The sequence below is a fragment of the Notamacropus eugenii genome, chromosome 6, assembly GCF_028372415.1.
Source record: "Notamacropus eugenii isolate mMacEug1 chromosome 6, mMacEug1.pri_v2, whole genome shotgun sequence".
Lineage (NCBI taxonomy): Eukaryota > Metazoa > Chordata > Mammalia > Diprotodontia > Macropodidae > Notamacropus > Notamacropus eugenii.
Genome location: NC_092877.1, coordinates 11,278,911 through 11,350,999, shown reverse-complemented (window position 1 = coordinate 11,350,999; position 72,089 = coordinate 11,278,911). Strand labels below are relative to the sequence as shown.

General features: G+C 38.4%; 1 protein-coding gene, 1 long non-coding RNA gene and 1 pseudogene across 5 annotated transcripts; 2 read left to right on the top strand and 1 right to left on the bottom strand.

Moving 5' to 3' along the window:
• Nucleotides 1-4,109: 4,109 nt before the first annotated feature.
• On the top strand, nucleotides 4,110-5,670 carry LOC140511115 (protein lifeguard 3 pseudogene; annotated as a pseudogene).
• Nucleotides 5,671-34,874: 29,204 nt separating this feature from the next.
• LOC140510434 (uncharacterized) lies at nucleotides 34,875-37,222 on the bottom strand. The gene is made up of 2 exons (XR_011969228.1): nucleotides 37,135-37,222; nucleotides 34,875-35,214 (listed from the first exon to the last, which is right to left on the bottom strand). It is a non-coding gene; the product is annotated as an uncharacterized lncRNA (long non-coding RNA).
• A 139-nt stretch (nucleotides 37,223-37,361) lies between these two features.
• Nucleotides 37,362-51,028, top strand: LOC140510432 (glyceraldehyde-3-phosphate dehydrogenase-like). 4 transcript variants are annotated; one of them, XM_072619083.1, is made up of 2 exons: nucleotides 37,362-37,385; nucleotides 49,809-51,028. In XM_072619083.1, exon 2 carries the CDS (start codon nucleotides 49,841-49,843, stop codon nucleotides 50,840-50,842), a length of 1,002 nt encoding a protein of 333 aa, XP_072475184.1. In that variant the 5' UTR covers nucleotides 37,362-37,385; nucleotides 49,809-49,840; the 3' UTR covers nucleotides 50,843-51,028. The 4 variants fall into 4 exon arrangements, with proteins under 4 accessions (XP_072475184.1, XP_072475185.1, XP_072475187.1 ...); XM_072619084.1 differs by lacking the exon at nucleotides 37,362-37,385 and adding an exon at nucleotides 40,671-40,811; XM_072619086.1 differs by lacking the exon at nucleotides 37,362-37,385 and adding an exon at nucleotides 41,065-41,222.
• Nucleotides 51,029-72,089: the final 21,061 nt, after the last annotated feature.

Below are 72,089 nucleotides of genomic sequence, written 5' to 3'. Positions count from 1 at the left end.
GTGGAAGTTGAACTCAGTGCATTCACAGCTCCCCTTCTCAGGCGATAGATTTCAACCTTTAATAGACCATAGATAAAACAATCTTTTACAGCTGAAAAAAATGGAAGCTCAGAAATGTGGCTTATCCAATATCACAGAGCAGGGGCTAACTGCATTTCTTGTAATTCATCTGTTTGTAATTCATCTGTGTTCCACTCTCCGCCAAATACATATACAGGCACATATTCTCTGTCTCTGTCTCTGTCTCTGTCTCTGTCTCTGTCTCTCTGTCTCCCCTCTACTCCTCTCTCCTCTTTCCTCTCTCCTCTCTCCTTTCTCCTCTCTCCTCTCCCTCTCCCCTTCTCTCCTTTTACATTGGACTAAGTAGGGGCAAGTTTTGGAGGAAGAAAAATGGTTCCCAATCAGGACCTTAAGTTCTTGGAGAGTGAGAGAAGAGTACTATAGAATAATCTTTCTGGATTTCTTGCTTATCATCTCTTTCTCTCTTTAAAAATAAAATGGAAGTTGTAGACAATATCCAGCAATAGCAGCCACAGTCACAGACTCAGCATACCATTAGGCAGCACAGTGAAACAAAAACAGTAGTGTACTTAGAATCACAGGGTTCAAATCAAGGACATGCTTCTTTGAACAATTTACTAAATCTCCCTGGTTCTCAACTTACATATAAACTGAAGGAGTGGGAGATAGACCACATGACCTCTAAGATCCTTTCTAACTTTAGATTTATTATCTATGATCAACACTTTCTGCCATGTGCCAGGCACTATCCTAGGTGCTAAGGCTACAAAGATAAGGTCAACAAACCAATTTGTAAAGTCCTTGATTTCAAGGGGCAAGGGGGGAAATGCCATATTTACACAGAAAACTAAGGGCTACAGAACTAGTGGAGATTTGGAAAGGTGTCCTAAACGTGATAGTGCTTGAGTTGGGCATTAAAGGAAGCCAAGGATATGAAGAAATAGAGTTGATAAGGAAGTGGTAAAAAGTAGAATCACAAAATTTGAAAATTGAAAGGTATTTCTGAGATGGTTATGAGTAGTGGTTTGCTTTTTGCTTTTGTTATGCTTTTGGGAGAGAAAGGGGATTTAGATTTTTTGATTTCAGCAGAAGGTATTACCAGTATCAAAACTCCCACTATTTCTGTAGCTCAGCAATTCTGTAACTTATAGAATCATAGGCTCACACAGCCAATACTTGTCAGAAAAAGTACTTGAATCTGGCTCTTAATGACTCTAAGATCATCTCTCTGTCTACTACCAAACTTTGAAATATTGGTAGATTTTTACAATCTACATGGTCTTCGGTACCTAAAAATAGACCCATAAGATTTCAGGTATCAAACACTCCCCCACACCCAACCCAAAACAAGCAGTTTCTCATCATCCAGGACAAAGATTCCATTGTGAAAATATAATCAGTTTCTAGGAACTATCCTCTATTTTTTTTGCTACCATTACAGGACTTTACTGGCCAGGATGCTGTCTTAAGAAGCAATATCTCATTCTCCATCAGGAGCCAAGGGCCAGAGAGTGCCTTCCCAGCATTTTCACAAAGCAGTCCCAGCTCGAACAAAGACACATACTTGCTAACAATATAAATCAAACACAGGTAATGGGAGAGGAATGCAGCCTGGAAGGTTAAAAGCAATTAGTAAATAACAAAGATGGCACCAGAACTGTGAGGCTCACTTTTTGGCTCAGTCTTATAATAGTGGCAGCAGAGCCTTCGTCATGCTTTCAGTGAGAGATATTTATAGGCCAGAGCATGCAGCCGCTAAGTTGCTTGTGAGGTTGGTGTGCTGGCAGTTTCTTTGTTTAGAGAAGCAGAAAGAGGGAAGAGTTCTTAAAAGAACTTACAACCATTTTATTTATGACTTCTGCATTGATGAGGGCCTAAAGAAGACAAGCAGCTAAGTACCATTGGCCCCAACATGAAAATCCTGGGGAGGTGGTACTTGTAAACTTCATTTTGCTTCTGGATTCCTCACCTGTTGAATGAGTGAGTTGGTTAGATGACCTCTAATATCCCTTCAGAATTCATAAATCTATGCTTAAATAAAATGAGGTAGACATCTTATTTCACTGGTATAGGAAGTCCTAGGTGAGGATGCCCTACCAATGCAAGTCAGTACCTTTTCTGCAACTAATAGTCTTTTCATTGTTTAGACATTCAGTTGTTTCTGATTCCCATGACCCTGTGGATCATACGTACTATTCTTGGCAAAGATACTGGAGTGACCCACCATTTCCTTCTCCCATGGATTAAGGCAAATAGGGCTTAAGTGACTTGCCCAGGGTCACGCAACTAGTAAGAGTCTAAAGCTGGATTTGAATTTGGGGCTTCCTGATTCCAGGCCCAATGCTCTATCTATGGATCAACTTACCTACCCTAGAGACTATTTAATATGGACTTTAAAAATAGAAATTTAATCTCTCCAAATTTTATCATTCTACCTTTCCCTTTGCTTTCCAACTCCTAACACTCTTCTCTTCCTTGTGACCTCAATTCCCTCTGCTCCTCAATTCTTTACCAAGCTTTAACATTTACACTGACTTCCCTGTACACCTGTCTCACTCTAAATCCCTTGAGGAATCAGTTTAGCTACATGTTAACCTCTGTTCATGAATCCTTCACCCACTGTCCTATCACCAAGAATGCCCTACTCCACTCCAAACTTGGATTACTTCCACCATTTTGTTGTTCAGTTATTTCAGTCATATCTGACCCTTTGTGGCCACATTTGGGATTTTCTTAGCAGATATGCTGGAGTGGTTTTACATTTCCTTCTCCAATTTATTTTGTAGATGAGGAATTGAGGTAAACAGAGTTAAGTGATTTGCCCAAGATCACAGAGCTAATAAGTTTCTGAGGCTGAATATGAACTCAGGAAGATGAGTCTTCATGACCTCAGGTCCAGCACTATATCCATTACACCAACTAGCTGCCCCAGTTGTGCCATGTTTCACATTTATTTCTATTGACATGCTGCTAAATGGAGTGGAAGAAAGCCATGGAATTGTATTGACTGGCTCTTCTGTATTATATAATCCCACCTGGGCCTTCACTGCAAAAAAAAAAAAAAAAAAATCCTTTTCCCTCCCCCTAATCAGTTTGCTAAGATATCAAATGCAATTATTCCAAAGTTTTTCATCTTTCTTCAAGCAGAGTCTCCCTTTACCTTCTCGGCTTAGTACCTACCCTCATAATTCACTGGAAAAAATTCCCTGCTAGACTCTTTTCCCATCCTCCTCATCTTATAACACCCAGATGTCTTCCTTGATTATCCACCCCATCTTCATCCCTCATGAAGAGGTGACCCTTCTCCAGCCAAGGCAAATTCCTATGAGCATCCTTGATCTCAAACCATCCTGTCTTCTCCAACGCATTACCCCTTCTAGCATCTCTATTCCCTCTAACTTTCAACATCTTCCCTGAAACTAGTTCTAATTTGTTGTCTACAAATAGGTCCATATTTTCCCAATCCTAAAGAAAAAAAAACTTCACTTGACCCAACATTCCTGCTAACTAAAAATCTCATCTCCTTTGTGGCTAAAGTACTTGAGAAAGTCATCTAAGATTGTTTCCTCCACTTCTTAAACTCTCATTTCTTCTAGATCCTCTTCAATCTGTCTTCCAACCTAATCATTCAAGTGAAATTAAAAAGAAATATATGTATAAGTTGTCTCCTGTGGTAAGAATGACCTACTTGAGTCCAGGGACAATTTCATTCTGATCTTTCTAGCCCAGTGTTTAGAACAGTACCTGACATAAATTAAGTACTTGATCAATGCTGTTAACTGATTCACCCACCGGAGAGAACAGAGACATTAAATACCTTGCCTAAGGTCATATCCAATATGCATCAGAGACAGGACTTCAGTCCGGCTTTCCTGGGTTGTTTAATATCATTAACATTATTCGTTGCACTAATCATGATAATGGTAACAGTGAGGATGATGATGGGATGGTGACATTATAAATGCTACAAACTATTGTTAAATACAAAGCAATGTGGGGACTTATCTTCGAAATGAAGACTGGAACACCTATCAGACACAGTTTTTTTATAAAGATCAGTATCATTTAGGTAAAGTCGGCCACAAGCCATGGAGAGCAGTGCAAGTCAGCTGGCAAGCAGGGACAAATGCTCAGGCCCCTTCACTCTTGAGCAGCCATATCGAACCCCAGTGCTCCACCTTCATATGAAGACTGAAACCCCCTTTAGCTTCTCCTCCACCAGGGGAAATCCCAGCCTACCCCCAGCCTGGCTTTGGGAAGCCAGATGCATATCCTCAGCCTAGGCCTTCCATTTAGTCAATACTTGTGAACTTTGACAGAAGTAAAGCCTGTGGGGGAGAGAAGGTTGTAGAGAGTGACAGGTTTGGACTGGAACACGGGAAGACAAGAAGGTCTGATACGATATCACTTCATTCAGAAGGTTTACACCACCATCCCCATCTAGTGGCTCATCACAGATTCTATCTCTGGTATTTTCACCGTTGTGGATCCTATTCTCACCTTTGTGAGGAATAATTCAGCTATCTACTTGGCATTCTCTGCTGTCTTCCTTAGTACATATCTGACTCTTGTCTGCTAAGACAGACCCAGGCACTGCTTCCCATGGAACATCATCCTGCTGACCTTCTTGACCCTAGCAAAGAGCCTCATGACAAGCAGCATAGACACTATATAACATGAAAGCAACCATCTTGGTCCTGATTGTCACCGCCATCATCACCATGACTATCACCATATTCTGCTTCCAGACCAAGGTGGACTTCACCTCATGTGCAGGGCTCTTCATTTTGTTTAAGACTGAGACTGTGCAGACAATGACTAGAATTATCACAGCTGTAATGTTGGCTTTTAAATATGTATGCTAGCTCCATGAGTTCTATCTTGTCCTTGTTTTGTGCCCTGTTTTTAACATATGACCCACAGTTGGTCCTAGGGAACAGGAAGTGCACCATCAGCCCAAAGGACAGACACCCTGCAGATACACATGGATGTTGTCTACATCTTCACTTTTGTAGCTTCTGGGGGATCACAATTAAGGAGGTCTCCCTTTTCCCATGATCCTTCTTGCCTTTATCTCTTTCTGGGTTGTCCAGTCACTGTCATGCCACTTTTCTCACTATAATTTCCCCAGGAAAGGTTTCACTTGTTACTTATGAGATTTGGGGGAGCAGCCCTCTCAGGGGTTTGTCCATAGGGAGGGATATGCTAGACTGGAGAAGCCTGTAAGAAAATGAGCAACCTTCTCTCTTTTGGCTCATCCACTTCTGAATCCAGGGTTTCTCCTTTTTTTTCTTGTTACTGTTCCATTAGGAGTCTGTGATGGGCTCATTCTGTCTCAGTAACTCACCTGAAACAAGGTGCCAGGATGACTGCTCTCTATAATGCTCTCTTCTCTGGCATTTCCCCGTGTGATTGGAGAATGGCATCAGTGCCTACTCTCCTTCTTGAATTAGGCTTCCAAATCCCATCCTCTTCTCAGTCCTTACCTTACACCCCCAACCCCCAAATAGTCCTTCCCCTTCACACTTTGTACAAACATTATTCAGTAATGTGTTATATTTTTTATTGTAGGTGGTGAACAATATAGAGCAGTGTCCAGACCTGGCCCACCTATCACAACTCTGCCCTCTTGCTGAGGCCATAGGGTAGACCTCAGTTTCTACCCAACTCCATCTGACTCCTTCTCACCAACTGGAATTGCTTCCATATTGATGTTTGGCCATTGGGAGTGGAGGTCATTTTTTTAATTTGATCTTCATTCTCTGGCATTTTAGACTTGCAGAGAAGGGATGTAGTATAAGGGTGGGAATGGGTGGATTGTATGCCAAGTGCCTCCTGCTTTAAGAATCAGTTGGTATTTAGCTTGAAACTCCTGAAGAGGTGAAGCCAGTGACCCAAAGGTAGGTAATGTCTGGGGCTGGCAGGGATACGTATAGAGCTGGCACTGAAATATGCTCTCCAGTGCATTTTCTGGTCCCCATGTCCCTACTATTTAACCTGTTCTTTACTTAGAGCATCCCAAGAGTTTTTGTCTCAGGTATCTTCTCATAGATAAACTTGGAAGAGACCCTACTGCTATTCTAGGTCAAGCCCTCCATTGTACAGATGAAAGAACTGGGGCACAGAAGTGAAATGATGTTTGCTCTGCATCACATAAAGATGCACTTCTGGAACCTGGGTATTTATCATACCATCCTTCAGTTCTGGGGTAAGTGTTACTCCCTGCCCCCAATTCCCAACCTGCCTTGGCAGAATGGGCAAATGAGAGAAATTTGCTCCAATGACCATGAAGAAGGCTAAGGTAAGTGCTATGAAATTCTGAGAACTTGGTCAGACATTGAAGACACCAAGGTCATCTACTTTCTCCTGGCCCATAGCCAGTCATCTTGACTGATGTCTTGCCAGTGGACCAAAGTCCATTGACTCTGGAAGAGAGATTGAGTCTCATGACTCAACTTTGTTTCACTTAAATCCAATTCATTCACGAGTCAAGACATTACCCCATAATGCCATTGGTCCTTTCAGAAAATGATGGAGAAGCAACAACAAAAGTGGTTGAGGATGGAAGATGCTGCTGTTCTCCTCCTTAAGGATATTTAAAGTTGAATTCTCCATCATGACCTTCCTTTCTGACTCTAGGAACAGGAACCTACGGGTTAAGTTTATAATACTGAGAACTTTATGAGGGAGAGAAAGAGGGTTACTCAAAGGACAGTGTTCTTGACTCAGGTACAGCACAAGGATAAAAATAGCACTTCTATATGTGACCTTTCTGGAATCATAAACACCACACAGAGGTATACAGGGAATAAAATAAAATTCTATGTTAGAAGCTAATTAAAAAAAATAATAAAGTGCTTTGTAAACTTAAAAAAAATGCCATATAAAAGCAAACTGTTATTAGTGGCAATAAGATCGTCGCTATTCTCTTTTCTTACATTTTCTCATTTCAGACTCACAACCCATTGGGATGGGGATCACAGGCATCATTTCCATTCCCATTTTAAGTGTCAGAGCTTTGGACTCATTGCCTTCATTATCAGATCTAAAATAGACAGCGAAAACAAATGGAACCAGAAAATTAAGTTAAATCCTCTCAAAACTTCAATTACAAAAGCCAATGCTGGTCCCAGAGATGAGATAGGGAAATGCACATACTTAGTTTGGGAGAGAGGTGGGACTATAGGTACCAATATGTCAGATGGCTTTCCTCAACTGTTTCTTGTTGATTTCTTTGTCTTACATAGCAATAGCAAGGGAAGATTTGGGATTAGAGGCATGATTGATGTAAAAACAATAACACCAAAGTAACAGAATGACAACAATCACATTAAAAAAACAAACAAAGCAAGTCAACTACAATTAAAGGGGAACTGGAAGACAGCAACCCATGAAACCTATCTTCACAAACAATTTTTTACCCATGAAGTCTGATATAAATGTGCATTTTCGTTATGAATATTTTGAAAAAGTTCTCAAGATTCCTAAAGACTCTCTTCAAATTGCCTGAAAAGGAACAAAGAATTAGGAAAACATTGGTGGACAGTACTGCATTTTACTTTTTTAGAGGAAAAAATAATGCATTCTCTGGAAGGCCAGGGCCAAAAGCAGAGGAAGTTTATTGGATTCTGGAGTGACTTTAAAGGTCATAGTACCCTATTTATACAGTATACAACATTATTACAGTCTAATAGAAAAAGGTAACTCACTCATTTCTCCGCTTGGTCATTCTATTTGCCATTCTATTTGCCATCAGCTGTCAACACAAACTTGGGGCTAATTAGAAACTCAATATTTTGTCCAGTTAACAGAAGGCTTACTTTGGGGCAGTGGTGTACAGGAAAGGGGAAGGGGAATCACAGAAGAGACAGAATTTTGCACCAGAAGGAAAGATTTTAACTTATATGTTTGCGTCCTATTGGCAGTGATCAAAGCTTTATGAATGAACTATGATTGTGTATGTTGTCTGAATTTCAAATATTGTTTTTTTCTTGCATGCTATTTATTTAAGAAAAGGAAAAAAAAAAAAAAACATGACAGGTAAGAAACCCAAGATCCAGCTATTGAATTTCCTCCTTGGAGTGCCGGGCCTAGAGGCCTGTGTGGGCTACCCGAGTCTTTCTTACCTCACCTCCGAGGTCTTCGGCTGGCCAAAACCGGATGCTCATATGAGAGACAGGACGTTCCAGAGTCGAACAAGGGTTGAGCTTTATTTCAGGGTTTCGATTACAAGTGCAGGGAGGGTCTTCCTTAGGAGGAAGAGGGGGAGATTTCCTAAGGAGGCTAGGATCTTAAGGGATTGGAAGTAGAAGTACAAGCGGGGAGAGAGGGGGAGGGGAGAGAGGAAAGAAGAAAGCGGAGCCTACTGTCCTCTTTGGCTCCACACGTGCTAAGAGAGAGCTTTCAGGCTTCCTCAATCCTACTTAACCTTCAGCCACACAGTTTGCATCTCAATACCGTGCTGTTAGGTAACTAGGTGTGCTCCAATCTGGGACAATCTCGAGGGCAGGGAGACTCCACCCATCACGTATCTCCCGGGGAGAGGCGGAAATACCCGAGCTAGCCGAGCTAGCTCAGTCTGACCTTCTCGAATCCCCGCTGTTCATGGAGGGCCTCGTAAGACTCTAAGATTTAGAAGTCCCACTTTTACCCGCCCAAGACCGTCCACACGGAATTGAGCTTCCAATCCCAACATTGGAGAAATGAATAGAATGCTTAGCAATATGAAGAATTATCTATACAGGATATTATCTATACAGGAGGCCAGGTCAATAATTCCTCTCAGTGATATCAATTCAGAGAACTGGCTTCCAAATGAATCTACTCCTAGATCAGTACCACTCTATGATGTTGATCATAATCAGGAACAGCATATTTCCCACCTCTCCCTTCTCCAATCCATAGACCACCCACTTGTCTCCCCACCTCCCACAAAACAGATCTAACAAAGTCACTGTCTCTACTCAATAATCTCCAGTACTTCTTTATTGCCACCAAAGTAATAATAATACATGGTAATACATCCTCTGCCTGGCATTGGAATCCCTCAACAATTTACCTCCTCTCTTCCTTTCTTCTCATGTTATTTTATTTGCTTTCCATTCTACCTAAACTGGTCACTTAGTTCCTCCATGTTATTCCAAATCCAACCTCCTGACTTTTATAGAGGTACTCTGTCAATTAGCAATGCACTCTCCTCTAACTTTTCCATCTTGAAATCCCTGCATTCCTTTAACATATTGCTCAAGTGCTCCCTCCACCCTAATTAGATATTAATGTCTGTCCCTGATGGAATTCCTTTGTGCTCTTTTAGATATATTTTATGGTTATCTATCTATCCATCTACCAATCTATCATCTCTCTGTCTGTCATCTATGTATCATTTATCTATCAGCTATCATTTATCTGTCTTCTACTTATTATTCATCTCTCCATTCATCCATTTATTATTTATCTATCACCTATCATTTATCTATCCTCTATCATCAAAGGGCTTGATATATGATATTCTAGAAGTCAAAGGAATTAGGATTAAAACCAAGAATTACCTACCCAGCAAAACTAGTATAATACTTCAGAGGAAAAAATGGTCATTCAGTGAAATAGAGGACTTTCAAGCATTCTTGATGAAAAGACCAGAATTGAATGGAAAATCTGACTTTCAAACACAAGAATCAAGAGAAGCATGAAAAGGTAAACAGGAAAGAGAAATCATAAGGGACTTGCTAAAGTTGAACTGCTTACATTCCTACATGGAAAGATCATATTTATAACTCTTGAAACCTCTTCATATGTGAGATGAACTGAGAGTGATTCGAGTTCTTAATTTTCCTTGATATTTACTTGTTCTTCTTTGTTACAGAATGCTCTAGATGAGGATTTGAACCCTACTTATATAATTAGGAATACCTAAAAGAGTCCCTAGTTTAAATAACAAAGGGTTCTCTATTCTAGCAGGACTTAAATTACTGGATAATTTCTATTTTGTCTTTTAATCACAAAAGTCACAGCAGAAAATACTCATTAGTCCATCATCACAGTATCATATATGATTGTTCCTATTTTTCTTAGTCACTTGAACTGACCAGGTTCAGCCTACATTTACATGTCTCAAGCAAAGCAATAGCAGCCTGTGATAATACGGGTTGGTATCCACACTCAGGATGATGTAGAAGTTGGTTCAGTTGCATTTGGTTAAAAAAAAAAACAAAAAACACCAATATGCACCCATAATGTCAAAATTCATCAGTTCTCTAAATTTCAAAAGAATAAAATTTCATTAACATAGAGTTGTTTGTATTTCTATTCTCCCCTCTCCCCTTCCTTTGAAAATGAAACTTAGGTTAAACAATCTTATAAGAAACCTATCACTTTTAGATATGTTGTACAGTGGATTTCTAGTTTAATCACAGCTCCTAATCTCACTGTGAAATGTATTTACATGTGTTTCTGCCATATTAGGAACATTGTAGCATTGAGCACAGAAAAAGAACAGGAACTAAGTAGACAAGAAGTTCAACTGAGCAGGAAGTGTCATTTCAAAAGTAAATCAGTTGCACATGTGGCAAATTCATTTTTAGACTGAATCCTGGTAAAGAATTGTGTATGTTAAAGAGAGCAAAGTTAAATGACTGAGTAATACTCTTACCTTCCCAAAGACTTGACTGAGCATCACAGTCTCAGGATGGGAAAACTGTGAGAGATCTTAGGGATTAATACATCAGTCAAACATCTAGGCTATGCAGACACTGGGCTAAGTGATAGGGATACAAAGAAAGGTAAAGCACATTCCAGTCCTCAAGGGGCCTACATTCTAATGGAAACAAAAAGGTACGTACAAGATATACAGAGGGAAGTTGATCATGGAATGTACTAATTTTTTTTACTTTATTTGTCTAGCATAGAGGAGGTGCTTAATAAATGCTACAGGCAGAGCTAGACCAAAGCTGAGAGGAAGTTAGTCAGAGACTATTCAGAACTGAGGGAAAGAGAGAAAGCAGACTCGTTGGCTAGCCTAAGTGAGAGAGCCTACTTGTGATTTGTTTAAGGGAGCTGGTTTGTAGGAAGCCTAACAGAGGGAAGGCTTAGAGATGGTGTTGCCCTCTGAATTGTTACGATGTATAGATTTCTTTTGTTACCATGATGGATTTGGCTTTCCAGTGTCTGATGAATGTTTTGGTTCTGTCTTCCATGTGGAGATCCAGAATTATGCTTGGATATGTGTGACCATAGGTGCTGTGAATATCCTGTTAGTGCTACAGTTTCCATCTGACCAGACATACATTCCCAGCTCTTAACAAACTCCTTGGTCCACAGGGATAGACAAGAGATGTAATTTCATTGGTATCATATATTCCTAGGTGATAAAATTTCCTATTAAAATGTAGGCAAGTACTGTCTCTGAAACAGACACTCAGAGAGTTGCCTAGAATGTTGAGAAGTGATATTATTTGTCTACGTTCACAAAGCCAATATTTATCAATGGTGGGATTTGAACTCTAGTCTTCATGGTTCTCTTTCCTACTTCCTGTCTATCCATTATATTCTTATGGCACATGGAAGACACAATAAAATGCTTGCCTATTGATTGAATATTGATTAAGTTGACTGAATTGCCTATTGAATCCAAAAGTAGGACTGTAATTCAAGCTTCTTGGGTATGACTTACTTCTTCCTGGATACAGACTTAAAAGAATCATGTTAAGTAAGTGTAACAGCAAGCACCCCAGCATATACAGGACAGACTGCTGCATGGGTTCCTAGATCTACTTTTCTAAAAGGAAAGCAACTTCAAAAGGGGTAAACAACCTTACTCTAATCAAACACATATATCATTCGCTCTGTTCAGGAGGAATATTCAGCACTCTGAACTTCAGAGAAAACACAAACAGAAATTACAAGCAGAAAGATCAACAGACAGGGTTTCCAACTATCTGACCGTGGACAGTACATACATCATTACCAAAGAGAGAAGCACCACTATCTGGATTTTCAAAGTGGGGAAGGAGCCCTCCTTCATGGCTACCCAGAATCTTGTCTAGCCTAAGCACACAAACACTCTTCCAGTGATTTGAACCCGAAAGCAAAACCTCACCTCAAAGTACATATATACTTTTCAGAGCCAGAGGGCAAGACCCTTGTGACTCAGTGCCTCATTAGCAATTAACCAAAGGTGTGTGCCTTCATACAAAATAAGCCTCTCTTAATCAAGCTTCCCTTAAGAGACCCACCTGAGGCCTATCATTTTGAGGGGAAGATTTTTAACTCCCATTACTCCCAAGCTCACAAATGAAACTGAAAAGACTGGATCCCCTCCACTTCTTCCTGTTGCAAGATTTTGTTGTTGTTGTAGTTGGAATGATTTGTTTGAGCTTGCTTTTCAATATTCAGATCTACTTGGGATCTTAAGGATAATCTCTAATCACATAAAGAGTCCTGGGGCAATTAGTCTTTGATAAATACACTTGATATTTGAGCACCAGGGACTGCACAATGCTACCCAACTCCCATTCATATTAATGAGTAAGATAAACACTTAAGCCTATTGCTCTTCAAGTGAACCAATGACATTCAAAAACACAGAATGTTTGTTTTCTGAACAAAATTTATTAAGACCAATTTGTCCATTTGAGTTTTGGAAGCCTTGAGATTAGATTCCATGCAAACCAAACCACGAATTCAAAACCCAACCAAACAAACTATATATTGGACACTTGCATAAAGCTATGTAATAGAACTTGAGGCAGCTAGGTGGAGAAGTGAATAGAGTGCTGCAACTAGAGTCAAGAAGACCTGGGTTCAAATGTGACCTTAGACACTTAGTAGCTGTGTGACCCTGGGCAAGTCACCTAACCCTAGTTTTCTCATCTATAAAACAAGTCAGAGAAGGAAATAGGAAACCACTCCAGTATCTTTGGCAAGAAAATCCCAAATGGGATCATAAAGAGTAAGACAGGACAAAACAAATAACTAAATAAAACAATAGAACCTGAGACTGTAAAGACAACACAAGTCCCAGTATTTAAGGAGCTTGGGAGGAACACATGCTAGGTGTAGCCAGACAAATAAACTAAGTGATTTGTGGAAGAGAGAAGTAATACCTAGATGGATAAGAAAAAGTTTTGCAGAAGATGTGATTCTTGAACTTGTTAGCCTGATGCATATTTGTAGAGCTGAAAGAGGCCATCTAGTCTCCGCCCTTCCTTATACAAGTGAGGAACTGGGAACTAGAAGTTAAATCACTCCACCAAGATCAAAGAAGTAATAAGTAGCAGATCTTTGAATTTAGCCTAGGCCCTCCAAATACTTTCTCCACTGCTTTGTATTATCTTGAAGTAAGAGAAGGATTCAGAGAGAGGGAATACATTCCAACCACGTAGGCCAAACTGTGAAAAAGCATGGAGATGGGAGATGGATGTAGTTTTGGGTGAACATCCCATATTCAGATTTCAGTGGAATGTGGAGTTCATGAATGAGAGGGAAGGAAAATAAGAAATTGGGAGTGGAAAGAAGACACATTGTGGACAATCATTCATATCAGGGCAAAATATTAATATTTCAACCAAGAAGCTAGAGAGCCATAGAAGGTTTTGACCAGGGAAACAGCATGTTCAAACTCACTTCTTAAAGAAAAAAAAGGAAGATTTTATTGATAAGTACATGGAAGATGGATTAGTCTGAGGCAAGGATAATGGTACAAGGCAATGACAACCACTAAAATGAGAGCTGCTAAAGGTCTGAATTAGGGTCATAGAGGTATAAGTGGACAGGAGGTCATGCAAATAGGGGAAATGATATGGAAGGACAATTATTAGAACTTGGAAACTAATTGGTTTTGGAAACAGGAAGAGGTGAAAGTGTGGGAAGAGCCACAGATGACTACACTGTTACAAACACAGGTGACTGGAATGATGGGAATGCTCTCAAAAAGAAGACAGAATTTTGAAGGAGGGCAGGCTTTATGGGGGGGGGGGGGGAGATAATGGATTCTCTCAAGTACTGATGGGAGAGGGGGAAAGAGAATTCACAGAATCATAGATCTAGAATTGGAAAGAGACTCTGATGCTATCAAGCTCAGCTCCCTCATTTTGAAGATATAAATACTGAGGCACAGAGAATTTGAATCACTTAAAGAGGGCGCAGAGCTAGTTAGTATCTGAGGTAGGAGTCAAACCCAGATCTTCATTATTTCAAACTCTGGTCTTTGTGCCACACTGTATATTCCACTTCAAAGTAGTCTCATCTTGGACCTTGGTAGGAGTGATTTCCTCAGAATTTTGCTATACAGGTGATCACAGAAAGAAAATAGACTCCCTGCAACTCTTTGGAGAGTAAAGAAGCAACCACGTGAGCAGGTCAGAAATGAACATAGCACAGCCTCTGAGGGTTGCTGCTATCTATGTGGGTTGGAGCGACCAAAGGCACTAATACACAGCCATCTGTTCTTTCCACATGATGCACTTGTAAAAATCTCAGAGCAGCAGGACCACAAGAGTTGGTCAACCACTCCATTATTCCTGTGAGGTCATTGGAGACCAACCAAGATTGGACGACTTGCCCAAGTTCCCACAATGAATTTTTAGAATAGCTTAGTCAAGAAGCCAGGTCACCAGATGCCTGGTCCAAGGCACTTTCCACTACACTGTGCCACCTCCATCCACAAAGTATGACAGCTCTAGGCATGAGAGGCAGAACATGTCAGTGATGGAGCACTGTACAACCACCCATTTCATTCTTTTATATCCATGAAAAGCATCTTTTTCATTTGCATATTCAACAAAAATATCACTGCAAAATGGCACCAAAAAAGCACAACTTAAAATAGATGCCAGGCAGGCCTCATGCTAAACGCTCCTGGAGAACAGAGATTGCCCTACATTGGTTTTGAAGGGGTTTTTGTTTTGTTTTGTTTTGCATTTGGGAACAGCTACCTCTGTCTAACCTATAGGACATCGTTATTTTGGCCTCTTCCCCCTTATAGAAGGAGGAGAGCATGGCAGAGTGGATGTGATAATATTAAATGTATATTTGTTTGCATACATATACATATAGATAATGTATATCATGTGTATTAAATATCCCAGAACAGTATGAAATTACATATACATACATATTTGAACATGTATATGTAAAATATATATGTATGAGAAATAAAAATTTACATACACACATACATGTATGTGTATATCTATATATCTATAAATGCGCATGTCTATATCCATACAAACATATGTACATCATTTTGTTTTGACTACGATTGGGGAGACCATCAGAAATATTGAATGACAACTTAGGGGTCAGGTAACAGAACTATTTTTTACATGTGAAATCATACAAAATAAACTTCTATAGTATCCATATTTTCAAAGCCATAAAATTAAAGAAAAATGAGAAAACTGGACTTTAACTTACACTCAAAGTTCATCATTTCTTTCTCTGGAGGTGGATCACATTTTTCCTCATGAGTCCTTTGGAATTGTTTTGGATCTTTGTATCAATCAGAGTAGCCAAGTCGTTGATTGATGTTACAGCGTTGCTGTTACTGTGCACAGTGATCTCCTGCTTATTCTTACTTCACTTTGCATCAGCTCATATAGGTCTTGTCACATTTTGTTCTGAAACCACTCCCCTGGTCAGTTCTTATAGCTCAATAGTATTTATCACAATCATATACCACAACGTATTCAGCCTTTCCCCAGTTGATAAGTATTCCCTCAATTTCCAATTCTTTGTCACCACAAAAAGAAATGCTATAAGTATTCTTGTACATGTAGGTCCTTTCCCTTTTATCTCTTTGTGGTATAAACCTAGTAGTGGTATTGCTGGGTCAAAGGATATACATAGTTTTATAGCCTTTTGATTATAGTTTCAAATTGTTCATAAAGCAACATTTAAATGTATGTATGTGGGAAGAGACAGAGAGACAGAGGGAGAGAGAGAGAGAGAAGAGAGAGAGAGAGAGAGAGAGACAGAGAGAGAGAGAGAGAGACAGAGAGAGAGAGAGAGAGAGAGAGAGAGAGAGAGAGAGAGAGAGAGAGAGAGAGAGAGAGAGAGAGAGAGAGAGAGAGAGAGAAGATGAAGGAAGTACAAGAAGGAGACGATAAATGTAATAATGTCACATTGCCCCAAAAGAATATTGTTAGGAGTACTTAGGGCCAAAATAATGGACAGAGGCTTTTAAAGAAACCTAAGATGAAAAGTGGGGGGAGAAAGAGGAGAAAGGAGGGGAAGTAGAACAGGAATGGAGAGAGAGGAAAAGGCAAAGAGGAAGGAAGAAGAAGAGGAGAAGAAAAGAAAAGAATCATCTAAATATAGGTCAGAAATGCAATTTGACTTTGATTTCTGGTAAAACTCCTAAATGCATTGTTAAAAAGATGGTAAGCTTCTAAAAAACGAAGACAGGAAATGATAAAAATCACCAGGAATTGACAATGGGTTATGATATAATAATTCCTTTTATTGGTCAGGTGATCAGAATAGTAGCTCAGGAATATATTGCAGATAAAAGTTGTCTAGAATATCTCTAAGTATTGGACAAAATTTAACGTCATTGTTGTAGATAGACTGAACAGATTATAGTAAGACAAAAAAAAGATGGATTTGCAACTCTTTGAGCGGCTGGATCCAAATAATATTTAATTAATGGTTTGCTGTCAATGTAAAACAAAGGTTTCAGTGGTACGCTCCGGTGATCTGTACTAGACCTTGTGTTACATAGCCTGTTTCTCAGCAACTTAAATAAAGTCAAAGATGGTTTATCTGATCTGCAGATCACACAAAGGTGAGAAAAATAGTTAATTCACAGGTGTCAAGATTTTAAAAGTTCCTGCCAGGCTAGGACAGTAAGCTAAATCTAATTAGATGAAATTTAATAGCAATAAATGCCAAGTCTTTCTCTTGGTGACAAAATAAATTTCACAAGTCAAAAGTGAAAGAGGTATGACTACGGTTTGTCTGCTTGTTTTTGAGGTTTTCAATGGACAGTAATCTCAATATAAGTCTAGCAGCTATAAAAGCCATTGCAGTCTATGGCTTCATTTAGAAAAGTAAAATTTCAAGGACTCAGGAACTCAGAACTACTTTACTGTGCCTTTGTCAGACCACATCTGACACAATGTTCAATTGTTGGTGTCACATTTTAGGAAGTACATTAAAAAATCTAAATGGGTACAGGGGAAGTCAACAAGGATGGCAAAGGGTCTCAATATTATATTAAATGAAATTGAAGTAAGTGGGACATTTACCCTCAAAAAGAGAGGACTCAGAAAGACATAACTATGTTCAAGTATTTGAAGCGATGTCATATGAAAGAAGGAAGAGATCTTTTTTTTTTCCTGTTTTACCCCAGAAGGGAGAATTCAGATCAATGATTGAAAGTTGTAAAAAAACAAAAGGCAAGTTGTTACCTGATACCAGGGAGGGATGGGGGAATACCCTAACGATTAAAGCTGGTCAGATGTTGAGGCATTGGGCTTTCCCTCTGAGATCTTGGAACAAAGGCTACATGACAGTCTATTGGACGTGTTACAAAGGCAATCCCCTTTTAGGTATGGGTTATACCAGATGGCCTCTAAGGTCCCATCCAGCTTGGAAGCTCTTCAGTTCTGTGATTGATCATGGTTTAATTCCAAGTCACAGATAATTAAGTCATGTCCTGTGTTTATAGAAAAGGGCAACATTGATCATTCCAGGGGATTTCTTGCAGTTTCCAGAGAGACCAAAGGAACACTGAGGATGATTATCAAGTGAGTTGTCACATTTCAAAATTACTCATGGAAATGTTCCTAATTACCTGTCTTAGTCTGCAGCAAATAACAGGCTTACTAAATTAGTAATGCGCAGCATGATTTAATGAACGGGCCTGACACCTACTTCCCTTGTAATGCATGGAGGGAACAGAAAGATTATTTTTCAATCATCTTGAAAAAAAAACTCTTCCATACCCAGGTTCTTTATTGATGTATGATACAAATTCTTTGTGCATTGGAAATATCTGAAGATTTGGCAAGAAATGTGCTGTTAATATAGAAGGGGGAGATCCTGAAATGTCAACAGTCCTGCTGACAAACTGGAATGGAACGTGTAGCTACTGAAGACTGAACAGGCTGAGACCTTGCTTCTTTCTCTCTTCCCCCACCTTTTTCCATCTCCCCTCAATGTTTTCTATTTTGCTACTAGATAGCAAGTTCCTTGGGACAGATATTATCCTGCTGTCTTGTGTTTCTACCCCTAGGATGTTTATCATCATATTGTAAGTTCTTAATAAATGTCCTCTCTCTGTCTCTGTCTTTCTTTCTCTCTCTCTCTCTCTCTCTCTCTCTCTCTCTGTCCTGCTCCTCTTCCTCCTTCTTCTTCTCTCCCTTCTCTCTTTTATCTATCTTATCTATCTTATCCATCTATCCATACATCTCTATATTCATCTATCTTGTTTATCTATACATTCATCTACTATTCATCTCTCTATCTAATCATGTATTTATCCCTCTATCCATTAATAATCTTTCTATACACATATATATGTATGTATTGATACCGATATATTGTGCATATGTGTACATGTTTATACACACATATACACATGTGTTTGTGCAGGTATAGAGGAAGCTCATGATTCACTAGATAGAGCACTAGATCTGGAGTCAGGAAGACCTGAGTTCAAATCCAACCTCAGACACTTCCTAGCTGTGTGACCCTGGTCATGAGGAAAATGTGTCTCAGTAAGATTAAATGATATCATACCCAAGGTCACACATAGAAAATATTAAGTGATATTTGAACCTATGCCTGCTGACTTAAGGGTCAATGCTATTTCTTTAGCAATTATCAAATCCAACCTTTTATGCTTTATAGATAGGAAAATGAAATCCAAAGACTGACTTGCCTAGAAGCACAGAGTTAGTGTCAGAGGCAGGATTTAGCTCAGATCTTGTGAATTCCAAGTCTAGTGCTCTAACCATTACACCAACGGTGTCAAACTCAGATTGCAGCAAGTTCCTGTAGGTGCATATTGACTCAGAAATTTACAATTTACATTGTGATTCATGGAATACTTTTGAAGATATGAATACTAAATATTAAATTTGTTTAGTTTTAATAACTAAATATTAAAATTGAATACTGACAATGTGCCTGTGCTGAGAATTCTAGACTCGCAGCTCGCAACTCACCCAAGAGTTCAATTCATATCCATATGCCACTAGTGAATACACTGATGCTCTGTTTACCATTTAAGCAGTGTGACAAACAGAATTATACCACAAGATGACTGCATGAAAAAAGGTTATAAACCAGCTTTTAGGAAAAAATGGTGCAACAATTATAGACTGGCAATGATTATGCAGTGAAATACGGTAATTGGTGTTTATAGCTAACGTCATACATGCACATTGATTTTGTGTTATCTAATTCCACCCTTTTTTTTTTAAAAAACAAGTAAATCAAGAAATGAGCTATGGCTAAATGGAACAAGAATAGTTAACTTCTCTAGAAACGCAGCCAAAGGAATGATCTAGGAGGCAGAAGATCTAAATCCTTCCCTTGCTCTTCTTATGTTGTCTTACTTAACCTTTCTAGGCCTCAGTTTCCTCATGTGTAAAATGAGGAATCTCAAGTAGATGAGTGTCTGAGTCATGAGTATAGCCTATGCTATACAATGGACTGTTGAAATCCAAACAATGTGTACTGCAAGCTGTCTTTTCTTTTTTTATGTCTTTTGATTTGTGTATAAATTGGATTTAAGTGAGATAGAGTTGAACGGAGTGGTCAGCCTCACGCTCTCCTCCAGAGTCATCATAGTCCAGTGGCAGAACAAAGTCAAGATGGCTGGCGATGGCTCAGGATGCATTGAATGACGTTGGCATCTTCAGTGTCTAACCAAGCTCTAAGCGCCCCACATGGCCTGTTTCATCTGCCTTTATGGTCATTGGAACTAATTGTTCTCATCTGCCCATTCCACCAGATGAAGTTTTCACATGCTTGGGGTAGACACCCCCCTAACTCACTTATGGGTTTGAGAAACCTTGGTTATCCTCAACATGGTTTGGCCCATCTGCCAAAATGGTTTACTGAGATGTGGCTGCCGCGCATGCTGCAGTTTCTTGGAGACACAGGTGAGAGTTAGACAGAGCAGGTGGACACCAAAGGTGGGAAAAGCCCCAAGAAGATCTTAGCAGCCACCACACCAAGTGTACTGGTCCTTCCTGAATACACCCTACACCCCACAGCAAGCTATCCGCCATCACACCAAAGGTAGTGGTCTTCCCTGAGCACACCCTTCACCCTACTGTAAGATATCAGTAGATCAGAGTATATGATACTTAAATATTCCAGATTATCTGATACTTCCTCAGTTGGTTGGTTTCCTTCAGTGACACACAGGCCTTGGCCTGGCCAGGCCTGTCTCTAGTATGTGACTCTTATCTATGCACTACTGTAAGATCACCACAGCAGATGCATTCCAAAAAATGGAGGCCTTCGTCAATTTCTCTATTGTCAGGATACACTAGAGAACTGAGATTGGCATCCTACACCCTCATCATGTGATGAGCCATCTTCTTTTTCAATTATACATATTTCTGATGGTATCCTGTTTCATCACACACACACACACACATAGGTGTGTGTTTGTGTATATATATATGTATATATATATGTGTGTATATGTATATGAGTATGTATGTGTATATGTATTTATGTGTAATTGTACATATATACACATAAACACACACATATAATGTCTATATGTGTATATGCTTATATATATGTATAAATAAAATTATTCAATAGGTTAAACTTTTTAATTTAAATCTGATTCTTAATTCATGTATTTTGTCATCTAAATAAGACATAGGCCCACATTAAAGAATTCTATTTAAAAATAGATTATATGAAAATATTATATGAAATATGAATAATCATATCATTGTAGAAATTGGAGATAATTAGTAAGATTATTGTTGTCCTTTCTTTCTTATTTATTCACTTAAGTGCTTGTAAAGCCCTTCTAAAAACAACCCCTGCCTCCAGATACTCTAAGGGAAAGGAAGGGGTTCTCTACACTAGAAGACTAACAGAAGAGATGGGAGTGAAGAAAAAAAAAGGCAGGAGGATTGGCTTCCCTAAAAGGTTGAAGAGAAAAAAGACTCCAGTGATGAAATCATTAAATATGGCTGAAAATAATCCAAGTTTTTTGTTGTTTTTTTTTTATCCCTGACCTGATCCATTATCCCTGTAAACTGCTCCTATAAACTTGACATTTATACCTCTCTAAGCCTCTCTTTCCTCATCTGTAAATGGGAACAACTAGGCTGGTACTATCAGCCTCTACTTCTCTTCCTAGCCGTTACATAGTTAATATTGTTTTATTATATTCAGTTCAACAAACATCATTCAACACCTATTTTGCAAATAGCACTGTGAGTAACACTGTGGGGGACATCCACAGGCTAAAATGAAAGACTCCTTGTCCGCAAGACCCTTGTATTCCGCTGTTGTCATCCTTCATTTCTGAAGAGGACCAGTGACCTCACAAGGTGATATCTTGACTTGTGTGCAAATTGGATGTAAATGAGGCAGAGCTCAGAATCATTGGCCTCCATCTCTCTTCCAGTCTTTGAAGTCCAGGGACAGGACAAAAATCAGGACAACTCTCCGTGGTCTGAGATGCAGTGGATGACCTTGGTGCCTTTGTTTTCAGACACAGCTGAAAACGCTCCACAGTGCCCGCTTCAGGAGACTTTGTGGCCCCTGAAATAAACTGTTCTTGTCCGTCTGTTCCTCCAGGGCACTCAATTTGTAGAATATTCTTATTTCTACCATTCCCAGTAACATGTTCCAACATGTACCTAAGTAAGAAAACAGGAATAGGAAAGTATAGCCACCACTACCAAGGTGGGGGAAAGTGAAAGGAAGCAAACACCAATTGCTTATGATATGCACTGTGCAAAGCACTTTACAAACATTATCTTGTCTGATCCTCACAACAACCCTGGGAAACAGTCACCATCATTATTCTCATTTTACAGATGAGGAAACTGAGGCAGGCAGAGGCTGAGTGACTTGCCCAGGGTCACACAGCAAATATCTGAAGCTGAATTTGAAGTCAGTTCTTTCTGACTCCAAGCCCAGTGTTATAGTGCTAGAGAGCAACTTAGACGTTGAGGGGTTAAAGGGACTTCAGCAGGTGCAGAGAAGCAGAATGTGTCAGAGGCAGCATGATTGGGTGACTTCTCAGGTGTCTTCCTGGGTTTGAGGTCAGATGTCTATTCACTGCACCACAGTTAAGCAAGCACAGGCTTGTGTTTCCACTGTTGTAGGAAAGTCTTGGTGAAGGAATTCCCTCCACGAAGGAAGGCTGTCATTTTCTTCATACTTTATTGTCTTAGTTGTCAAGGGCACCAAGAGATTCCATAGATTGTGTGTTCCTTGAAGTCACTGGAGGGTCAACTTGAAAATATATCTTACTGAGTACAAGGTCTGCTCTCCATCTGTTAAACTACCCTGCCTCTCAAATACAACATGTATGCAAAATAATTTCAAGAAGGATATTGTGCTAATAAGTGAGGCTACCAAGAATAGTCTCCTGTAGGAGGTGGTACCTAAGCTGTTCTCTGAAAGAAAGTAGGAGAAATGGAAAGGAAATGAGAGCAAGTATGTCCCAAATCAGTAGATTATTATAATATTCCAGGCAAGTCTAGAGAAGGACCTGATCTAGGGTAATGGTCATGGAATTAGTAAAGGGGAGGGGAGGTGGGGAAAATGGAATTAAAAAAAAAAACTACTAAAGATCTATAATAGGTAGTGACACCAACTTGGATTTTAGGAATGAGTGGAAAAGGAGTTGAACCATCCATTTCAATACCAATTGTCCAAAAGGACGGTGGCCCCATCGCCAGAATTAGGAGATTTAGAAGGAAGGACAGGTTTTGAGGGAATAGTAATGATTTTATCTTCTCATAGACTGAAGTTAAACATGTTATGTTATTGGAGACAAATAGCATCCCATGATGCTTTGCTTTTCATGTGCTCATTCATCCATACAGGTTTCACATCTTATATGCTGTGGCTCTGAAATACTTGAAAAATAATAATTTTCAATCCGTCCTGAGAGATGGACCCCAACCTTTGCCAAATGACTGGTTTTTTTCTGATTCATTCTAAAGGTGTACTTATTTCAGAATTGAATAATAAAAGGGGGATGATACTGAGCTTTCAAGAGAAAAACATTTTATTGTTCTCCTTAAAAAAGAATTTTCAGTCAATATTTTTTCTACATTCACCTTCTCCATGTTAAAATAGTTCCTAATATAATAATAGCTTTTGGGGGGTACTATGTGCAACTATTGATTTACACTGGTCTGAAACCCCTTGGTATTTTTTTTTCATGAACTGTCTAGTCCTCTTTATTCATCAAAGTGCCATTTTCCATAGGCGAGCAAACAGAAATTCAACCATGCATGTGAGCTAATTACAAATTGGTCACTTATTGAGCAAAGAATACAGATAGAACACTGGACTTCTTTAATATAGTTACTCTTTGGGTCACAGAATCCCTGAAATCTTGAATACCCCATGCCATAGCTATCTTTGGAATATTCTGTCTTGGGAACTGACAGGCAAATGGTCATAGTAGAAGCACTCGAGGGATGACATTTGTATGTAAAAATACTTTTTTTAATATAAGGAAAGAAGAAAGGGATTAGAACTTAAGTGCCTACTATGTGCCAGGCACTGTGCTAAATGCTTCAAAAATATTATCTCAGCTGATCCTTGTAACATCCCTGTGAGGTCAGTCCTTTTATAGTCACCATTCCACAGATGAGAAAAATGAGGCAGACAGAGGTAAAGTAATGTTCCCAGAGTCCCACAGGCTAGAAAGTGCCCAAGGTCAGATTAGAAGTCCAGTCTCCCTGCCTTCCACTGTGCCACAGCAATAGTGTGACAACAAAATCCATGTAATGATCTACTAAGGAACATGAAACTCTATCACGTAAGCAGCTATTAGGTCATGACCCATCATAAGGAACTGAGCATCTAAATTATATAAGATCATGGATTTAGATACGGAAGGGACCTTCCAGACAATCAGTAAGCAAGTGTTTATTAAATGCCTACTGTGCACCAGACACTGGGGTAAAACTAAAAATAACAAAAAGAGGCAGAAGACACACCCTGTCCAATGGGGGAGACAAGAAAGTAAATGTATACAAAGCAAACTTTATGCAGGATAAATGAGAGGTAATAAACAGGGAAAGCACTGAAATTAAGAGGAGTTGGGTAAGACTTCCTGTAGAAGATAGGATTTTAGCTGAACTTAAAAGAAGCCAGGGAATCCAAGAGACAAAGCAGAGGAGGGAGATCCTTCCAGGTGTAGGGAACAGTCAGAGAAAACGCCAAGCTAAGAGAAGGAGGGTATTGCTTGCAGAATTGTCAGGAGACCAAAGTCACTGGATCATAGAAGATTGGGGGAGGGGAGATGTAAGATGTGAAAAGGTTAGAAATGTGGGGTCAGAGCAGTTATGTTATGAAGGTGATAGAGAGCCATTGAAGTGTACTGAGTAGGAAGGTGATATAGTGGGGCCAGCAAGTCATGTAAATCACTTTGGTGGCTGAATGGAATAGAGAGAGACTTGTGGGGGAAGGCATCTAGTATACTTCTCCCACTTTACTGTTGAGGAAAAGGAAGCCTAGAGATTTTAAGTGATTTGCCCAAGGTCACACAGGTGGTATATAGCAGAGTCAGGTCTTCTGACTCCAAATACAGCTCTTCAAAATAAACCTTCATAGGAAGAATAAGCTAGGGTAGAGCACACTAATAATTCAAAGTTAAGGAAACAATGGCAGCCCATATTAAAAAAAAAACAAAATAAACATTTAAAAAGGTAGTATATTGCAGTAGAAATGGCATTGAATTGGATTCAGTGTCAAGGATCATGGGTTCAAATCCTAACTTTGCCACATACTCCCTGTGCCACCATGAACAAGTCACTTTCTCCTCTGAGTGATCTAAATGTCAAAAGGTGGAACCCAATAAAGATTTGGGATAGTATATTGCTAATGTCCCTCAAGGTATAAATCCATGAATAGGTGATGCTGGATCTTCTGAGCTAATACAAATCCAGTGTTTATGCAACTGATTTTTAACCTACTATCTCTACTAAATTTCATCTTATGAGATTCAGTACATGATACTGGATAGCTAAGATAGCTTTATTCCCTAATTCTTTCATAAATCATGCAGTTTTTTCTCATCTAAGTATGCCAATTATTTCCAATTTTTGATCATTTCTGAATCCTCCAAACTGTACTATCACTTTAGACAACTTCTCTCTTCATCTTGCCAACAATAATATAATCAAAAGCTTATTAAATTCTTAGCTAAGCCTACGGGTTTTTCCTCAATCCATTAGTTTAGAAAAGGTTTTCATGTATAATAGCACTTCATAAACTCCTGGATTAAAAAAAAATCTTCTAACTCCTGGACTGTACAGAAATAGTTTAGGTATTGGGTCATAGTTTGCCAATTGGATCACAGACTATGGATATGTTTTCTCTGCCACCAGAGGGCAGAACAATAGGATGAAGGGGAAGGTGGGGGAAACTCTTCTGGAAATTCCAGTTTTTCAAAAGTAGAATGAACTTCTTAGAGAATTATTATGAGTTCCCCCTCTGCAGGGATCAGCAACCTAAAGCCAAATAACCATTTATCAGGTATGTTATAATGGAGCTTATATCTCTTATACATGGCCTTAACCATGGCTGCTGAGGTCCCTTCCAACTGTCAAATTCTACGATTCTTTGAATTCTATTAAAAGCCTTTAGCATGATTAGTCTGTCCTGACCTGTTGAGTTGGATAGGAGACATAAGAGAGTCTTGAAGGAAGTGCTGCATATAAAAGGGAGTAGACTTGTTCTGGTGGCTCCCAAAGAGAAGGTCTAGGAGCAAGGTATGGATGTTGAAGAGAGACAGATTTTGGTAAATAGGCAACAAGAATTTATTATGTACTTACTATATGCCAGGCTCTACGCCAAGCACTAGGGATGAAAATACAAGCAAAAAGAAAGTCGCTGCCCCAGCCCCATTCAATTGCATTTTAATGGGGGAAGAACACACAGACAGACACACACACGCACACACAAAATAGCTAAAAAGAATAAGGGTACAGTGTTATTGTCAATCCTTTGTTTTTGAAGAAGGCCAGTGACATCACAGGTTACATCTTCACTTATGTGTGAATTGGATGTAAGCAAGGTAAAGTAGAACAGTCTTCAACCTCACTCTTTTTTTCTAGTCATTGAAGTCCAGGGCAAAAGTCAAGACAATTGGCGATTGCCCTGGATGCAGCAGATGACCTTGGCATCTTCAATGTCTAACCAAGCCCTGAGCACTCCACAGGACCTGCTTCAGTTAACTTCATGGCCATTGGAGTAAACTACCATCATTTACCCATCCCACTGGAGAAAGTATTCATATGCTTGGGGTACACATCTCCCTAACTTCCCTATAGGTATGAGGCCTGTTGGTTACCCTCAACCTGGTTTATCCAGTCAGCTGAGAGTCTACTGGGGAGTGGCTACAGCCTCTGACTCTCATTTCAGAATTACGTGAAGGTGGACACCAAAGGTGGATGAGGAGCCCTGAAAAGGATTCAGCAAGCCATCGCACCAGAGGTACTATTCCTCCCTGAACACCTCATACATCCCAAGGGTACAGGAACAGAATGATGGCTCCAATTTGGGGGACATAGTATTTAAATATGGAAAATCAGAAGCACAGTGGAAAGGAAAATAAAGCTCGCCTAGTTCCTCTTCAAAAGAGGGGGCTTAGGAGAAACTCACTAATAGGCAAAGGGGGTTGGCAGAGTGGATGAATATTCCAGTGTGGGTCTGCGATATTCAGTCAGGTCAGAGGGACATTCCAAGATGAGGCTGAAGCAGAAGTATGGGGTTGTAGTTTAGACAACTAAAAGGAAACAACTTTCTAATAACTAGACTTACCCCCAAGTGAAATGGGTTACCCAAAGAAGCAATCAGCCTCCAATCACTACAAATATTCAAATAAATATTGGATGACCAGTATTTGTAGATCTTTTAGGATGTATCCTCACTTGGATATGTGTTGAATTTAGTAAACTCTGAGATCCCTTTTGACTTTGAGATTCCTTGAGCATCTTAGTCAGTAAAATGGAATATATCTATAAGTTTGAACCATCTCTCTTTCTTCTAAAAGTTAGACTTTTGATTTCTGTGGCAACATTCATCCAAAAAACCCATAGTAAGGTACAAATATTAATGCCGACAGCAGCTAACTCATGAATCTATTAAAAGAACCATTGAGGAGTGAAAAGATTTTTTTTTGCACAAGGTTAACAAATGCAGAGTTTGAACTCCTGAGTCTTCAGTACTTATTCCAAACAGCAACGAGGGCCACAATTTCCCAGTCTGTCTGAACATTAAAAGCTTTGTTTCTGACAATCCCTTCAGTAGCAGTATTTAACTCATCACTTTGAAAGCCACTCTGATAAGCAGATACCTGGAGAACTGAGGGAGTTATTAAAAAAAATTTGCTTTGGAGTCTTAAAAATTCCATTATAGAAGAGTTACTGAAATAAAAAATATTCCAACTATTCATATAAGGATTTCCTAAGAGAAATAGGAGAAATGCCTGTTTTCCATTGCAATTAATCAGAGGAACACAGGTTTAACTATTTCTATTTTATAAAAATGTAATTCTTTTTTTAAATAAAAGTAGTCTTATGCTTAACTAAGGGTTCGTTATTCCCTAATTCTTCATTAAATGTCCACTATAAATCTTTGGGGGAAATTCTGCATGCACCAAGTACACTGGTGGCTGTGGCAGTGGAGATTTAAGGACATTAAGCCCAGGTAAGCATGTCTCAGGAAGTTATTTGTATATAAAAAAGAAATATGGGACTCAGAACATGCCACACACAGCCCAAGTAGACAGTCAAGGCTGCACATGCTTTAAGCCTGAAGTACTTTCCCAGTGATGAGACTGTTTTTCAGTCCAAGTCTGTAATAAGTTTCTGACTCTCTCAATCAGATGCCTTTTTGTTCTTAGCAGTTAGGGTGTTTCCAAAGTGGAAATTGAAGATTAGTCTTTGCATCCTTCACAGTTATCCTGGAAGGCCAATGACCCAAGTGGCCCCTAGGCTATGAGTGAGGAAACCAAACAGAAGAAATGTAAAACTTGTTTTTTCCTAGAGTCCAACAAGTTGGAGACAAAGCCTCTAAAACAATATGCAAGCTTGATTTCTGGTTGGGCTTGGTTTGTTGCCCACTTTCCCATTTCCTCATTCCCATGGCCTTCAACTGACGATCCCACCCCAAAGTTTCAACCAAATGTTATCCAGCTCTTCCACTGCACCCAGAGAAAATCCATAGACAACAAATTTCCTTTCCTCTTATCTTTTTTTTCTCCCATTCCTTTGATTCAGGGGTGGGAAAACTGCAGACTTGAGGTTACATGTGGCCCTCTAGGTCCTCAAGTGCAGCTTTTTGACTGAATCCAAACTTCACAGAACAATAAAAGGATTTTTTATGTAAAACCTGGAAACAGTCAAAAGATAATACCCAAAGACCTAGAAAGCCAAATGTGGCCCCCAGGCCTTAGGGTCCCCACCTTAGTCCCCTAGATGACATAACCTCCCAGGCCACCCTTTCTAGTACTGTCTGCACCTTCACTCATTCTAATTGGCTCAGTGGTTGAGGTGGGAGGGTTGGATTACTGCCATTTCCAAATTCTTTCCCCACCTCCATTGCTCAGTAACCTTCCTTGCTTTGAAGTTCACGTGATTCATATCTACCACCCAATCAAACTCCCCTTCCTTCATCAATGAGTTTGATACCTGGCTCACAATTGTTCTCTCCTCCCCAACTTCTGCCGTCCTACTAAGGGACCTCAACTTACGTATTGACTCTCCCTCAAACACCTTAACCACTCAGTTCTTCTACCTATTCACTTCCTATGACCTACTCTTCCACTCTGTTATATCAAAAGATGATCATACCCTTGATCTTGCCATCCCTCACAAATGGATCATCTTTATGTTCATGAATTCTGAAATCCCTCTTTCAAACCAGACTCTACTGACTTTTCACTTCTCCCTCTGCGTTTGACTTCTAAACTTCTATTGTTCATTCATATGATGACTTCCAGTCCCTTGATCCCTTAATTTTCTTCCAGATCAACTCCCTTGAACCAGACACTCTCTCCTCTTTTCTCCATTTTGATCCCTTGGTGAACCAATCCAACTCTATACCATCCTCCTCTCTTGAATCCCTAATTCTCACCACAACACTGAGTAGGTCCAGCCAAGTCTCAGGCTTGGATACCTCCTACCATTAACCACCTTTGCTCCCACAGATGAGCTACTGAATGAAGGCAGAAAAAATCTCCTAACTATTCTAACTGGGTCTCCTACAAATGACACAATCACAAGTGGGCTATTACTCCTGCTAGACAATTCTATTATCCTTCCCTCATCGGCTCACTTTCTCACTCTCCACATCAGCTCTTCTAAATATTTTTATCCCTCCTCAAAACTCCCATGACTCCTCCTACCTCTACCCCTTCAGTTGAGAACTTCATCTTGTATTTTGTAGAAAAAAAAAATTAGGCCATTTGCTGTGAATGCCCTCTTTTCCTCTTCCTTATATCCCATCACTACCTTCTGCCACTATCTTTTTCTCCACTCCTGCCATTTATTTCCAATCTCTCCCCATTTCCTGACTCATTCCCTTCTGCCTACAAACATGTGCTTATCTTCCCCACCCTGAAAAAGGATTTAAACCCAGGTTCTTCTCTTCCACATCTGTCTCTTTCCAGTTTACCATACAGTAGAATATAACTTTTCCTTTCTGTGTGGTCTGTGGTTCAATGTATGTTAGAGGATTCCTTGAACCTATGATCTATGACATGACTGATGCAAGTATTCCTTCCAAGGATACAGATTGTAGTCAATTCATGCCTGCCCATAGCATGAAAAGATAATCAGTTCCTTCTCATAAATTTGCCATAGGGAGTACACTCAAATTTCTGGAGAACCTCTCTCATTCTCTTAGCATTTGCAAGGATGCTTATGGAACAATTAAGCTAGCCTATCCATTGGTTACCACTAGCTCTTTAATCACTCTTGATTTTCAGTCATAAAATGAAATGAAGACTTCCATGTTTATTAACTGTCTGATATCCTTTATGTCATTTTACCCATGTAAATCTTTTTTGAAGCTTAAAACTTTCTTATTCCTACCCACCCTTCACTGTCCTACTCAAATTCACTTCTGAAGTGTTCAATAGAATCTAGAAAACAAAATTATTCCCTTACAAAATACATCTATATTAAATGAGTGTTCTTGGACATTAACAAAGCTTATTCCTGGTTAAATGACAAGCTTCCACTTAACACAGCTTGAGCCTTAAAAAAAAGAAATATTGGCTGCAAAAAATTCACCAGGCCACAGACAATACTGTTCATGGCTCTTTGAAAAGGGTCTCCCAGAGAAGATGAAGGTACTACAATATTTAGAGAACATTTTCTCAGCTCCAGACCAAGGCTGGATGCTCCAAGGAATCAGTTTTCTTTAATTATTCATTTCTCTTTGTATGCATGACCTCTAATTTTGTTTCAATGAGTATCTCTGAGAGGTATCAAGACAAAAGCAACGTGTGCTGTTTCTCTCTCTTTTCACATACTAACTCATGCAGTAACAAAAAGTTCATTCATTTAAAAGTGGATTTTTTTAATTGCCATGTTACATAAGAGAATATAAAGACTCAGTTTTAAGGAAACAAAAGCTTCTACAGTCTACATAGTATAATGAAGTCTTTTGAGTCTGAGGTATCAGAGAAGTAATATTTGATAACTGATCAAACAAATGCAATTTAAAATAGAGATGAAGCATAACTGTGCTCTTCTCATGTTGCTAGAGGTAGGATGCCATAGAAAAATGGCACACCAAAGGAGGCAGCATGACACAGTTGCAAGGATATCGAATTTGAGAGCAGAAAACATGGAAATGAGTCTTAGTCCTTCCATTTTCTACAATGTGACTTTGGTGAAACATTCAGGGCTATGTTCTACATGCAAAAATACTGGTGATTTTTCATATGGTGGTCTAGACACCACCATCCTCACAACTCATGTGCCTCTGATTGTCTGCATCCTGGCCACTGTCATTGGAAGTAAAGGAAGACTCAGGGAGAGGGGTAGAACCTGTGTGCCCAGGGCCATACTTGAGTCCTTGAGGATGGATTAAAACTCATATCTTTCCATGACTCCAAGTCCAATGGTCTAGGCATAGACCTGATTGATAGCTGACCCCACGTGAGTAAATTAGGTCACCAAGAGAAAGAGACTGCAGATCAAGAGAAGCCTTAACATGCATCTATAGTGGGCATAGATGATGGTCCAGCAAGAGAGGCTGGGAAAGTGAGAGCACAAAGAAGGAGAAACCAGTGTCATAAACAAAAAACCAAGCAAACAAAAACCATGATGTAAAGAGTATCTAAGAAGGAAGCCTAGTAAATGTCATTCCATGCTACAAAAGTGAATTATTCCAATTCATTCTGTCCTTTACTGCCTGTGTAATCTTGAACAAAATACTGCTCCTCTCTGTATCTCAGTTTATTCATCTACAAAATGAGGGTTTCTGAACTGATGATTGTTAAAGCCACTACCAGCTCATAACCCTTTGCTTTCATAAGTATTATAAAGCTGGGTAGGTTGTGAAGTTTGTTATGTTTGGGAAACATGGGAAATATAATTTAGGGATGGAAAAAGCCTTAGGGATAACATTAGTATGAAATGATTCATGGCCAGTAATATCCTTAGGTGTTCAATCAACCTGTACTCTAGAAGGAGATTTAAAAATAGACCCCATTAGACGATCTGCAGTTTGCTTTCTTAGTTTCAGTTGTGTATTACAACAGGAAAAGCCAAGAAGTCATTTATTACATTTCATATGATTAATTAGCATCTAGATTCAAGCCTTGGACAAAAAGAATCTGTACCTTAAATGAGTTCTCAGTTTGTCATTCTGGTAAATGTTTATTCTTAATTGAGTTTAGTACAAGTATGTCTTTCAAGACTTTTTAGATGTTATACCTCAAGATATTATGAAAAGATCAGTTTCAGCATTATAGTTCTAGATCAAGCAGACATAATCTAAAGCTAGTACTAGAGAAAATCTTCACAACCTAAAGAGAAGATAGACACTGCATTGAATTGTTCTAGAAAACAATATTGACATTTTCAGAGTACCCACATCCCATCATCTGTCATTTCATTCAAGTGTTGGCTATAGAATATGAAAAGTCTTCATGTATTTCACAGAAGAATAAAAACCATAGGATTTCAGAGTCTGAAGAGCATCATGAATATATGAAACAATCCAGTCCTTCAGAAAGGTCCTCCTCCACAACTGTCTGAGATATGGTCATCTAGTTTTTCTTCAAAGTCATCCCAATGAGAGAAGATACGCAACTACCCAAAGCATTCAATTCCACATTTGAAAAGTTCTAATGATCAGGAATATTTCCCCCATTCACCTCCACCAGGTATAAAACCTAATTTGCTTCTTTTCGATTCTATCATAGCTCTGCCCTCTGAGTTCCAACACAACAAACCCAAAGCTTTTTCAGGTGGTTGAGGAGAGTCATCACATCCACACTAGATCTTCACTAATCTACATACCTCCACTTCCTACAAGTGGTACTCATGTGAACTCAAGAATTTTCATGAACTGTACTTAGTCTGTAGCTCTGATATACTTAATGAATCTCCCATCAATATTAAATTCAAATTAATTCATATTTCTAATCAATTTATCATTGTTATCTGACTCTAATCTTCCAATCATTATGAATGCATACAATTGTAATACCCAGTCAACATCTGTCCATGTTGTTGGCAAGAATATCATGCCCTATGAATTAACACCTCTTGTTTCTCATTACCCAAATGGCTTAACATAAACACAAGGTTTCCAATATTAATGGTATTACTTCATTTTGAACAAAAACAGGGCAGCAAATTGGCACAGTGAATGGAGTGTCAGGACTAGAAGACTCATCTTCCTGAGTCTAAATGGGGCCTCAGACAATTACTAGACCTGGGCAAGTCACCTAGCCCTGTTTGCCTCAGTTTCCTCATCTGTTAAAAGAGCTGGAGTATCTATCTTTACCAAAGAAACCTCAAATGGGGTCACAAAAAGTCCATCAAAGAACAAGTCCAAAATGGCCTATTTATTCTTATTTTTAATATTTCCTCTGCAGTTAGGATATAATAACCCCAAAGCCCTGATAAATCTTTCTCGATAGTATCATAGCTCATCTAGCCAGTGTCTGTAGATGTGGAAAACAGGGAAAGAGTAGCATAGCTTTTCTTTGTTTCTTTCCAATTTTTTAATGAAAAGAAGTAATCAGAACTACATACAAGAAGAAATTGAGAAGTATGCTTTTGTAATTAAATTTTTAAGGCAAATATATGCATATATATGTATATATGCATATGTGAATACATACACATACATACATATATGCTTATGTAGTTATACAGACATACACATACATACATGCAGTTTGGTACCTTACTAAAGAATATTCTTTAACTATAACTACTACATGTTGAATTGCTGATTAATCTAGCCCTGATTTTGTCACATGGCTTGAGGATAAAATGCCTTTTTCAAATACCTTATAGAGCATAACTTTCAGTCAAAATCCTTCCATGTTTTGTACATGACACTTCAGTTCATGCCTGAAAAACAAATCGTTCAATCTAGTTTTAAACAAAAAGTCAAATGTTATTTTGCTTTTCTCTTTAAATTCTGTTCTTTCCTCATGTCAGCTAATATAAATGGTGTTGCTCAGTCATTTCAGTCATGTCCAACCTTTCATGACCTCATCTGAGATTTTCATGGCCAACGGGAATGGATTCCATTTCCCTCTACGGTGGATTCACTTTGTCAAGCAAGCAGGGGGTAAGTGACTTGCCCAGGATCACATAGCTAGAAAGTGTCTGAGGATAGATTTGAACTCAGGTCTTCCTGACTCTAGGCCCAGGGCTCTAACCACCAAGTCATGAGCTGCCTTTCTAACTTGAATAACACTGCTATTCAAGAAGATAAAAATGTTGTCTATCCGGCCCACAATTCACTATTTTTTAAAAATTATTTTGTTTTCAGTTTTCTACAATCACTTCCAGCAACTCACTATTTTTCTTGCTTCTTTATCTACCAACTTGCCAAAAAGTAAAACTACTTATTTGGTCATATAATAACACTAGCCCATAAATTTTGTTTTTGTTTTTTGTTTTTTTGGTTTTTTCCCTATCCAGAAGAGGGCTTATAAACTGCTCTGCTAAGTTGTTCCAAGCTTCTCCCACTTCCTCTCATGAATACTTTAGCTGAGTTTTGTGTGAAGCAAAATTTGCATTTACTCATTACCATAGCAACTAGCTCAAGTTTAGATACAAATTGTTTTCTTAAAAGAAAAAAAGAAATTACAAAAATCTCAGATTACATCATAAGATGTAAAATCACATTCAGAGTTCAGCGATGTTTTCAAACATAGAAATCAATTTCATTATTGTACGCCTTAAAAAAGGGCATTTTTTTTTTGGTGTTTGCCATTCATCAGCTAAAGGAACATGTTAATATACCTAAATCATCTTCTGTGAGGGACTTAGGCCATTTAAACATCATATTTCATCTTCAACCTGGAGTCTTCGGTTTTATTTTTATCAAATATGTAGGAGCATATAACAACAACAGCATGGAAAAGTTAACCTTTTTGACAAAATAAATACATTAATGAATTAAATTAGACACAGCTGTAGAGTCTAGGAACACTTTAATTAAAGCCAATTGAGAAATTAAGTCAATCTAAGCTGAAGGCAGGGAAAGCCAAAAAAGAAGTGTCTTTAAAGGATAAAGGAAAGAACGTACAAGGATGAGTGAAAACTTTCCAGGGTATGGAGCTCTCAGAAGGAGATGAAGAATAGTGAATTTTGGCCCAGAGACTTGATGCCAAGGTATCTTGACTTGGCTTCAAATGTTTCTAACGTGAATTCTGTTCATGAAGTATGTCATTCTCTTTGGGGCACTGTATTAATTCTGTTTTGCGAACCACTGAAATGATTTTCATTTCCATAACTCCTTCTGCTCCACCCCCTCCTGCCAAAAGAAAAAATCAATGTTTATAATTCCCTAATTAATTACATTAAAAAGAAGTACTTCAAACGTGGAATTTTTCTCAAATCTGGCAGCTTTATCTAAAATGGTGATTTTTTAAAAAAGTTTTTGCTGTGTAACTCTTCATGATTTCATTTGTGGTTTTCTTGTCAAAGATATTCGAGTGATTTGCCATTTCCTTCACCAGCTCATTTTATAGATGAGAAAACTAAGGCAGACATAGGTTGTGACTTTCCCAGGGTCACGCAGCTAATAAGTTGTCTGAGGCTAGATGTGAACTCTGAAACCTCCCTTTGACCATTTTGCAATTGGAGAATGTTTTTTGTTTTTATAAATTTGACTCAGTTCTCTATATATTTGAGAAATAAGGCCTTTACCAATAATTTCTATTCAGGTATTTATAATGAAGTGATGTTAAAAGATAATATGATAATAAAAAATTAATGTTCAATATTAACTATGGTCCTAAGATTTCAATACATTATTCCAGATCTGATCTAACTATAGGTCAGATCCCTTGTCCTGAAAGAAAACTACCTCTCTTAAGTCTGCTTTAATAGCCAGTGACATCCCTTCCAACCAATTTTCATTTCCATGCTGATAATTCCCAGACAAATATATCCAGGTTTGATCTCTCTCTACTGAGATCCAGTCGATTAATCAACAGACTTATTTATGTTCATCCTAAATGAAGTAATAAAAATAAAATAAAATACAAAACATTGTTATTTCCTTTAAATGTTCCCCTCTTTCCAACTTTCCTATCATGTCAAAAGTAGTACCATGTCTGCCAGTCACTAGATGGCACAGTAAATAGAGGAAGGGACTCAGAATCAAAAATACTTTGCAGCTTCTTGAATTCAAATTTGGCCTCAGACACTTACTAGCTGTGTTATACTAGGCAAGTCACTTAGCCCTGTTTACCTCAGTTTCCTCATCTGTAAAATAAGTTAGAGAAAGAAATGGCAAATCACTCTAGTATCTCTGCCAATAAAATCTCATCTGGGGTCAGAAAACGTCAGGTACTACTGAACAAAACAGTCACACAGACTCACAATCTTGATTCCTTACTCACATTCATCTAATTTGTTGTCGAATTTCATCATTTCTGCCTAAATAATATCTCATACATATTCTCTTCTTTTCACTCATATAGCCTTTATAAGTACAAACCTCCATCACCTCTCACCTGCTCTATTATTTTAATTGCTCTCCTTACCTCATTTTTTCCCTTCCAAATCAAGCTACCTTTCCTTTGCTGCCAAAATGGGCAAATCTGATCCTTTCCTTCTGTTCCTCCCCAGTAAATTCTCTATTGCAATCATGACCAGATATAAAATATTCTGTTTTGACATTTTAAGATTGTCACAATCTGGCCCCTTTTTGCCTTTCTTGTCTAATTCTACTTCATTCCTTCTACATACTCTATGATGACTACTTGCCTACAAATGCCTACTTAACTGTCCTTCACATCTGACATTCCATCTCTGGTTTTTTCCAATATCTGTCCTACATGCCTGGAATGTTCTCTCTCTTCAACTAGTCCAACTCTTGGCTTCCCTTCCTTCCTTCAGAAAAACTCAATTCAAATTCTATCTTCTGCAAGAAGACACATTGCCCTACTCTATCCCTGCCATCCTTAGAAAACCCTTTAAATTTATATCGGCTTAATCTCCTATATGCATAGCAATCTGCATCTCGTCTTCCCCATTAAATTATGAGAACCTCGAGGACAGAAACCATGTTTTCGCATTTCTGTGTATTCCTGGTGCTTGGCACAATCTCTTGGCTGATGGCAAGTGTTTGATAAATGTGTGTTGACTGACTGACTGAGAATCTATGACTCATTATGTGTAACAGCAGTAAAAAGGCTTCCCTCACACTTTCCATAACACAGATTACCTTAGCTAGAAAATGTCATCCTAACAATCTCTCTAAGACTTCTCTTTCTAAGAATTTTTGTGCTAAAAGCAGTTGGGGGTGGGGGGCTACCTGTCTCTGTTGCCAAGGTTTTTATGATCTCTGCATTTATTGGACAACATACTTTGACCAGGCTTTGTGTCATAATTGAGCTGTATGAGGTTCAAGCCGGTCACCTAAAAAAAGCAACTGTAAACTACCAATTCCTTGGTAGAGTTGCTCACTGCTTCAGGGTGAGTATGAGATTCAATTCCCTTAAAATACTTGATAGTTAATTTACAAAACAAAAAAAAATGTTAGTGAAGAAAAATTGTCATTGTTCTAGAGATCATCGCTTAATAGATAGATCAGGTTGGCTAGCTGTTGAATGTTCTTAATCATATTTTAAACCTCATACCCCTTTGTTCCTGGCAATGCAGGTCCACCACGTATTCCATAGCCTTGACCAAATCAGAGTGTTCATTAAAATTGGCATCTGAATCAGCAAATAGATTATTCCACATAAGAGTTTCATTTGTAAAGGAGGGCTTAAGTAGAAGTTTGTACAGCACAAAAAAAAAAAAGAAAAAGAGAAAGATGTCTTTGACCTTCTTTGTGGGATATACTGTACAGTAAAAATGAACACTATGCAAATTAAGATGTGCATAGAGGAGAAGAGTTTCGATACTATTATTAATGGGCATAGGGATCAATTATAGGAAAAGACATTTGAAAAAGAAGGTAAAAATGAGAGAAAAGAATAGGAAACGACATTCAATTGCATCTTAGTTTGTAAAAAGAAACTAAGTTGTGAGAACTAGGATGTAATTGAAAGAAAAATGAACTTGATTTTTTTTATTTTTTTAAATCTATAACTTCAAAAAAAATCTTAGATGGAATGATTATCAAATCTATATTAGGAAAGGGCAGGTAAAATGATGGCTTACAAGTGGCAGGATCCAAAAGGAAGCTGGGCAAGCTAGAACAATGGGCTGAATCTAATTATATTCAATTCAGTAGGGTTCAAAGTAAAAGCTTCGAATACCTTTACAAGTAAAAGATGGGTGTGACTAAGTGGCTAAGTAATTTCACAAGAAAAGAAAAGAAATGATTTTTATTTTCTTTTTTTAAGTAGACCCCATTCAAAGTATAAGGTGACATTATTATATGAAATAGGGTAGCTAAGTCGCACAGAGGATAGAATGCCACACTTGTAATCAAGAAGTTCAAATATGACCTCTGGTACTTACTAGCTGTATGACCCTGGGCAAGTCACTTAAACCTGTTTGCCTGAGTTTCCTTATTTGTAAAATGACTAGAGAAGGAAATGGCAAACTGTTTCAGAATCTCTGCCAACAAAACCCCAAAGAGGGGTCATGAAGAGTTAGACATGACAGAAAAACAACAATATTTTAAGACAATGGAAAAATTTATGCAAATTTAAGATGCCTTGCTAGATGACAGTAAAGATTAGAGAATAAAGTATAACACTATAACTCATCCCTGATAGGTCCACATCTGAAGTGTTGTGTTTAGTTTTGAATATTATAGGAAAGACATTGATAAACTAGAGCTTATCCAGTGGGGAGTGATGAAGGTGGTCACCTCCTAAGGGTACAGGCAATCTCAAGGTCATAGACCACATAGGATCACAGGAAGGATTTGAGGATGTTTAGGCTGGAGGAGAGGAGTCTGTAATGGGACGAGATAAGTATGTTCAAGTGTTTGAAGGACTCTCACGTGAAAAGGGGAAATTGTCTTTGTTTGGCTTGATCCAAGAGGGAAGAAAAATCTAGGGCAATGATTATCAGCTGTAAAGAGTTAAATTTAGGCTTTAGGAAAAGGAAAACTGACTAACAATTTGAGCTTTCCCTACACAGAATGGGTTGTCTCTGTATATAGTGGATTCCTCCTCTCTTGAGGTCTTGAAACAAACTCTGTAGGTAGATCATAAAGAGATTTTTTTCCCCTTATGAAGAGGCACAAAAATGTGTTTCAAGATTCCTTCCCATTGTGAAAAGTATGTGAAGTTTCTAAGGCAACTCTCTAATATTAAGTGGAAAAAAATATTTGCCAATACAGATGGACAGAGTTTTTCATACAGAAATTCACAGCTCCAGTCTCTGCATACATATATCCCCAATCTTAGTCATCCTATTCTGGATTCCCCTCTGGTTTATCAGCAGCCTTTCTCTATGTGCTCCTGATCTCTCTCCCTTTTTTGTAGAGGTAGGAGACACTGTGTGTGAAACAATGGGTTTGATTCCTCCTCTCAATTGTGTTCGAGGAAATAAGAGTTCCTTTCCTAAACTGTGGTATTGAGAACTGAAGACAATATTCTGAATGCCATCTTGATGGCAATACCAGAGATCAGTGGTACTGTCATTTCCTTCATCCTGGGCAATCCATTGTTGTTCAATAATCTCAATCTTGTCTGACTTTGTGACTCCATTTGAGAGTTTTCTTGGCGGAGATACTGGAAAAATTTGGCATTTCCTTCTCCAGGTCATTTTACAGATGAGGAAACTGAGGCAAGCAAATGTCTTGCCCAGGGTTGCACAGCTAGCAAGTGTCTGAGGAGACAAATCTTCCTGATTCCAGATGCAGTGCTCTATCGACTATGCCACCTAGCTGCCCCATGAGTCTTCATGGATGACAGTAAAGAAAATATTTTCCTTACACTTAAAATTATCCTAATTGATGAGAATGTTGACTTAGTGAGAGAGGACATTAAAATGGCATTTCAAAGCCCATTGTTTCCAGGACACTATTTCCGAAGAGCAATTAAAAGAAGAGGGGAGTGTTCCCCAAATAATATGGTTGCTATATGCTCCTTATTCATTGGACAAGTATAGGAAAAACTTTTATGTCATAACTGAACTCTATAAGACTTAGACTAATGACCTTGGGGGGAGGGAAGAGAGATGATTACTAGCCTCTGTGTGTGTATAGAGAGATGATTATTTGTGTGTGTGGGTGTGTAGGCGATGCTTGGTAAATACACCCTGCTTAAAGATGAGCGTGAGGTAAAATTCATTTAAAGCCATTGCCTGTTAAGATCCCAAAATAAGATCACTTCAAGAGATTTTTTTTCTAAAAACATCAATTACTAAATATTTGGGAATTTGCTACAGGGGGAGACAGAGTAAACCCCTCACTGACTTTGCACTTAAATCTTCTCCAACCTGTTTCTGACAAAATGCTGTCCTAATACCATGTTAAAACACAACACATCAATGAATCAATAAGAATTGAATCTGCTAAGTACCTACTTTGTACCAGGCACTTTTAGGCCCTGAGGATAAAAAGACAAAAAGGAAATCCTCAGTGAAATGAAATTTCCCTCATTGAGCTTATATTCCATAAGAAGAAACATGTGTACATTCAAAAAATGTGAAATACAAACAAAGTGAATCCAGTTCAAGTTTTTAGAAAGGCACCAGATAGGGAGGTGGTGGGGAGAATGAGGATGGGATGAAATAGATCTGAAAACATTACATGTAAGAGGTAACATTTACACTTAAGTTTTGAAGGAAAATCTGGTTTCTAAGATGCTGGCTTGAGGAAGGAGCCCATTCTAGTTACAGGGGCCAGCTTGAGAGAAAAAAAAACTAGGCACAAAGATGAGGGGAAGACTATTGGGTTGGAGACCACGTACTTTGAGAAGACAGAGTTAAAAGGTAACTATGTATTATATAGATATAGAGAAATATGGGTGCATTTAAATATATGAACATACAAATATGTGTACATCCAAATATATACATGTGTACATAATTAAATGCACATGTTTATATACATATATACATGCAAACATTTTTTTTTTGTTTGCGTCATCTTCATAGAGAGCTCTTAATGAGGAATTTCCTCTACCAATTGTGATCAATACCTTCTGTGTAACTCACAGTCTCAAAGAATATCTTGGATAGATTGGGAGATTCAGCCTGTCAGCATCATGGAGCTAACGTGTCAGGAACAGACCTCAAAGCTGACCTTTTTTATTCTCCCATCTGTCATTCATGTACCCAAGGGCAAGGCATATAGAAGAATCAATGAGTGGACCAATTTTGCCAAAGCATGGGGCATGCAGAGTGAGTGGTAGCATTTAATGAGAGTGAAAATGGAGGGTAGCACTAAATAAGAGAGCTTGAATTCCAGGTATGGTATTCCAGGGGCAGGCTGGTCATAAAATCATAAGGAGGGTGCCATCACTAATCTCCACACAAAGATCAAAGGAGAGGAAGACCACCAATTGGTCAGTGAGCTTCTCTATGAAGGATTTATGGAAAATGTAGAAAGAACTGTCTTAGAGATAAATGCATGAGGGTCAGGGTTGGGGGAAGCATTGCAATCTACACAAACAAGCCTAAGTAAAAGGGAGATTCTAGCACTGGAGAGAGAAAATCACAGGATTTTTGACCTAGAAGAGACCTTTTGCAATCAATCGAGTCCAACCCTATCTATCAATTTATAAATGAGGAAAATGAAGTCCAAAGAGGCCTAAAGTATCTGCTTCTCTCATTCGTGCATGGCAGACCACGATTTGCAGCTCGGATTTCTGGAGCCAAATATACCACTCCAGCCCCGAGCACTGTCTTTAGACTCTTTTCCACACCCCATAGTGGTGCCCCCCTTTTTCTGTCCATCCCTGTGGAGTGCTTGCTTATCACCTCATGTCAACAGCAACTAAAACGTTGATGAACAATCAATAATCATCTTTAAATACTTGAGCCAGGCAAAGTACAGCCTTCAGAAGTATGAAGTTAAGGACACAAAACATGATACACTGAAAGGATCTTGAGGCCCTCTGGAAGCATGTCATATATCTTTTCCCCATTATTATTAACTTATTTTTTTTTATTCTTTAGAAAGCATCAACTAACTAATAAATGTGGAATTTCATCAACAGAGGAGCTAGGTGATGCAGTGGAGAGAGTGCTGGGCCTGGAAGTCAGGGAGATTCATCTTCCTGAGTTCAAATACGGCCTCAGATGCTTACTAGCTGTGTGACCTTGGGCAATTCATTTCTGTTTGCCTCAATTTCCTCATCTGTAAAATGAGCTGGAGAAGGAAATGACAAATCACTCTAGGATCTCTGGATCACAGTAGGTGCTTAATAAATGTTTACTGAACTAAAATGAATATATATATATATATATATATATACGTATATATATATCTTTCAAGAAATCAATATGAAGGAAATCAAAGGCTCCTAAGAGGCAAATTAAGATGGAAGAACCTCTCAAGCAAAGAAGGTTAGCCTGTGCTGTGGGATGTGGCATCATGTTTAAGGCATAGCTAAAAAGTTAATTTGATGGTCTGGAGTGTGTGTGAAGTGTAATAAGTCTAGAAAGTAGATTGGGCATGGGTTGTGGAGAATTCCAAGTAGCTGAACAGAGGAGCATTTTTGTTTTTGAACACAGAGCCCATTGGGAGAGTCCTTGAAGTTTATTGAGTATAGGAGTGACCTGATCAAGTCTGCACTTCAAGAAAATCACTTTTACAGTTCTATATGGATTTTAATGAAGAGACACTAAACTTGAAGAATCTTTTGCAACAAGCTGAGTGCAGGTGATGACACCTGAACTAAGGTGTAGCCCTGAGAGTCAAAAGAAGGAAAGAATAGGAAGCATGGTTTAAAAACCAAGAGAGTCACAGAGAGGGGTGGTGCAGAAAGGCACAAAAGAAAGAAAGAGGGAATCAAACCAGACTTAGAGCATAGGCTTTATTTTTGTCTCCCTTGGTTTGTTCTGCTGTTTCATAGATTATGTATTTTGGGTGAATTTGCAGTTGCCCGCCATGACTCTGGGTCAGCCCACTATGGACAGCTCTTTGACTCATGCCTTTATTTCCAATTGCTATAAAGGCACACCTTAGATTTCCCATTGCCCACTCAGCTGGAATGCCAGCATATGCATTTCTATACCGTCCACAGAGACAAGGATTCCAAAGTAAAGCTCACTTGCGGGCAGGATGAATTAATCATTTCCATCAACCACAGCAAAGAGGTGACTAAGTGTTGGCTGCACTAAACATTGAATTTCCCCAGCTGGACTGCTTGGCAGTGTGTTCTCTGCACATAACACTTGTCACAGTGGTTTAACCGCAGTTAGAAAACACCTTTTACTTGTGCCTCAAGCTATCAGGTGATCTTACATGTTCTTTTACTTCTCTGAGAAGAGTAGGTTGGGGAAGTTGTGATGTTGAAATGCTAGACTCAGATAAATGGGACAAGCTCCAGCCCTACTAAAGTTGGAAGCTGAGAAATTATTTTAGCTATACAGTCTGGAACCTTATTAATTTATAATCTCCTCCCCAGATCCCTAACTAGGTGGGAGAAGGCAGGGCTCTCTGCCCTGGGGCAGAAAAGTTTGAGGACTCTGGGTCAGCACCATCCTGCCTGGAATTTTCTCCCTTCACATAATATTATACCATACTATATCCATAGATAAATACTTTATCCATAGAAGCAAAGACAGCAACCTTTTCCATTGTGGATCTCTTTCTCTTCTGCTAGAAATGATGTCATGCTTACTCCTTGTGACTCCCAAACTCTTTCCTTTCTTACCCTACCCAACTCCTCCTGTAATGGAAGCATTACTTCGTCCCTTAGATGGTCACATGGTCAGCAGGATAGAAACCTCTGGGAATACCAGGGTTTGCTTCCTCTCTACCCCAAATCAGCATTCCCTACCCTCATTGTCCATCACTGTTACCTCCCACCCAAAAAGTACTGCTATAGTGACAACTATATTTCACTCTCTAGCTGGTCATTGTAGGTTACTTTTTCTTTTCACTTTTTTAAAGGCCTTTCAAGGGTTGTCTTTGGTTTGAGCAAATTCTGTATCACAAACTTCCTCACCTAAAAAAAACTGATATAAAGAAATGAGGAAAATACACATAGGGACCCACCAACATTAATCATTTCCAAATTAAAGACGATGAGGATAACAAGAAGGAGGAGGAGGAGGAGAAAAAGGAGAAGGAGAAAGAAAAGGAGAGAAAGAGGAGAAGGAGGAGGAGGAGGAGGAGGAGGAAAAGGAGGAGGAAGAGAAGAGATATTCCTTGGAAGCAGAAAGTTTGGTCCAATGAATCCTGAGTTGGGAGTCATAGGACCTGGGTCCAAATCCTGCCACTGCCATTTTGTGCGACGTTGGTTGATTCACTTCCAATCTCTTGGCCCCAGGGCTCCCATTCCTCACCCAAAGAAGCAGACCAAGCAGGATGAGCTCTTGCTCTAAATCAGTTGCCTCATCATCTTAGTGATTTTGCCACTCTGGGCCTTCATTTCTTCAACTATAAAATGAGGGAGTTGGATTAGCTCAATATTCATATTTAGTGATACATCTGCAATTCCTTTTAGAACTCTTAAACTCAACATGTCCAAAAGAGAATTCATTATCCTTCACCTTACTCCCCCCACACCTTCCCTATCACTGCAGAGGATAATACCATCCTCCCCACTCCCTCAGACTTACAACCTAGCAGTCATCCTGGATTCCTCATGACCTTTCACCTCCCATAACCAAGTGTTCCTTCCCCTGAGCACCATACCATCTCTTGAATACATCCCCTACTCTCCTCTGACAGTGCCCTTACTCTAGTAAGGGTACTTCTCACCTCTCACCTGGTCTATTGCAATAGATGCTGTTGTGTCTGCCTGCCTCAAGTCTCTCCCCATCTTCCATAGAACCACTAAAGTGACTTTCCTAAAGTGCAGGTCAGATCATTTCAAACACATCCTCCACTCAATAAACTCCAGTGGCAAACTTTGGACCCCGGGATCAAATACAAAAATACTCTGATTTACAATCAAACCCCTTCATAACTCAGGCCCCTCCTATCTTTCCAGTCTTCTCACACCTTACTGCCTGACACATACTCTTTGACGTTGGCCTCCTGGCTGGTCCCCAAACAGAATGCACTGTCTCTTGGCTATGAACATTTTCTCTGGCTTCCCCTCCCCCATGTCTGGAAAGCTCTCCCTCCTCAATTCTGACTGCTGACCTCCCTGGCTTCCTTTGAAATCTCAATTAAAAGGCTCTTTTTCTAGAAGCTGTTCAGTTGATTTCAGTTGTGTCTAACTCTTTGTGACTTCATTCAGGGTTTTTTTGGCCAAGATACTGGAGTGATTTGCCATTTCCTTCTCCAGCTAATTTCCAGATGAGGAAATTTGGTTACGGGACTTGCCCAGGGTCACACAGATAGTAAGTATCTGAGGGTAGACTTGAACTCAAAACAATGAGCCTTCCTGACTCCAGGTTTTGCAACCCTAGCCTTCCCCAACCCCTTTTAATCCAGTGCATTTCATCTATTTATCACATAGATACAATATATACATACTATACATATGTTTACATAGATACATATGTGTGTATATCTGTGCGTATATATGCACATATATGTATGCGTATGTGTATATATACATGAATTTGTCCCCATGATGTCACTTCCATTAGATTGATAGTTCCTTCAGGTCAGAAACTGTCTTTGTCTTTTTATGTACTAAGAACTTCACACAGGGCCTGGCATATGGGAGGAGCTTAATAAATGTTTGGTGATTATCTGATTGGTTATTCTGTTCACAAAACCCTTGGTGATTCATGATAATATCTCAAAGTGTTTGTGCTAAAAATTATTTAATGGAAGCAAAAGCAATAAATTGAATTGTAGATAATATTATATGATATTTCTCTGGAAGTTCACAATGTGGTGGTGGTGCTGGTGCTGGTGGTTGGTGGTGGTTGACATTATTATTAAGGGTTGATAGAACAGAAAGCAATGGGAACCACTGAACTGGGGATGTCTATGGTCCCTTCTATCTCTGATTTCTGATCCGAAGAAACTCCTTCTGACTTCAGAGAGGATGACAGTATCAGTGGACTCTACAAATCTGGCCTATCATTCACTCTCTTTCTTTGCAGGAATCACTTTGGAGGCTTTCTGCTTCCTCTTATTTAAATATAACACATCCCTATCACAAAAGTTATTTTTGTCAAATCCTATAGATACCTACTACCTGCTTGTCAGCAAACAGCAAAATAAAATGCCAATCATAGACTATATTCAAGTTTTACATAAGCAAGATTAAGGAAGAGGAAGAATGGGAATACAGGTAGTGTTCAGGTGACCTGGGTTCAAAACTCTCTCTTAAGAGAGAACATTTTTCTCTTTTCTTAACCTTCTCTTAAGCAATAATCCAATAAACATTTATTAAGTAATCACTGTATGCCATGGCACTGGGCTAAAGTTGGGGATTTTGAGCCCTGTCCAGCTGATCTTGACCCCATTGGATTTTCTTGGAGAACTGGAATGTTTTGTCATTTTCTTCTCCAGCTTATTTTACAGATGAGGAAATTGAGGCAAACAGGGTTGAGTGACTTGCCCAGCATCACACAGCTATCAAGTGTCTGAGGCTACATTTGAACACAGGAAGAGAACTCTTCCTAAATTTAAGCCTGGCACTCTTTCCTTTATGCCACCTAGTTGCCCTAAGACCTGGGGTTACAATTAATATAAAGAAAGGCAGTCCTTGTTCTCAAGGAGCTTGTGTTCATCCTTCATTTTTGAAGAGGACCATGACATCAGAGAAATAATGACATGACTTACACTTGACTTTGTTTTGAGTGAGGGAGAGATGTGCAAGATTACCAGCCTCACTTTCTCCTCCTGAGACATCTGAATCCAGTGACCAGATATCCATCAGGATGACTGCAGATGACTCAAGATGCAATGGGAGACTTTGGCCTTTTTGGCCAAGGCCTTTTCAGGTACTCACAGATGCAGGAAACAGGGAGTGGCGTACCTGGCTCAGGGGTATCTTGTTCCAGGGAGATGAAACTAGGCAGAGCAACAGATTTAAAATAGTGTGAGCTCAGTCTACTTTCTATCCTCTGTAAAAGGAAGGCATTGGGAGGAGTTTGGTATTCCTCCCTCCAGTCTTCCAATCAGATGGAATAGGAAGCTGAGGGAGGTTTTAGCAATCAAGGCTAGAGTTTAGCAGCATGGTGGTGAGTTTAGAAATGATGAGCTTACCCTAGGAGGGGCATCCCTGGAATTAAAATAGAACAGAACAGCAGATATAACGTGGAGTAAGCAGAGAGTTGGGTTCCATTTACACCTTAAGAAAGTCAATCTCTTTGGGCTAAAGTTTCCTTATGTGGCATAGTGGAAGCTTCTTTGAGGTCAGGGACTCATTTTTGTAGTTCATGTACCCCTAGCTACTAGTGAAGTATCTGAAACATACAAATAAATGTTTATTAATTGTTTATTATTTAAACGGAGGAGGCAGTGGATTAGATGACCTCTAAGGTCCCCCACTAGCTCTGAATTTATGACACTGTGATTATTTTCCTCTTTCTTATGTGTGAAAGGAAATGCTTCTCAAAAATCTGTTCAGGTAATAGCCACAGTTGGGAGAAGTGAGGGGACTGGAGGAGGAATAGCCGAAGGACTCTGATCAAGGACAATTAAATTTAAAGAGTGCTGACAGCACTTGATGTCCTTTATTGGTCTAGAAATGACTAAGATTAGCAAATGGTAAGAATAATTAAGTCAAATCAAAAGATGTAAGACTACACCTAAATTTCCTTCTCCGGAGAGGGATAACTTTCTTCTTGTCCCATCTTGACTTAACTTATTGGTCCCAATTCTTCCCATATATTATTTTTCTCAGCAACAAATTTCAGTGTCCTAGGATTTCCTTGTCTACATGGAGTCTAAACAATCCCTCAATATATTTAGGGGCTCATCTGTGCCAATTGCCTAGGTCCATTTCCCCTCTTGTCTTGGAATACAGAAGCTTCGGTCAAGGGATTTTCTTCAGTTTTAGATTTGAAAATTTTTAGAGTGAAATGAATTTCCATTACTGTCTAGTCTAATCCATGTTGGAAGAAAAAAAAGTTAAACACTGCCAAGAAGTATCTCTTCAACCTTTGATTAAAGACTTCCAAAGAGGAGGAACATTTAATCTCCAGAGGAATCTCTTTGATTTTGGGAAGGAAGGAAACATTTATTAAACATCTACTGTATGCCAGGTGCTATCTAAGCACTATGCAAATATTATCTCTTTTGATCCTCACAACCATACTGGGAGGTAGGTGTTATTATTATCCCCATCTTACAGTTGAGGAAACTGAGACAAACAGAGGTTAAGTGACTTGTTCAGTGTCACATAGCTAGTATCTGTGGACAGATACGAACTCAGGTCTTCCTGACTCAAGGTCTAGCACTCCATCTACTGTACCACCTAGCTACCTCTGTCTCTGATTGCTAGAAAGTATTGCATTGTGCTGAAATATGCATCCCTGGAACTTTAACCCATTGATCCAAATTCTCTTCTTTGAGACCAAAGAGAACAAGGCTAATCACTCTTCCACAGGTCTGCCTTCAAGAAGAGGAAACTACCATTTCTCCCCCCCACCCCCATCTCATTTTATCCAGGGTAAAAAGGGTAAGATTATATTGGTCAAGCAAAGTCTCACTTATCCCATTCTTCCCCCCAACTCCTATATTTTGAGCCCTATACTCCCTTTTTCTTTTTCATCAACTTCCTATAATATATAGTGGCTCTAGAGCATTATCCATGATCATGTATGAGTTGGTAGGGTGGATAAGGACCATAATTTACCCTTTCCCAGAGAATGTACAGAACGTACTTAACAACTACCAGGCTATATCTTCCATTGTTACTTGGGGTGAAAAATAAAGGAAGTAGAAAGAATTCATATCCATGTTTGATGATGGTCAAGTATTTCCTGTGCATGCAATAAGCATACAAGCTTCTCAAATGTTATCATATTTCAAAATCCTAGCTTTCCATTGGTGTACATACTCTCTTCAGTCCAAACAGTCCATATCCCTATTACAGCTTGACAATTTATGACCAATGAAAAAAATGTCACCACTGTCATTCCTACTGATGACGAGAATGGTCTTTAGATAACAATACACCATCTATTAACATATACTTAGCACAGAGATCACACTTGCAATTTTGTAGAATCTATCAGAGCTTTGGAGAACCATGGGCCAAACGCATATGAAGATATGACACAATAGAATAGGATTTGTGTAGTAGAGGCATAGAATATGCTCATTAATGACCTCAAAGAGTTCAGTTACATATATAGTCATATTTACTGTATTACAGATGACTGCACAGTATAGAGATTCCCTGATCTAGAAGACCAGGTCAAGAGACCTGTGTTCTGATCTCTACTGTGTTACTAAAATTACTGAACAACTTTGGCAATGGGGACTTGGTTTTCTCATTGGTAAGATATCACCTTGGGATGTGGAGACAGTATTACATAGAGAAATAATTGCTGAATTTGGATCCAAAGGACTGGGTTCAGACAGTCTCTTCCTTGTTTTGCTTGTGTCTTCATTATACAAATTACCTAACCTTGCTTGGCTTCAGTTTCCTCAACTATAAAATGAGGGGGTTGGATTAGATGACCTTAAATTTCCTTTCCAGCTGTCATTCTATGATTTTATGATCTTTATGACTATATAATCTCTGAAGTCCCTTCTAAGACTTTATGATAACAGCATCATATGCTGTATTTTGACTACTGTGACATGCTAAATCAAATTTGTTTTAAAACTTGGCTCAGTTTTATGTTTAAAGGTTGCTTATGAATAAATTGTTGTCTCTCTGCTTCTCTCTTTAGCTCACTGCCAGTAGAAGTGCTCCCAAAGCAGGATGGTGAGGGTTGGAATCAACGGATTTGGCCGTATTGGGCGTCTCGTAACCAGGGCTGCATTTCAAACAGGCAAAGTTGATATCGTGGCCATTAATGATCCTTTTATTGACATAAACTACATGGTTTACCTGTTCAAGTATGATTCTACTCATGGAAAATTTCAGGGCTCTGTCAGAGCTGACTATGACAGGCTGGTGATAAATGGAAGGGCTATTAATGTCTACCAGGAAAAGGAACCTTCCAATATCAGATGGGGAAGTGTTGGTGTTGAATATGTCATAGAATCTACTGGTGTCTTTACCACCATGGAAAAGGCTGGGGCTCACTTGAGGGGGGGCTGCAGACGAGTCATCATCTGTGGTCCTTCAACTGATGCCCCCATGTTTGTGATGGGAGTAAACCATGAGAGTTATAATAATTCCTATACGGTAGTTAGTAATGCCTCGTGTACTACCAACTGCTTGGCCCCTCTAGCCAAGGTCATACATGAAAACTTTGGCATTGTAGAAGGACTCATGACTACAATCCATGCCATTACTGCTAACCAGAAGACTGTAGATGGCCCTAGTCGCAATGACTGGCGTGATGGCCGTGGAGCTGGCCAGAACATCATTCCAGCTTCCACAGGGGCTGCCACTGCTGTGGGCAAAGTCATCCCTGGCCTTAATGGCAAACTTACTGGCATGGCGTTTCGAGTCCCTGTTCCCAATGTGTCAGTTGTGGATCTGACCTGCCGCCTGGAGAGACCTGCCAAATATGATGATATCAAGAGGATTATGAGACAAGCTTCCGAGGGACATATGAGAAATATCCTTGGCTACACAGAGGACCAAGTTGTATCCAGTGATTTCGTTGGTGACATCAACTCTTGCATTTTTGATGCTGAAGCTGGTATTGCCCTCAATGACTATTTTGTCAAACTCATTGCCTGGTATGATAATGAATTCGGTTACAGTAACCGTGTGTTGGATCTCATTGTCTATATGTCCTCCATGGAATGATGCAAAGAAGCTGTAGATCTTCAAGATAAAGGAGAAGTGTTCTGCAGCCTAGGTGTTCCTATACTCAGTTGACTTCCTTACAACAACAGTTCTCACTCCAAAGTAGTTCCCCCCACTTAACAGAGGGGAGAAGCATTGAGTCCTGTATTCTTTGCCATCAATAAAGTCAGCACTGTACCCAGTCAATTGTTTTGCTTTTCTTTTCTGTTCTGCTCAGAGAGGGCTCTAGGTGAAATTCTGCCACCCTCCTCCCCGAAAAAAACAAAGAATAAACAGAAAATAAAACAATGTTCATTAACCCTTTCTCAATTCTTTCTGTTCTATGCTCTTTATTTACCTACATCTTAAAATGTCTTCTTCTAATGTCTTCTCCTGATTCTGTGCTCTCATACCTCCTTCTCTAATATAAAAATCTGGTTTCAGGACTTCATTTAAATTGGCATCTAACTCGTTAATAATATCTCAGTTCATATCCCTGGTACTCTTCCAATTTCAATCCAGATCATAGTCTTACACCAAAGGGAATAAAACACTAATCTGGGACATTTGGGGCATCCCACTTGTGCTAGCTTCTCAGGGAGGATGGGTCAATTTATATTTCAATGATTATTGTGCTTGTAATTTGTCTGGATATATTAGGTAGTGGGGTACACAGACAAAAATAAACTGTTCTTGTCCTCAAGGAGCTTAAATTCTATCAGAGGAAATATTGTCAGGCACATAAATAAGATAGATAAAATAATGACAGAGTAAAATCAATAGAGGCACCAGTAGCTGGAGGTTCAGAATCTCTCCCAGTTCTTTGATTTCATACCTTTCTAGACTGTCAGGTGAATAATTGATTCTAGCTATGATTCGCAATCTCCTTTATGAATCATTTCTGAGAAACTGTAGTGTAGATCTACAATACAGAATGCAATCCATTTTTCAAAAAAGGTATTTCTTAAGAGTAATGGACATTTCTAATTGCTTCAAAGCAGAATGATATATATATGAAGAGAGAGGTGACTTTAAAGCCAAGAAGGTATGGGTTCAACTTCTGTCACATATTATGTTTGTGAACCTAGAACTTACTTCATCCTTCAGTGCTCTAGGCAACTGTCAAAGGCTTAATTGCAGAGAAGATAAGAAACTGCATTGATAAAGGGAGATTTTTCCTCTTGTAGTTACCTATACCAATGACAGTAGGCAAACCTTGGTGGACATTACTGATGTACTGAAAGAACTGGATCTTTGGACCAGGACAGCTTAATCTTAAACCTCCCTCTTCCAACCCCAGGTAGGGCTAGAGTTTTATCCCACCAACTCTGGCCTCTGCCCTCTCTGCCCCATCTCCAAAACCCAAGAGACTAAACTAAGCCTACCCTTCTCATTCCTATCTCTCCCTGCCCCCCACCATTCTTACCATCTAGTCACTGGTTATCCAAACTGCTTGTAATGTATATTTCACCTACTTCAGAAAGGATATACAGATAAGAGTAAGAAAAAGGCATAGTTATTTAGTTCTTTATATTTTGCTTTGTACCTGACTCATCAATAAATATAATGTATTTTAATGCTGTTATGTTTAGACATGGTTTCATGTATTAGAGGAGCGTATACCGAAATCCAAATCATACAATTCACACTCATTAGTTATGTGACCGTGGGTAAGTCACTTGGCCATTGTCTACTTCAGGTTCCTCATCAGTAAAGTGGGGATAATGATGGCATCTATCTCTCACGGTAGATGATATGAGAAAATGAGAAAATACCTGTAAAATGTTCTGTACACTTTAAAGCAGTATATCCATGTTCATTATTATTATTTGTGGAAGCACATGTACTCATCAATTTACCATGATCATGGTTGAAACCTCAAACTCTCTCTCACTACATGATGTGGTGAAGAGACGACAGAACCTAGAAGCCAGTAGAGACCTGGATTCAAGTCATTTCTTCCACATTTTTATGCTCTCAGAATCTTGGAGAGTCATCTATCATCTCTGAGCCTGTGATAATATTCATTTCTCCTGCCAGTATCTTCTTCGTAGCTAGTTATTTGCAGGATATCTCCTCCATTAGACTCTGAGCTCCCTGAGAGCATGGACTTTCTTCTCTCTGTCTACACAGGAGACATTACCAGCTAATAATGACTATCCAGGTCACTATTCATTTGTAGATGACTAAGTAAATGGTAGCAGTTGGTCCCGGGCAGTCATAGATAGGTTGAGAGAGAGAAATATAGCCTTTTTTCATCTGTTAGAGCTATAAGTAGCCATTTTTCCACATGCAAAAGATGGCTAGGAGATAATAATATATCTATTGAAGTTTAGGACGAGAAAGAGTATTCCAGGAGGGCACTGATGGGAAAGAGTTAGAATTTGAGAGGGCACAAAGTATGACCCAAGGTGCTATGGTTGGCACTTCTTCAAATTTTCTGCAAGGAAAATCACAGTTGCCTCACCTTAGTTGTAGCCCTACTAATCACTGATTCCAAAGGCAGTCTGCTTTTGCCTCTGTGATGAACTACAGGTCAAGAAATGTAAAGTGTGGAAAGATTAAGAGATAGAGCTGGTTCTGATGTCTCAATGATAATGAAGGTATCTGAAATGCCATAAAAGCAATAGTATAAAACAGCAACTATACACATCCAGTTCTGCCCAGTGGGATCACAGAATCCCCATAATGAGTCCACGCTCTTTAGCCTAGCCACTCTGGAGATGGGTCAAATGTCATCTTTTGGTTATTCAAGCACATCTCATTTGTGTGTTAAAAATACTATATGTTCAACAGCAGTGAAACAGGGCCCAAATGAGGCTCCTATTGTGCTATAAGCCAAGAGGAATGATTGCACACCCTTGCCCAATTCCTGGCAAATATTTTCACATCAGCATCATAATATTCGCTTTCACTTTGTCCTAAATTGCTTCAGCTTTTTCCCCCTCTTGGTAGCTTGCCTGGGGCAAGGGGGAGGGGTTGTACCCACAGAATTAATGTAACAGGATTAGCTAAAGCTTAATTATGAAATGACAACTTTAAACACATGTATTAAAATGGTCATAAAAATAACAATAGCTCACATTCCTCTAACCTTTTACAATTTAGAAAGGTCAGAATTTACAGAAATCCTCTGAGATCATTGGTCAAATATTTCTGTTTGAAGAAACTGAAACTCAGAGAGGCTAGTTCTGCAAAGTGGAATTCTTTGTGGTTGCATCGTTAACATGAACATAGGGAGGCCTTCGGTCTCTGTGGAGTGCAATCCCTCAGTCTTCGGATACTTAGATCTGAGATGATCATCAGATCTTAGATTTTGAGCTGGAAGTAACTGGAAACAATTGTAGCTCAACCCCCTCCCTGGGGTTCTTCACTTTTTAATGTTATTGACCCTTGGGCAATCTCATGAAATCTATAGATTTGTTCTCAGAATAATTCTTTTAAATAAAATATGTGTGTATATGTGTGTACATATATGTATATATAAGTATATGGTGCATATATATGTATATATACATAAACATGTATGTGTGTGTATTTACAATTATATACAAGGGAAATCAAAATAGTAAAGAAAACACGTGTAGAGGCCCCAAGTTAAGAACTCCTAAATTATGCAGATGAGATAAACTGAGGCACAACAGTTAGGTTAAAGTGACTTGCCCAAAATCACAAGGCTAGAAAATGTCTAAGGTAGGATTTGAATCCAGACCCTCTTAACACCATTTCTAGTGCTTTTATCCACTAGGTCATCCAGCCTAATCCCCTCACTTCACAGAGGAAGAAATTGAGACACAAAGAGGTTAAATTACCTTAGCCTTGGTCATGCAGGTAGCAGAGTTGGTAGTAATGACATCAGGCCTCCCACACCCTGTGATAAACCTGCAGGCAGGGCAACAGGCTTGCATGAAAGCAGCCTGTGACGCACAGTATGAGTCATCCCCAAAGTCACACTATGCTGAATTGCAGATCAAGTAATAATGCTAAATTAAATCATGAGTACCTTGCTAGAGGTGAAGTTTCTCAGCTGTCTCTCTACTTAATGCTATTTCCAAACAACAAGGATAAGGATAATATCGATAGAAAGCAAGGTAAAAAATAAAAATCAGACAAGATAGATAGATGGATAAAAGGATGGATGAAGAACATGTCTATACTGTACATATATATGAACATACATGTAGAGAAAGTGCAAATCTATGCATGCACATTTGTGCACATTTACAACAAATTATAGTGAGTATGATATAAATATAATATAAACGTTATGTTTTTTCATCTGGACTTAAAAATACTTTTAAAGTTTTCCTTGTTGGGGATTTTTGAGAAACAAACAAAAAAAATCCTATTAACCAAATATCCTGTTTAATATTATAATGTAGTGGAAAGTGGGCAGCTAGGTGGCTCAGTGGATAGACTGCCAGGTCTGAAGTCAGGAAGACTCTTCTTCCTGAGTTCAAATTCAGCCTCAGATGCTTACTAGCTGTGTGGCCCTAAGCAAATCACTTCACTCTGCTTGCCTCAGTTTCCTCATCTGTAAAATGAGTTGGAGAATGAAATAGCTAACCACTCCAGCATCTCCACCCAGAAAACCAAAATGGGATCACACAACTGAATGATTGAAAAGCAAGTGGAAAGAAAATAGGCTTATGAGAAGACTTGGCTTCCAGTTTCAGCTCCACCACTTACTCATTGTGTGACTCTTGAGTAAGTCTACTTCTGACCCTCTTGTGTATAGTGGAAGTAGTATTGAATGAGGAATCCCTGGACCTGAATTCAAAACCCATCTCCACTACTGATGGTCAGCTGCATGTAACCTGGTCCTCAGTTGCCTTTTCAGTAAAATGAGTAAGATCCAGTCAAAGACCTCTAAGTCCCCATTCAGCTATATGTCTAACATTCTATGACCTAACTTTTAGTATTTAAAAAACTCCCAGATTTGGTTGTTGGAAATAGGCCCTCTGATGATGCAAAACACAACTCCTCATCCTAATAGGTGGCCTTTATGAGTGGTGATGAGCTTCTTGAATTTAGCTTCAGGTGATTGACATATGTCCCATCTCTTTTCTCCTACTCAGATTCTTTCTACCTTAGTAGGACCTATCAGAGGTTGGGCATCACTGTTTTTAGTTCAACCCATTCCAACTCAATAAACATTTATTAATCACCTACCATGTGCCAGGAACTGTGCTAAGTGCTGAGGATATAAGTAATGAAAAAAAAAAGAGCATCCCTGCCCTCAAGGAGCTTATAATCTAAAGGTAGAGACAAGGAGGTAGAAAAACCAGGGATGGAATAAAGGAATAAACCACCAAGGGTACCTGGGACAGGGGCATCTTGTTCTGTGGAGCTGACTCTAGACAGAGCAGCATATGCAAAGTAGAGTGAACCGAGTCCAGTTTTTCCCCTCTATATGTGAAGGCATTGGGAGGAATTTGTATACCACCCTTTAGCATTCCAGTGAAAGTGGACAGGAAGCTAAGGGAAATGGAACTGATCTAGACTTGAATTAGCAAAATGGTGGTGAGTCTAAAAGTGATGGATTTATTTTGAGAGGGACATCTCGTGAAGTTGAAATCAAGCTGGGTAGCAGATGCAAAGTGGAAAATACCAAGGTCACTTCCAAAATGTGATGAAGGGCCAGAGTTGGACTTGAGTGGGTGTATTTGGAAAAAGCTAAGAAAATCCACTCACTCATGAATATACAAATTTTAAAATAAGTGGTAGCACATTTCACCCCATTTGAGTCAGTCTCTGAATAAGAGTACAGTGATTCTGGATGAATTCAGAATGAATTAGCAGGTTATTCTGTTTATAAACTTAGAGTTCTAAGTGACCTACTAGAGTCACTGAGTCCAGATACTTCATTTATAGATGATGAACTTCTTGCAGAGAAAGTGACTGGTTCCAGGTCATATAAGTAGTAAGCAGAAGATTTAAGATTCCTACTCAGGTACTCGAACTCCAAGCCCAGTGTTTATCCACCCTACCACACCACCTCCAGATTCTTATCATTTCATGAGAATTAGCATATAATAATATTTATTTCAATTTCACAACTGATAATCAAAATCCCCACAGTCTTAGACTTACACTAGAACCTTCCCAAATGGGAATTTTCTCATTGCTAAAGAATTCCATTTCAAGTAGTTTGTTTTTGGCCCTATCTAACAAGATTTATTATTAGAAATACCTACAAATCTTGTCATAACATTGCTTCACCACAAACAGTTCCACAACATGTATTCTTAGGACAAAGTTAGAGAAAAACATCAATATGTTCCCTTGTACCCGCTGCAGAAATTTGGAAAATTGTCTGTCTCCTGTGGCATAGTCAAAAGCAACTTACCAGATCTAAGAAGAAAACTACATTTACTTAAGTCATTGCAGAAGATATATTCTTATTTGCCCAGATAGAAATATTCTTGTTGTTTTAATTGGAAACCATGGGTATTGCACATTTCATAAGAACCAAAAGATTTTTCAAATAGATGAGCTCATGTAGTTTGAACCCTCTTAGTTTTACAATGGTGTGTGTTCTTCCTTTGTTGCCGAAGAAGACCATGCCATCAGAGAAATAATGACGTGACTTGCCCTTGACTTTGTTTTGAGTGAGGGAGGGCTGTGCAGGTCACCAACCTCACTTCTCCTCCACAGCCATCTGAATCCAGTGACCATATTCATCAGGATGACTGGAGATGACCCAGGATGAGGCAGTTGGAGTTAAGTGACTTGCCCAAGGTCACACAGCTAGTGAGTGTCAAGTGTCTGAGATGAGATTTGAACTCAGGTCTTCCTGACTCCTGCCCTGGTGCTGTATCCATTGCACCACCTACCTGCCCAGTTTTACAATGGACAAATAATAGCAACAACCATATTGTCTTTCCTTAACAAATATAAACTCCACGAGGAAAGGAACAATTTTGTTGCTTCGTTATTATTTTTTTCTCTGTATCTTCATTGCAAAACCTGGGAGGAGATTAGTAAATGTTTGCTGATGGAATAATTTATTGATAGGAAACCTAACTTCCCACCCCTTCGCTACCACTAACTTGCTGGGTGACCTTGGGAAAGTCATTTGCCTCTTGACCTTAGTCTGTTCAGTTCCAGGACTCTGTGAATTCTATTAAATCTCTTAAGTTACCTCCAGGACTCATCAGAGGGCACAAGTATTCTGGTTTTTATTGTTACTGTGGAAAAATATTCATTTGTTTCAGGTCACTATTCAAATTTGACTGAGTGTATAACTGTTTCGGGGTAAGGCTAATCGCATGCAAACAAACTAATTCTGATATTCATATTTGGAACATAAAATTCGATCCCATGCTCACACCCTGCTGCTCTGCCTGCTGATGCCATTCATGTGGAAAGTAATAAACGATAAGACTGTCAATATCACACATATTCTCAATTTTACCTTTGTTTCTCAACGGTTTTCAATACATCTATTTGAATAGGGCCCAATATGTTTCATAAGAAATCAAATGTAATACAATAAATAGAGTCCGGTTTAAAGAGTGAAAGATCTAAGTGTAAGTCTTGCCTGAGACGTATTGATTTTGTGATCCTGGGCAAGTCAGTTAACTTTTCAAGGCCCAGAAAATTCTCAAGACTTTAATCTCAAGAAAAATCACCTTGTCCAGAAGGCCTTCTCCAGTTTTTTTCCCAACTACTATGGTTACCTTCCATCTACTTCCAACTATGTTCCTATGTATATGACTATTATCTCTACCATTTGAATTTAATTTCTTCAAGGTCAATGATTGTGTTTGTCTTTTGTTGTATCTTTAGCCCTTAAAAAAAACCCTTAAGCCAAATTAAGGACTTAATAAACATACATTAATTGATCAACAGTTCTGTTTGATCACTCTATTAAAAGAAGATATTCCATATAGTAATCTTATTTCATATACATTTATTCCTTACTCTAAAATGAAGTTGAGGCATCCAATTTTAATATATATATTTAATAATTACAAGATATTATATAGAACCAAATTGAAATATTTAATCAAAGAATGATGGAACTGAAAGTTATCTGACATATCACCCTGTCTAAGACCTTCTCCTTACAGGAAAGGAAACAAAAAACAGAGTGAAGAGTGGAATTGCTTGTTCAAGATCATAGAGTTATATACCTCTTAGGAGACCTCTGGATTCAGAACTGTCAGGGACCTTCAAGGTCATCTAATCCAAACCCTCACATTTCGTCAGTGAGAAATCTCAGGTTTAGAGAAGTAAAATTACCTGCCCAACATGACACTAAGTTGGAATTTTGAACATGGTTTCTCCGCCTTCAAATTGAACATACTTTTCACTGTACCTCCCCTGGGATCAGGGATGATTTCAGAACTCGGGTCTCCTGACTGCCATTCCAAAAGTCTTTCTAATTCATAATGGTGTCTGTACTATACGGAAGAGATGCTAATAAGTTTCAAAGAATTCCTCAAATCTTCTGGTCAAGAACAACTTACATTGTTAAACTAGCCTGAAATGCTAACTCAAAAGACATTCACTGGATATTTCTAGAAAATCCCAAAATCATACAGTCTTCTAAGACATGAGATCATTGTTCTAGAACCAGAAGGAACTTTAAAAGACAACTAGTTCAATTGCTTTAATTTGACAGGTGTGAAAATAGACCCAGAGGGGTAAAGTGACCTATAGCTATACACTGAAAGTTGGCAGGGAGCAGAGGGAGCCCTCTTCATTTTACAGATAAAGAAATAGGCTCAGATGGAAGTAACTTGGTTATACAGATACAGAATTAAGAGCTGAGATCTGAATCCAGAGTTCCTCTTGAGTACAAATCCACCATGTGCTCTTCCCACAGTATCATTCTGTTTCCCTTTGGTGGGTCACAGTTGATCATTCAAAACATAATGGAAACCCAACAGCATAATGCTGCTTTGAAGTAATTCTCAGGCTTCTGCCTGAAATGCACTAAATTTCTTTCATTCATCTTAACATCTGCTTAGAGAACCCCAGTCAAGATTAAATCTTTGTTGGTATACGAATTGCTTTAAGTGACAGGGGGATGGGATGAAAGGAAGACATAATGGAATAAAAACAAGAAAACACCTTCCCTAAATGGTATTCTTTAGGGTTGTTTCAAAGCTGCCATTTTAGTGATTGAAAAATCTTTCTGCATCTCTCCAGCTTAGCTATAAAAAGGCTACATTGGCAATAAATGCATATTGATCTCAGAGAGCATCAGGGCCAGTGAGGGGTTTTCTGAACTGCCTAAGGCTTTCTACAAAGGATGTGCAATTTTTGTCAATCACCAAGAGATTGGCTGCTGGCTGGGTGATGATTTTTGTTTCTTTTTTGACCACAGTGATCCATGAAACTGACAAAAAATAGAAATTTACCCTTGGTTTTACATAGTCAATTTCTGTTATTTGGAATGATAAAATAGCAAGAAAGGAACAGAAGGTTCTAAGAATTGTGCAATCCTTAGACTGATTACATACATTAATTTAACTGTCAATGTTAGGCTATGTAGGATTTATCAAAAGAGGCACACATACACAAAAAAAGAATGATATAAGATTAGAACCTTTTGAAGGCTATAATCTCTATGGGAAAGGGAATCCCTAAATTGGTAGGGTCATGGAGCCATCAAAGGATAAAATTAGAAATGTAAATAGAAAAAATAGCTGAAATACTAACATCGGATTGTATAATGAAGTGGCATATTAATTTTTAATTAGCATGGGAGCAATCAAAGCAGATTCTCGACTACAAAGTTTTATAAGTGTAAACATATGCATGCACGAGCGTATTTTAATTCAGAAAGTTTGTCAACATCTGTTCATCTTTGAGTGCTCAGAAGACATTGACACTGTAGAGTCAATAAATAGAAAAAGAAAACAGTCCTTTCCCATGAGAAGCTTAGAATTAATTTTTAAAAAGAGACAAAAATAAGAAACTTTCCCATGCTGCCTTCCTCCCGCCCCCTACATAAATACACAGAAAGACAGGCAGAAATAGCCATGTACTCATATTTGGTGGAGAAAAGAAATCCATTCAATTCCATTTGACTCAATTCAAAGAATATTTTTAAGTGTTTATTATCTCCAATCAATCCATAGGCAATTATTAAGTGTCTATTATTTCTTAGAAACTGAATTAGAGGTTGGGGTTATATAAGGTACAATGTGGATGCTTTAGAGATAAAGCATACTGCCTGATTTGCTGAAACCCTTGAACTCTACACATCGGCCCTTTTAACATTCATGATACCCTTCCATCATTCTCCCCGTTGGGGTCCTCCTATGTTAATACTAGCCCAATAGCACTGGCTTTTAGCAGATTGGGCAAAATTAGGCCTATATCCTCATAAAATATTTCTTGGTTTCATGGTGTTCTAATACTTTGTCAGATTTTCAAATCCTGAGGTAGAAGGATGGCTATGTTCTCACTTTCTAGCGCATGTTTTAGAGACTTTCAAACATGGCTCACTTAAATCCAATTCATGCATGAGTCAAGATATCACCCTGAGAGGTCACCGGTCCTCTTCAGAAACAAAGGACAAGCAACTTCAAGTGTCAAGAGTGCCAAACTCATTCCACTTCTTATTTTTTTCTATTGAAACAGTAGATATGATATTGCATCCCTTTTTTATTTTCACCTTGGATCTTTGGCTTTTGTCTAGTATGCCTGCCTATTCTTCAGCTCACTTGACCTTCTTTTAAGATTCCATGCCTGATTCCCTCCATTTATGCCTTTGTCTTTTCTTGCGCTGGTCAACAAGAATGGAATGTTATTCCGAAAGACTTTCTTACAATATTCTTCACTCATCTATGTGCAGCCCATCCATTGTGCAGCCTTGCCCCACCTCCTTACTCTACAAGTTGGCTCAGCCACTTCAACTTGCCCTTAAACAGGAAACAATTACTTAACAATGAGACATAATCAAGAATAATTATAACCTCACCATTTCTAAATATAAATTAAATGCAGGTAGAAACAAAACATTTTTGTTGTACTACATTTCTGATTTAATTCCTGAATACAGCTTTACAGGTTATAGTTTATGTCTCAATAATAAACAAATGTGTTTTCTAACTGAAAAAATAATATATAATATTGACTAAATCTTAGGAAGAATATAAACTAAGACAAAGTAAATAATAGGAATATTGACAGAGTTGAATGAGTGCAAAAAATAGATAGAAATGTCATTCCATAATATACACTCACATGTACACACACACACACACACACACACACACACACACACACACAGATTAAATCAAATAGCAATTTAGTTCCTAAGCATACTCCTTGGAACTGTTAAGCATATTGTCAGTTACAGAAGAGTCACAGAATCAGAGTACAAGATGGGAAATTAGATTATTTAGTGTAACCCTCTTATCTTACAGAGGTAGAAACTGAGGATAAGACTTTTCCAAGGTTCTTAAACATTATTACCCTCAGACATGCTACATTTCTTCCAAAATCTTCCTTGCTGTTCCTGGTATTATTTTAACCATCCATAGAACCTCGAAATCTATCCATGGGCCCTTTTAGGATACATGGACTCCATGCTCTTTTACCATTCACGATGCTCGTGCATCATTCTCCCCACTGGGACCCTCCTATGTTAATACTCGTCCAATATCACTGGCTTTTAGCGGATTGGGCAAAATGAGGCCTTCTATCATGATGTTTTAGTATGTTCTATGAAAATCTCTTTGCTGCTGCCAGATTACAGGTCTTCTAGGACCAGTGAACCTGAAATGATACAGAACTGTGGTTACTACTCCCAAGGTTAATCCGCATTATTCTCCAAGTTATTGGGAAGGCTACTCAGAAAGTAGTTTTCTTAGTCTGAACCCTCTATAGCATCAATAATGTAATTATCAAAGCATGGCGTCCCAAACTAAACAGAATACATTAGCCAGCCAGTTTAGATGGACAAGTTGATAGTGTCTGGACTTAAGCTCAAACCTGACTTCTAACTCTATGACAATTGTCTAGGTGTTTAACCTCTCTGAATCTGTTTCCTTATATATAAAAAAACAGGGATAAAATGACCTAGGATCCCTATCTTGCAGGATTTTTGAGAGCCTCAAATGAGAATAATATATATGTAAAAGTAATTTATAAACTTTCACATAATTCAAGCACTGGCCCCAAAGAATCACAATAAGTTGCTGTTGTAACTAAGGATGCTAAAGGCTACTCAGGGATTCTCTGTTTGAGCCCACCCACAGACTGGGCTCTGTGGATGGTAAAAGAACTTTGGTCTGGACCTCTTGGGATTAAAAATCATATCCACTGATATATTGAACTTACCTTCTGAATGAGGCCATAATCATATTTAGATCTGGTTTTAGGCTCCCAGGAAAGTGAATGAGGAATATTGATTAGTTGATGTGACAAATATACACACACTCACATAAACACATAACCACATCCTTAGAGCTGGAAATTTTTGATCATATGTATGTATGTATGTATGTATACGTGCATGTTTATATGTATAAATGTATGTATATATGTATGCATGTGCGCATACCTAAGCTAAGTCTTGCTTCCAGCTTAGCCCTTACAAACATCATCTGAGAAGCAAATTCTGTGAAGAAAGGGCCATCATTCAACCCCATTAATTGTCACCCAACTGTCATACATAGGACAGACAAGCAAGTCTAGCTGAAACAGCAAGGTACCTGAAGGCAGTTTATGTTGTTTATGGTCAAGTCCAACCACAACCACTGTCATCTTAACCCACCATCTCCCCTTGTACCTGATGGAAACAGCCCACCACCCTGAATCCAAGAGCCTTGGGAAAAGTAATGCTTCTGGCCTAGTATCCACAGCCGTCATACTGGAAATCATCACCTATGGAGATTAAGGTTAATATTATCGCAGCCTGGCAGGTACTGCAGCCATATCTACTAAAGACCCAGAAAAGAAATTTCTTGCCACCAAATTCTCTGACACTGTCAAATGCTTCAAAATTAGAAATTGATATGATTTTTACTAATGGATATGACAGTAAAGAAGATGCATTACCCTCTGCTTTGCCACTGCACCCTGAGGACGGAGTGGTTTTTTTATCTATATGATTTGCAGCTGCAAACTTGCATATTTCTTGTCTCTTATGCTGTAATATGACATAATTGCAAGCAGGGACTGTTTCACTTTTTTATTTTTTTTATTTTTATCTCCAGTGCTTAGCACAATACTTTTCACATAGTGCTTAATCAACACTTGATCCATACTCGTACCTTAGATTGCTTTTTAACTCAGAGACTCATACCCTAAACTGTCTTTGAAACCCCAGACACGGACTCAACAATGAAATGTGTCAGTGGCAAGGAGAGAGAACTTCATGTATTTTTTTTCTCATCTACTCACATTTCTTAGACAACATCCAGCCAAGCTCCACCTGATCATGCAGACATACATCCTCATAAATAGACACATACATTCACAAATACACATGTATACACCCACAATTATGCACGTTTATCATTATTACTACTTCAGCTATTATCATTATTGAGGCTCTTCAGCATACATTACACTATTCTAATTTTTCTAAGCCATAAATAGTCGATCTTACACCTGCCTTTAAAGAGGTTATGACTTATATACTGACAAGGTATTTGCAAACCTTTACCAACTTCAAAATAATTGATAACTGGGACAATTAATCTTTTGACAATGCACACACTAATGTCTCTTAGAGACATATATATATATATATATATATATATATATATATATATATATATATATATATATATATATGTATATATATCAAGTAAGCAGCAGGAGAGGGTGAAATAAGAAAAAAGTACTTGTCAAGCAGGAAAAAAAAATAAAAATGGATGAAAAGTGAATTCAAATCAGTATAGACCAATAATAAATTTAATGTCTATTCTAGCAATGACTCTTACAAGCTTTTGTAAATGTGTCAGTATGTTACATTAACTGGCAAATCATTAATTTCTTCTCACATTTGCTAAAATAATGCTAACTGCTTTTCTCCTTGTTGCTGGAGATGTCATGTACAATTTTACAAGAAAAGTGCAAGATATGTTAGACCGTCTGCTTCTGTAAATATAAAGTGAGAATGTTCCAACTCTTCTACAATTATTTCACTGGGCACCCAGGGTACAGGAGAGAACACTGAGACTTCCTTGGTGCCCAGGTCATGCTCATTTCACTCCGACCACCACTCGTCCCCCTGGGACCTTTTCTACTTCCTTACCAGCTGATGGTTCATCCTGGAAATGCCGACTTTCTGTGGGCCTCTTCTGTTTGTGAGTTTCAAGCCCAGCCTGCCATTTTATGGGGTGCAAAGTTCATGTTCCCTTCATCTCCCCTTTTCTTGTTTCTTCTAGATTTTTTCACATCCTTCCCAGGAGCCCCAGGCAGGTACCATTTCCCCATCTCCTTTCTGGTTCCCTTTTGTATATTGTCTCTCTCTGTTTTGATGGGAAGGTCCTTGAGGGCAGGGCACATTTTTGTGTGCCTTTGCTCCCATTAATTTAGCACTCTACAAAGTTTCTGGTACACAGTAATCACTTAATTAAGCAATAAGCAATCACTTAATTAATGCTTTATCTGGCTTTATCTAGCTCCCTAGATGTCTACTAGGAGCCAATCAATCAGTTTCCACATTGATTTTGGTGAAATTATCCTAACAGTTTTCAAAACCAAAGACCAAGGGTTATTAGATCTGAGTAAAGGGCCTTAAAACATAGAAGAAAAGCAAGGACTGTATAATTACTTTTCCAGTATTCTATCAAGAGATGGCTAGGTGGTATAGTGGAAAGATCCCTGGACCTAACGTCAGGAAAATTCATCTTTCTGAGTTCAAATCTGGGTTCAGACCCTAATTAGTCGTGTGCCCCCAAACCTTTTTGTCTTAGTTTCCTCATCTATAAAATGAACTGGAGAAGAAAATGGCAAACAATTCCAGAATCTTGCCAATAAAACCCCAAATGGGGTCACAAAGAGTCAGACATGACTGAAATGACAGAAAAATAAAATTCTGTCCAGGTTTTATTGTTAATTTTCTATTTGTACTAGATTTTTTTAAAGTTCCTTTCAAATTTTGATATTCCATGAATCAGAACTGGAAAATATTTTAGAGATCCTCTAGATTAACCCCTTCATTTTTCACATAAGAAAACTCTGGCACAGTGATATAAAAAGATTCACCCCAGATCACCTAGAAAGCCCAAGCAGAACTTGAGAAAAACACTAGGTCGTTTAATATGGGAGCCATGACTCTTTTCAGGAAATTAGGTCCTTGTGCATGAAAATTCCAATAAAAATGAAGTCAAGGCCTCTATATTTGTGTTTGTCAATCCCACATTGTTTCTTGGGGGTATGGAAGTTATTTTTTTCTTTTAATTTATGTTTTATATTAATTTTATTTGTTTTCACTGTTCTACAATCACTACCATATAACTTAGATTATTTTTCCCCTCTGTCCCCCTACCTTCTCCCTCCCCCAAGGAGATGCCATACAATTTTATATAGGTTCTATACATACATTCCTTTTAAATACATTTTCACTATAGTCATGTGATGTAGAATGAAAATGAATGGGAGAAATCATATAACAAACCAAAACATAATACAAAATAAAATGATCTGCTACATTCTGTGATTGAATTTCACAGTTCTTTCTCTGGATGTGGAAGGTATTTTGCCTTAAAAGACCACTGGGAATTTTTTAAGTCCTCGCATTGCAATGAAGTTCCAAGTCTACCAGAAAAAACACTCTCACACACTGTTGTCTTGCTATTTCTAATTTGGTATTTACTTGGGGATTTTCAATTTGTTCTTTTTCTAGGTTTTTTCAGCTGCATGCCCAATTCATTAATCTCTTCTTTCTCTATTTTATTCATGTAGGCATTCAAAGATATAAAACTAACCCTAGGAACTGCTTTTGCAGTATCCCATAAGACCTGGTAGCTTGTCTCATTATTATCATTCTCTTGAATGAAGTTGCTGATTGTTTCTCTGATTTGTTGTTTAACCCACACATTCTTTAGGATTAGATTATGTAGTTTCCAATTAATTTTTCATTTATCTTTCCATGGCCTTTTATTACATATAATTTTATTGCATTATGATCTGAGAAGGATTTATTGACTATCTCTGTGTTTCTGCACTGTATTCTGAGTTTTTTATGCCCTACTACATTTTTCAGTTTTTGTATATGTGGCATGTAGTGCTGAGAAAAAGATATATTCCTATCACCATTCAATTTTCTCCAGAGATCTATCATATCTACCTTATCCAGAATTTTATTCACCTCCCTAATGTTTTTGTTGTTTATTTTGAGGTTAGATTTATCAAGTTCAGAAAGGGGGAGGTTGAGGTCACCCACTAGTATACTTTTACTGTCTATTCCTGCAACTCCCTTAACTTCTCTGAGAATTTGGATGCTACACCACTTGGAGCATATATGTTTAGTAATGATTTTGCTTCATTTTCTACGGTGTCTTTTAGCAGGATATAGTTTCCTTCCTTATCTCTTTTGATTAGATCTATTTCTCCTTTTACTTTGTCTGAGATTAGGATTGCTACCCCTGCTTTTCTTACATCAGCTAAAGCACAATCTATTCTGCTCCAACCTTTTACCTTTACCCTGTGTGAATTCTCCCATTTCAAATATGTTTCTTGTAAACAACATACGGCTTTTATGGCTTTTAATCCATTGTCCTATCCATCTCCGTTTTATGGGAGAGTCCATGCCATTCACATTCACAGTTATGATCACTATCTGTGTCTTTCCCTTCATCTTCTTTCCCACTATTTGTGCTTTTAGTTCTCCATTCTCCCTTTCCCTCCACAATAGAGTTTTAACTTTTTACCACCACCTCCCACAGATTTCCCTTCCTCCTTTCAGCCCCCCTCCCTTTTACTGCCCTTTACCCATACTACTTTTCCCCCCTTTTAGCTTTCACTCCCATTTCTTTCCCCCTTCCTCTCCTACTGCCTATACAGCTAGTTAGATTTATACACTAAATTAAGTTTGTTGTTTGCTCCTTGAACCAAATCAAATGAGATTACCTCTCAAATAATGCTCATCTCCCTCCCCTCTTTCCCTCTACTGTAATATAATTATTTATTTTTTCCTGTGATGTAATTTATCATTTTGTGCTTTCTCCTTTTCACATCTCCTGTCACAATCCCTTCACATGCTTAAATCACATTTTTATCATCACATCATTTACTTTACATGTGTTCCCTCTATCTCTGAATATCTCTTTTATATTTCTTATTAGATATACAATTCACTAGATTAATGTGTATCATCTTTCCTTATAGGAAAGTTTGCTCAAATTTAGTAACAAGTTTTCTTTTCCCCTGTTTACCTTTTTATGCTTCTCTTGAGACCTCTGTTTGAAGGTCAAATTTTCTATTGAGTTCTGGCCTTTTTATCAGGAAGGTCTGAAAATGCTTTATTTTATTGAATGTCCATCTCCTTCCCTGAAATGTTATGCTGAACTTTGCTAGGTAATTGATTCTTAGTTGTAGTCCCAGCTCCTTTTCCTTATGGAATATCAGATTCCAATTCCTTTGATCTTTTAATGTAGAAGCTGCAAAGCCCTCTGTGATCCTGACTGTTGCTCCTTGATATTTGAATGACTTCTTCCTGGATGCCTGTAGTATTTTCTCCTTCACTTGATAGTTCTGGAATTTGGCAACAATATTTCTTGGTGTTTCTAGTTTCAGATCCCTTTCAGGAGGTGAATGGTGGAATCTTTTGATGACTATTTTTCCCTCTAGATCTAGAACTTCCGGGAAGTTTTCATTGATGATTTCTTGGAAGATATTATCCAGAGTCTTTTTTTTCATCATGGCTTTCTGGTAGGCCAATAATTCTTAAATTTTCTCTCCTGGATCTATTTTCCAGGTCAGTTGTTTTTCTAATTAGATATTTTACATTTTCTTCTATCTTTCCATTCTTTATATTTTGTTTGACTGATTCTTGCTCTCTCATAGAGTCATTAGTGTTTACTTGCCCAATTCTAATTTTTAAAAAAAAATTGTTTTCTTCAGTTAACTTTTGCATCTCGTTTTCCATCTGTTCAATTTTTCCTTTTAAGGAATTATTTTCTCCAGTTAGTTTTTGAACTTCCTTTTCCATTTGTTCAATTTTCCTTTTTAAAGAGATGCTCTCTTCCTGGAATTCTTTTGTCCTACTTTTAAAATCATTGGCCAGTTTCTTTTCTATTTCCTTCTTCAGTTGTTCCAGGAGAGCTTTTTGTGCATGCAAGCAGTTCATAGTCCCTTCTGAAGTTTCAGATGGAAGTACAGTCTCACTACTGACCTCTTCAGTATTTGTGTTTTGGTCTTTGTCCCCATTGAAAGATTCTATAGTTTTTTCACCCTTATTTTGTTTCTCCTGCTCATGATGGTGATTGTGCTTTGTGGCTTCTGGTTCTTTCAGTCAGAAGCTGCAGAACTTGGTGTAGTATTTTTATATATGAAATCATTGCCAATAATTGCTTAGACATTACATGGATATATAAAAATCTAAAAAAGACTTCATTATACAGAATACACATAATCTCTAAGCTATGTTTGATAAAAAGTCATAATGAAAAGACTTAATGATGGAATTCCAAACCACATGGGAACAGAATGAAGCATATGTCACTCCCATCCTCCCATCTCCTATTAGAACTGTCCAGGAAATACTTTCAATGATTCTCCATGGAATAAGCTTATATCCATGTGCTTTTATTCAATTATAGAATATAGTTATTTTCTCTACTTCTGTAATAATCCACTGATGATTGAATATAATGAATACTAGAAGAATGATTTGTCTTAGGACCACTTCTATTTGAACTGCATCCAAATCAATCAATCAGTTAAAGCAAGATAGCAATAATAATCATATGATAGCTTCTACTTGTTAACAGTATATTTTCCTTGCAACTATCCTGTGTAGTATAGTCTAAATATTATCTACACATTTAATAGATGGAGAAATTGAGTTTCATAATGATGTGAAAATATATTTTTTCTAGTATATGTAACTTTGAGACCTACATAACTAAACAATGGATTGATAAAAATGATATCTATTAATGGAATGATTGCCATACATTCTTCAAATATATGATCAGATTTCTTAACAACAGTCCCCTCGTGTGACTATCACTGCAGTTCTGGACATAGAACGTTTCATCTAAGAAGGGATTCTTCATCTTTTGTTTTTCATGAATGTCTTTGACAATCTGAATAAGTCAATAGATGGATATTTTCTCAGAATCATGTTTTTAACTGTATAAAATACAATGCAAAGGGTTAAAATGGAAACTAATTATATTGAAATATGGTTATCAAAACATTCTTTTCAAAAGTTCATCATTTCCAAGTGAAAAACTATTGCAAGAGAATCCCAATTCATCTTCTGGCTTCTAGTCTCTCCCCTTTAGAATCCAATTATCCACAGAATTGCCAAAATAACCTTCCTAAAGTACAGTTGCGATATCATTCCAGTGCTTAAGAATCTTCAGTGGTTTCTTACTAATCCTAAGATAAAATAAAAGCCAAACTTTCAGGGTTTGGCTCTTAGATTCATTCTCTAAACTTATTTAACAGAGTTCTTTTCCTCACTCTATGGTCCAATTTAATTGGATTACTTGTTTGTTTCCCAAATTCAGCCCTCTTGTTTTTACTTCCATACCTTTTTATAGCTATCCTTCCTACCTGGAATACACTCCCTGTTTGCTTCTTAAAATTCTAATTGTCTTTCCAGGCTAAGCTCAGAGATCCCTATACTGTGGAATACCTCTCCTTACCCGTCCCCAGTGGTTTAAACCAGAAGTTTTCTCCCTCCACAAACTTTCTTGTATATGCCTATCTGTATGAATTTTTTATCCTTCCCCAATCCAGTAAACTATAAGTAACCACAGGACAGGGGCTATATTTTGTTCTCACTTTGTGTCTCCAGATCTACCTAACCTTAAACACAGTAGGTGCTTACTTATTGCTATTTGGGTACCATTGAATGGGGACCCCAGCAGACTGACCATGTCATGGTTAAGTTTACAGCCTTGGCTTTGTTTAAAAATATTTGTTTGCTGAGACTATTCCAGACAGAAGCTTCCTTAATAGCTCTAATTGAAAAGTAATCAAGGACTCATAAGCTGGCTTCACTATTTTCTCCAGCTCTGTGAAAATACACAAAAGTCAGGGAAAATTCATCAGCAGGAATACTATAGAAAGAAATATTCACCTTCGAACAATTCAAATTCAGTGATATAATCTACTACTATGTTTTTAGCCTCTTAGTTATAGAACAGAACAGGCTCCTTCCAAATGATGCTGGGGTCCCTCTGCTACTCTAAGAAAAATCAAGAGCATGAACTAGGAATCAGAGGTCAGGAAGAGAATTCCCAGCTTCCTTCAAAAGACAATTCAGACATCATTTTCTATACCTTACCTTTCCTGCTTGGTTATTATTCTGTCCCTTTTCAAATTGCTCTCATTTCTTTGAATATGCATTGGATTTATTATCTGTTAAATATATTGTAAACAAACTGCCCTCGCCCCTGTTCCCATTCCCTCTGAACACCGTAAATCCCCCAAGAACAGGGGCCATTTTCTTTTTTGTCTTAAAATCTCTAACACACTGACTTGGGGCTTTCACATAGTAGGTACTTCATAACATTTTATTGAATTGAATGGATTTGAACTTAGAGTTCTACCCATACCATTCCATTTTATATTTGGGGAAGAGCCAAGAGAGGAGAAATGATTTTACCTGAGATCAAATAGTACATGGCAAGTCTAAGATTCCAACTTGAAAATTCTAACTTCAAATTCAGGGTTCTATTTACTATATCACTTTCTCTCACACACCATGCTCTGTTCTAGGCTATATTACATGCTGGCTATGTGAATATCCTTTCCCTGTTGAGAAAGTGAGGAAGTTGGACAATATAATGTTTAATGATCTTGCTTGTCCTAAAAGTGTAGCAAATTTTGCATCTCCAGAAGGAAATTCAATTCAAATAATATTATGCATTGTATTAGGGCCTATATAGAAATCATTTAAATGAAAGTAGTTTGATCCATTTTCAAATTAACAGACAGGAACCGTAAAGAGAACAGTTTATTTCAGTGCTTAAATTTAAAAGCAAATTTATATTAAAAATCTTTATTGAGTTCAGAATCTGAGGGTTCTTTTTTAAAACTATTAGGCAAGCAAAGTCATATCACTTTTGTTCCATAATACTATGAATGTTTCCTTTCAGCAATGTAATTCCAT

Bases quoted from the DNA above. Each gene is read 5' to 3' on its own strand.
- LOC140510432 (XM_072619083.1), top strand. From the start codon at position 49,841: ATGGTGAGGGTTGGAATCAACGGATTTGGCCGTATTGGGCGTCTCGTA.